The sequence below is a fragment of the Lycium ferocissimum genome, chromosome 5 (assembly GCF_029784015.1).
Source record: "Lycium ferocissimum isolate CSIRO_LF1 chromosome 5, AGI_CSIRO_Lferr_CH_V1, whole genome shotgun sequence".
Lineage (NCBI taxonomy): Eukaryota > Viridiplantae > Streptophyta > Magnoliopsida > Solanales > Solanaceae > Lycium > Lycium ferocissimum.
In genome coordinates this window covers 62,831,146-62,881,933 of record NC_081346.1, presented here as the reverse complement: position 1 = coordinate 62,881,933, position 50,788 = coordinate 62,831,146, and the positions used below count along the sequence as shown (strand labels likewise).

Below are 50,788 nucleotides of genomic sequence, written 5' to 3'. Positions count from 1 at the left end.
ATACAAAAAAACAAAAAACAAAATTAAAGGATGAATTCTTACCTTCTTCTTCAAGTTTCCTTAATTGTCCAAAGTGTCAAATTGATGAAACGAGTGCTCCTCTTTCCGAAATAATTACACCACGTTTGTAGAGAGGTTTGATTAGCATAAATACATGAAGAAAATAATTTTGGGACAAGATTCCCATGGTCAATTTTCCATGGGGTTGGGCAGGCGGCCTCCCACTCGTTCTTATCTTTCTTTTTTTTAGCCTCTTTCTTGTCTTCAATTAGAAGATGAACCAATATATATATACAATTCTCATGCATGTGAGGCACATGCCCCTCTCTGCAAATTCCTTAATTTCTCTAGAAAGATCAGATTTTGTCATCTTTATTTTCTTTCCTTTTCTTTTTCTTTTTCTTTCTTTTTAGTCACAGCCAATATGGCCTCTTTGGAGTTTTCATGAATCTTGGGTGAAATTCCCATTTCGCCCCTCGACTTTTCGCATTATTACCGTTTCGCCCTAGCCTTCCACATTATTTCCATTGACCATTTTGAAAACTTTACCCTTAACCTTCCTCGATAATTCCGCACTAATGTTTCCATAATTCGACATATTCATACTAACAAGATCCAATATGGCTCCTATTTCTTACAAATCACACTTATGTCCAAATTTCCCGAACGTGCAAAAACACGGGATGTAACAATTCCTCCATGTTCTTGAAGTTGTGTGATCATTGTACTACTTGTTAGATGTTGAATTTGTATAAGGAGAACTAACTTGTGCTAAGACTTGTAGTAGGCTTATAGATTGATTTGGATCATGTTGTTGTTGTATTGTTAAGTTAATTCCCTTGTGTATGGGTGGGGTTTGATGTTGTTGTTATGTTATTGAGATTACCCCATTAATATGAAGAAGAGTGTATATCATCATTTTATATTGATATGCTCAAATTACACCTACTAAATGACGTAAAGCAGACGTTGTCAAATATAGTAACCCAATTAGGTTGAGGTCGAATCCTACAGCGAATAGGGTGTGAAAAGGTTACTAATGTAGTGGATTACTTACTTATGGTCTAATTTCGTATTCCGATGAGTTTGTAAAAGAGTGTTTTGTTTACTAACTATTTTGCTTTGATTGTAATTAATTGAAATAAAGAAACCAAGATTGTGTCCCCTTTTAGATGAAGTGTAATGCTACGGGTGTTGATATGATAAAATTCTAGTAAATGTTGTACGGATGCACTTAACCTCTAATTGACTTCCTAATATTCTACAATAGTTAGAAAGTATTTCTCTTTATGATTTTCCTAAATATAAAAGAGTTGATATGAAGAATAGTTAAAATGTGCCAAGTAAATTCCTCTTATTTCTAAGTGAATTTATTAAACGAGGGTTAACGCCCTGAGTTCTTGTTACTTATCCTTAACAAAACCTAATTTACTTTCCCAAATAAAGTGAGGTTTATGGCTTAAGTTAATGTGTGCAAGCATCAACTAACATTGAAGAATAAAGAAGAAGTAAACCCTTACAACCCATTATGCATATATCAATCACAAACACCCTATCACATCACACCCATCATTGGGCTCACAAACTCAATATTAAATTTAGCTACTCATAATATTTAATGCAAAACAAGATATTGAAGAAGTCATTAATGCTTACCCTTGAATACAAAAGATGAAAAGTAGTTGTCTTTTTCACCAGAAGCTTCAACAAAATAGAATATACAATGCTATGAAGTAAAAGAATAAAGTCTCACAACGAATAAAGAAACAAAAACACCTAAAAAGTGTATTTAATGCCTCCAAAAGTCGTGCACAAAATCTGGACAAAAATACCCCGTCGGCACGTCTGCGATATGCATATGCCACTGCATTTGGTGATATGCGACGCGTTTCCTTGTTTTCCCAACGCAGATAACAGTGTGGAATGTGGGTACTAGTGAATGCATATGCGGCACATTTCCTCATATGCGTCGCATTCTCTTCCGCATTTCATCTGCCAAATTCATGATGTTTCTGTTTTAAATCTGCGTTTGCCGATGCATTCGCACATCCCATATGCGACGCATTTCATCTGTTTTTCAGCTGCACTTTGATATTTTTGCATGTTTTTGGCTTTTTGGTCCTACTTAACTAAAACACAACAAACACATCAAAACAACACAAAATTACTTAAAAACAAGTAAAACTTATCGTCAAAAGGCATCAAATGTGCCGAAATTACGCGGCACATCATATATAAGCATATATTGGGCTGGTTGTGTATATCTTAGTGTGGTTGATGATTTGAGTTTAAAAAGGGATTCAAGAGGCTATAGTTGATGTTGTTAGTTTTGATGATTGAGTTGTGGTTGTTAAAGAATAGGGGAAATGCTGTCTGTTTCATTTTAGAACCAAATTACCATTTGATATACGTGATAGGTGTGCTAAGTTTATACTTGGTGTGCTAGTTACGGCGAGTTCGTTGTTGGACTTTATTGACGCTTTGAGGTATGTAATGAATGCCCCTTCCTTCTTTGGCATGATTCTAGTTATAGTAACAGTTTAAAGAGCCTTGTGACTAGAGATTTGTCGAGTAGAGTTTGTCTTAGTGATATACAGCTTCCCGAGTATCGTGTTATACTTTTTCAAGAGATTCTTATCCCCTCTTAGTGTTCCAGAGGTTAGGAGAGATAGAGAGCCATGTCAGAACCTTACATCTTTCAGCATATACATGGTATACAACATGATATACATATTTTTTTTTTAGCCTGGCCACTTGGTCAGTGTGACATTATTGTCTGGCCATTTAGTCAGTGAGACATTACTGCCTGTCCGCTTGGTCAGTGAGACATTATTGCCTGGCCGACGGCTCAATGAAACATAAGTCTGGCCTTATGGTCAGTGAGATATGAATTATTATTTTATTGCATTTGATATGAGAATAATATGAGACAGATCAGGTGAGTTATTCCAGGGCATTCCTTGGCCTCCAGATTATTATGTTTTTCAGTTCAGTTTCAGTTAATTTATTTGCCTTACATATTCGATACATTATTTTGTACTGACGTCTCTTCTGCCGGGAACGTTGCATTCATGACTATAGGTGTTGATACGTATATACGTAACCCTCCCCGTAGGCGAGACCGAATATCGACCGATTGGTGAAATCCACTTATCCGGAGTTGCTGTGTCTAGGTTCCGAGTCTTCCTTTTTGTATATATAGATATGATGGGTCGGTCGGGGCCCTGTCCCGGCCATGATACAGTTGTTTACTCTCTAGAGGCTTGTAGACGAGTCATGTATATAGTAAATTACTGTTGTGGCTTTGCCGGCCCTTGCACTTATCTATTCGATATACTGTTGGTTGATGGCGGGCTTGTCGGCTTGCAAAATATGTATGTGTGTGTATGTTTTGGGTGTGTGTGCCCCCGCGCATGACATTCAGTTTCTGATATTCGTAATGCGGCCTTGTTGGTATTGTTTGTTTGCGAAGTGTAGGCCTTGTCGGCCTAAGTTGAGGGTTACCCCTCCAGAGTTATAGGTTCAGAGTGGTTCGCTCAGGCTGAGTACAGCACCGGGTGCCGGCCACGCCTCTAAAGATTTAGGGCATGACTAACTTGGTATCAGAACTAGTATGTCCCAAGGAGTCTACAAGCCGTATCTAGTAAAGTATTATTTATAGATGTGTTATGCACCACATTATATAAACAGGGAACTACGGGGCATCTAGGATTTGGTTACCCTTCTTTCAGATCTAAATCATGTTGCAGAGCCAAGTCATAGGAAATTTGAGTTAAACTTACCCTTTGTGTTTGCGTACAGCAATACTAGTGACTAGGAAGACCGCAGCTAGCTGGAGAGATAATGTGGCAGCTTGTGAGGGGACTGAGTAGTGGCACACCCCCGGAAGATGGGTCCCGGTTGAGGCCGGGAGACCCTTCGTAGTTATCGTCGACTCCTTCACCACCTGAGGAGTTTCCGAGGGGGGCAGCACCTTCAGTACCCCCTCAGACTCCGACTGATCAAGACATCTGGAGTGCGGTGCAGTTATTGACTTAGCTAGTGGCTACCCAGTTACAGCCAAGGAGTCCGGTAGCTCTAGAATTCTTAGCATTAGAGCCCTCAGAGTATACAGGGACTCGGCGGGATGAGGCGTAGAAATTTATAGATCAGCTCCACCGTGTTTTCAGAGTGATGCATGCCTCGGAGATCGAGCCAGCAGATTTGGCAGCTTTCAGACTTCGTGATATAGTCGTTCTATGGTATGAGGGGTGAGAGCAGTCCAGAGGATCCGACACACCTCCAGCAGTTTGGTCTGAGTTTTCAGAGGCTTTCGGATCACTACCACCAATGGGATACCAAGAGGCACGGGTTGATCGGTCCACGTAGTCAGTAATTCAATGTTCGTGATTATTGTCTTCGATTTAATTCTCTAGCCCGATATGCTCCATTCTTGGTTAACTCGATGAGGGCCAAAATCCACAGATTTATAGCGTGGTTACATCCAGATTATATGGAGGCGTGTACTACTGCAGCACTGAACGGTAATATGGATATAGCTCGGATTTAGGCGTTTGCACAGAATTGTGAGGATTGCGTACGCCGAGGCGGAGTGGCCGAAAGGATTGAGGGAGCGTCATAAGAGGGACAAGGACCCGAGTCGGTGAGGTGACACTTGGGGGAGCTTCAGACCCCAATATCAGGGTAGGCCACCACCGCCTCAGTTCGAAGGATACAGATCTAATCGTTATGTTCCATCTGGACCAGGTGAGAGCTCTCGTGCATCAGGGTCACGGTGCGGGGGTTTCAGCACGGCCACCACCATCGCAAAGGTGGTAAGCTGCGGTAGGGTACATTATGGGTGATGTCAATATGGATCGTGTGCTTGTTATACTTGCGGCAGCCCAGATCATTTTATGAGAGAGTTTCCACAGAGAGGGCAGGGTGGCATGGCAAAGCCTACTGGTTCTGTAGTAGGGTCATCTGCATTAGTGTGTCTTTCTGGGCGCGAGTCTCAGTCATTAGTTGGTAAGGGCAAAGGCAGGGGCGGAGCTTCTGGATCAGTGCTCAGAACCGCATTTATGCCTTAGCAGGTCGTCTGCACTTGGAGTCCTCGCCAGATGTTATGACAGGTACACTGAAAGTCTATTCATATAATGTTTATGCATTGATAGATCCGAGATCCAATTTATCATATGTCACTCCATTTATTGCGGGGAAGTTTGTTATAGTATCAGAGTTGTTGAGCGAGCCATTTTTTCTATATCTACACCTATTGGTGAGCCTGTTATTTCTAGGAAGATTTATCGAGGTTGTTTGTAAACGTCAGACTCTAGCAGGTCTTATAGAGTTGTAGATGGTCGATTTCGACGTTATTATGGATATGGATTGGTTAGCGTCTGCTTATGCTAATGTTGGGTGTTGGAAAAAGGTTGTCAACTTCCACTTTCCAGGGGAACTAGTTTGGGAATGGAAGGGAAACACCACTTCACCGAGAGGTAGGTTTATTTCCTATCTCAAGGCGAGGAAGATGATTTCAAAAGGTTGTATCTATCATATTGTTCGAGTTCAGAATGCAGAGGCAGAACCACCGACTCTTCAGTCTATCCAGTGGTTAATGAATTCCAAGATGTATTCCCATACGAGCTTCCAGGCATTCCACCAGAGCGAGAGATCGATTTCGCTATAGATGTGTTACCAGATACTCATCCGATATCTATCTCTCCTTATAGGATGGCTCCTGCTGAGTTGAAGGAATTGAAGGAGCAGTTAAAGGACTTGCTCGAGAAAGGTTTCATCAGGCTCAGTACTTCACTGTGGGGAACACCGGTATTGTTTGTAAGAAAGAAAGATGGTTCACTGCGAATGTGTATTGACTATAGGCAGTTGAACAAGGTGACGATAAAGAACAAGTACCCACTCCCGAGGATTTATGACTTTTTTGATCAGTTGTAGGGCGCCAAATGTTTCTCGAAGATTGATTTGAGGTCAAGTTATCATCAGGTTAGGGTCAAAGTGAAAGATTATTGAACTACCATCTCATTCATTATCATATAAATATAATATTCCTAATAATAAATCTACATACATATTATATTATATGAATATATAATTATACGTTTTGATACGAAACCCGTAAAAATTAAATAAACTATAAATAAGGAAGTAATTCTAATTACTGTTAAGCTCATACTTCAACAAATCCGTTAATGACTAACTAACTAACTACTTGTATGAATAACTGTGAAATGGCAGTTTTGCCCTTCTTCACTAAATTGAACTATTTTCCTTATTCTCTACAAATATGAATCACAACGACGTCTTGAGATCCATAACTTAGAAAGTCATATCGTTCCTTAAAATGGAGATCAATATATAAGAGACAAGAGGTGAGTTTTCTTCACTGATTAGGGGCTTATTTCACTGACTCGTAGGTTTTTTTTGGATTTACATTATTGTTACTTGGGTTGCCACATTTTGCGGTCATATACTATTCTCATTCTACTGTTTAGTATACGTTGTGGCCACCCTTCATAAAAAGCTTGGTTTAGATGTCGTTTTTGTTTGTTTCTAGAAACCAATATTGTTTCATTCTTTTATCCAGAAGTTATTGATTCCTTTTAGGTAAGTGATTAGAAAATATTGAAAATTCTCATTTCACCTAGGCTTCTCTTAAGCTTTAGTTGGGTTATGTCAATGGAACAATGAGTAAAATGTCTACTTAGTAAAAAAAGAAAACAATTGAGACCTGCAACAATTAAAAAGGGAACCTACCCCGACTTTAATGGATCCCAATTTCAAGTATAAGCTACATAGCTTTAGGATAAAATAGCTAGAGTTTGAATTCTAAAAATAAAACAAAACAAATTCAATAAATTATATAAGATTTAAAGCTGGATATCTGGGAATACTTATAGTAGTAGTATTTTTATAAGAGATCAACTTTGAGCTTCACAACAAATTTCTTTATAATTTTAATTTTTATTAGCAAATGTTATTTCAAATTAAGAAAATATTAGCCATTTGTTTCTACACACTACATTGATTCTTCTTGTCAAAATTTTATTGATAAATTTGAAGATATGAGTTGTTTAATTGAAAGTCCTAAAATATTGAGCAAAGTCTCCTATCAAAAAGTTGAAAAATTAAATAATACTTAGAAATGTGTAAAAGAGTTTTTTCACTAAATTATTATGACCATACACGAAATTACAACTTTTGTATTAAATGAAATGGTCGAAATGTGAATACAAGGAAATAATTAAATATCAAAATATCAATTGCATTTTTTTTACACAAATAGTAATTTTCTAATGGTTATTCCGGAAACTAAAAATTAATTATAACTTAGGATAAAATTTAATTGTAACTTAGGACATCGAAATAAAAAGTTCTAATATTGAAGAGAATATTTAATGCATTCCTGTGCCACTATGCAAAAAAACAATTTTGCCATATTTCATTAACTAAAAATACTTAAAATGGCACTTAATGCATTGTTACTTCACTTATTGTTTCTCTTAATGTGTTAAAACTTGGGAAATAAACTTGAAAATGTGAAAACAGGATTTATTCTATTCCTAATATTACCACACAGAGAAAATGCTATCATTTGTTAACTAAAAAAACAATAATTAATAGAAGGATATAACATTATTTTTAAGATTTATTGTAACTTTTTAGCAAATATGATATTATTGTTTTTGAGACAAATAATTTTAATTTATGAATAATGATCATAATGTTGGATAATATATACCAATTACAAGGGATAAAAACGTCTCTAAAAATTTTATGTTTGAGTTTCGTTTATTTTTATAATAGCATAATGAAAATATAATTCTTATAATTACAAACAACAACAACCTAGTGTAATCCCACAATGTGGGGTATGGGGAGGGTAGGATGTACGCAGACCTTACCTCAACCTTTTTGGGGTAGAGAGGTTATTTTCGATAGACCCTCGGCTAAAAACATAGTCAATGCAGGCAGCAAAATATCAAGGTAGAAAATAAATGGAGCAACACATAGTAATACACACATAAGGATAATACTCTACGCGATACCTAGATACCACTACTAAAAATTTAAAAAAAAAAAAAAAAAAAAAAAAAAAAAAGAGATGGAAATGGCTAGCACACCCTCCACCCCCACCCCCCCCCACCCCCCGCGCACACACACAACGCGACAAATCTCAACTACCTACTAACCTCCTATCCTAATCTTTGATCTCCAAATCTTCCTATCTAAGGTCATGTCCTTAGTCAGCTCAAGTAGTGTCATGTCCTGTCTAATCACCTCTCCCAATTCTTCTTCGGCATACCTCTACCTCTCCTAACTTCTGCGACCGCCAATCTCTCACACCTCCTAACTGGTGCATCCTCACTCCTCCTCTTCACATGCCCAAACCATCTCAGTCTTGCTTCCCTCATCTTGTCCGCCACGGAGGCCACTCCGACCTTTTCCCGTATAACTTCATTTCCGATTATATCTCTCTTAGTATGCCCACACATCCATCTAAGCATCCTCATCTCCGCTACCTTCATCTTTTGAACGTGGGCGTTCTTCGGGCGGCCGACGTGCCGCCCCCATACAACAATGCTGGTCTAACCACAACTCTGTAGAACCTACCTTTCAGTCTAGGCGACGCTTTCTTATCGCAAAGCACCCCGGAGGCAAGCCTCCATTTCATCCACCTTGCTTTAATACGGTGTGAGATGTCATTATCAATCTCCCCGTCCCCTAGTATTACGGAACCAAGATACTTGAAGCTTTCTCTTTTAGGTATAACTTGTGCCTCGATCTTCGCTTTCACATACGCTCTTTACGTCACATCACCGAACTTGCACTCGGCCGTATTCAGTCTTAATCCTGCTTAACCTTAAACCTTTAGACGCTAAGGTCGTTCTCCAAACTTCCAGCCTATCGTTAACTCCACTACGTGTCTCATCAATAAAAACTATGTCGTCTGCAAACAACATACACCACGGCACCTCCTCTTGAATATGTCGCGTTAATTCGTCCATCACTAAGGCAAATAGAAACGGGCTAAAGGCTAATCCCTGGTGCAACCCCATCACGACTAGGAAGTGTTCTGAATCACTTCTCACTATCCTAACCCGGGTCTTGGCACCATTATACATGTCCTTAATTGCCCTGATGTAGGTCACAGGCACACCTCTAGACTCCAGGCATCTTCAAAGGACCTCCCGAGGGGCTTTATCATATGCCTTCTCTAAGTCAATGAACACCATGTGTAAGTCTCTCTTTTTATCCCTATAATGCTCAACCAATATCCTGACAAGATGAATAGCTTCTGTAGTCGATCGGCCCGGCATGAATCCGAACTGGTTCTCGGCTATCGACACATCCCTTCTCAATCTCATCTCGACCACCATCTCCCAGACTTTCATAGTATGGCTTAGAAGCTTGATCCCCCTATAGTTATTGCAATTCTGAATATCGCCCTTATTTTTGTACAACAGAACCATTGTACTCTGCCTCCAATCCTCCGGCATCCTAGTCGTCCTAAATATGACATTAAACAACCTAGTCAGCCACTCCATACTTGCCTCCCCTGCAATTTTCCAAAAGTCTATCGGGATCTCATATGGCCTGGTCGCTCTTCCCCTTCTCATCTTACGGATAGCCCTCCTAACCTCTGCACTCTTTATGCACCTACAATACCCAAAATCTCTACGACTCTCGGAACGCTCTAACTCACCCAGCACGATATCCCTGTCCCCTTCTTCATTTAAGAGCTTATGGAAGTACGTCTGCCATCTCTGTTTAATGTGTGCCTCATCGACCAGCACTGCTCCATTCTCGTCCTTGATGCACTTTACCTGGTCCAGGTCACGAGGCTTCCTCTCTCTCGTCTTGGCGAGCCTATACAACTTCCTATCCTCGCCTTTGCACTCGAGCTCTTTATACAAGTGCTCAAAAGCTGTTGTCTTAGCCGCCGTGACCGCTAGCTTCGCTTCCTTTTTCTCTGCCTTATACCTCTCCTTACTCCTCCTCTTGTCCTCTTTGTCGACGCTTTCCCTAGCGCCGCATACACAACCTTCTTGACTTCTACTTTTCCTTGGACCTCTCCATTCCACCACCACTCCCATTTACGTCCGCTCGAATTGCCTCGAAACCCAACACTTCTCTGAACAGTTTTCCCGTCAAAGATTCTATCCCCCAGCCCGCATCTTTATACGACTTCCCGCTACTTCCCCGAGCCTGCGTAACTCCCAACCTCTCCCTCATCTCCTGAGCTTTGGTGTCAGTCAGACTTCCCCATCTAATCTTTGGCCAGTCATGAGCAACCCTCTTTTTCTTCTTCATCTTGATCTCTAGGTCCATAACCACGAGCTTATGTTGGGTTGCAAGATTCTCGCTCGGGATAACCTTGCAATCCTTGCAAATACCCCTACCACCCTTCCTAAGGAGCAAGTACTCTATCTGAGTTTTAGCCACCGCACTACGGTAGGTCACCAAATGCTCCTTTCTCTTTCGGAAACTCGAGTTAGCTATGACCAACTCAAAAGCATTCGCGAAGTCTAAAAGCGAAACCTCTCCCTAATTTCTATCCCCAAAGCCGAACCCGCCATGCACATCATCATATCCTCCTGAAGTAGTCCCTATGTGGCCATTAAATCCCCTCCTAACAATAGTTTCTTAGTCTGCGAGATACCCCTCACAACCTCGTCCAACTCCTCCCAAAAGCGCCTTTTGTCCTCCTCAGCCAAACCTGCCTAAGGCGCATACACACTGATTATGTTAAAAGTTAACCCTCCCAAAACTAACTTAGTAGTCATCATTCTATCATTTACCCTCCTAACCTCTACTACCTAATCCCTAAGTTCCCTGTCCACTAATGCCTACTCCATTCCTACCCCTCGAACGCCCTGAGTACCACAACTTAAACCCATCTACCTCCATAGCCTTAGTTCCTACCCATTTAGTTTCCTGAACACAAGCTATATTAATCTTCCTTTTCTTAAGAATCTTCACTAATTCTATCGACTTTCCCGTCAAAGTCCCTATGTTCCAAGACCCGACTCTCTCGACCTAGCGAGCTCCCTCGGTCCCCTTACCACCTCTGTCCCCCGCCTCCACCCCCACCTTCACCCCCAAACGAGGACATGACCTTAGACTCCCATCAAACCTAGAAGCCACTAACGCGGGATAAAATAATCAAAGACTCTATAACTAGTAACGACACAAAGCAACAAACAAGCAATTAATAAAACTAAATAATCAGAGTTCACGAATCCAAAGAATAAAACAATAAACAAGTAAGAAAACTATGCAATATACAGCAAATAGAGAGATACTAGTCAATATAGAATAAACAATTAGGAACACTATTCAAACAACAATAAACAAATATAGAGACACTATTCAATGATCAATAGGTAATTATAAACACTACTGAGTCAATAGGTAATGCTAAATAAACAAATAGGGACACACCAGAAAACACTACACAATAGACAGTACACAACAACGGAGTTATTTAGAAAAGGGCCCTTTAGAAAAATATTCAATAATTAGTAGACAGTACAATTTTTTAGATTTGGTTGAGGTTGCTGAAATGAGGGAGCACATTTAAGTTTCTATCTCACATTAATTTGCTCATTTATCTAGCCCATTGGTTCTGATTTTTTTTCTGCTTCGTATATATTTATTTTTCCTATTTATGACGATTTAATTTTTCAATTTCAGCTCCAATTTTTTGCATTCAACTGATGTTATTTGCCCATTGAAAGAAATATTTGAAGAAATTAATTAAAAATAGACTAATATATAGCTTTGCATCTTAGAAAGTTAGAAGAGTGAAACTAGGACAAAAGAATAAGTGTATATATATATAAATTCTGTTAAAAAGCTTAGGGATCTTATTGAAGTTTTGGCTTTAGGCCAACGATTTTATTGAGACCCCGGCAGTCGACCTGTATAATTGCATAGAAGAAGAAAAAACAATATTAGTTAGTAAGTAGTTAGTCTAACATACTTAACTCTCAGAAAAAAATTAGACAATAAGAAAATATGAACAAAATCACCACATGAGAACATAAATTCTACACCTATTATATGAACTATCTAAAAATCAGTTTTCTTTTAAAATTACTATTACTAATTTTGAAGCTCAGGAAATACATCTGATTATCAAGATTATGTCCACGACACTTCCTACAAAATTTTGAAAAGATTACACTGCTAAATCTCTGATGAATGTGACAAAGTTCCTATACAAGTAGGTCATAATGGTTCCTCCCACTATAAAGGAGCCTCACAGCCTTCCTGGCCTTTCTGTTTTTCGAACCTTTGCGGAATTCAGCTCCATATTCTGCAATAGGAATGAAACCAGAGCCCCTTCCTCCATGCTGCAGTTTCATTGCCAAAATGCAGAAAATTCATAAGAATACACTATATCAATCAATATAGAAGAACAAAAGTGAAAGACGTAGTTTTAAGAGCTTAGATATTATTTACTGGCTATTGATAACTTTCAACAATTACTCAGCGACATTTGATTAGTTGTTGGATCAGATTATTTCAAGTCGGTAACACTAACACATTGTTGCAATTGTAGTCTTATGGTTTAGGCTTGATCGACCAACTAGGTAGGACGTCTTCAAGGTGATAATGACCTTTTCAACCTTATTCCAATATTATGTTGGGACTTACTGCAAATGCAGTACCTATATATACGGCTTTACAAGTCGGAAGCAAACACCATAGTAACCAATCTCTACCAACAGAGCCCAGGAGTTCAAAACTAGAGATGAATGCAGATCCTGGACCACTAAATCATGACAGAACAAAGTGGCGGACTCAGCCAATGGACACTCCAGAACGAACTGAAGATATGAGACATCTTCAGTCACTGTATTCATCTATGTTTCTTTTAAGCATTCGTCATTCATTAAATGTTATTCAGGATGACATCTTCAACACGTTATTTGTATCAATACCTTATTCCCACTTCATTTCTCCCTGGTTCATGCTGCTTAAGAATTAATAACTTTTATTCTTTAATAAAAGAAGTGGAAGCTAAGGGCAGATTGGCTTATTTGCCTGGGAAGACAGAATGCCTTCATAATCAATCTTAATTTATGTATGCTTTCATATCTCATTCACTGTTGCCAACAGAAGCTTCCAAAGTTGAATTGGTAAATTGCTCTGTCTTTTGCTACCTTATTAATTTCTTTTGGAGGGAGAATTAGTAGATCAAATGGGAAATTAGAAATGGGAGAAGGGACAGCTGATATTGCAATGAGAGTTTAGTGTGCAACGGAGGATGCTAATGAAGATGGGATGCAGTTAGCTTGCTTTAGAGAAACCTAATGCAATAAGAACTCAGTATACTGGGCAGAATGAGATTTCATAGAGCCTGCTTTAGTTGTTGGCAAGGAAAATAAATATAAACGGACAACAATACCCAAACTACTTCAGTCTATGTTGTTGATGTGTTTGATTTCCAAGCGAGGACTCGTTGTTATGACTACTTCAAAAGTAAATCTTTTGAAGCAAAGGGAAATACCTCCTGTTCTGGTATGTATACCATAATTGGCTGGCAACACAACTTTGATAATACCTGATGTAGAAAAAAAGACAATCTATCAGCATAACTGAGGTTATGTAGCTAAAGGGAACAAAAAGTTAGCATGTAAGTGTCCCACTTGTGATGTGTGACGCGGAGTACTACATATGCACTTCCTATAGGTACACTATTAGAGACCATCTCTTTCCTTCATTAACTAGAAAAGATTTAGTGTGGACTTGCCAAGCAGTACACAATTGAAGTCGTGAAAAGAATGAGTAAACCAAAACAATCAATAGTCCTGAAAGAATGACTCAGTATCACATAAAAACTTCCCCATGAAACAACTAAATGGATTGCTGACGGTTACATGGAATTAGAGAATAAGATAGAAACAATTGGTTATTACAGATTTGAAGAATCAGGGCTGATTATTTGCTTACCAATAGCTCTGACTCTCCTCCCCAAAAATCAGATCGTCCAATGCGTTGGCAATATCTAACAAATCAAATAAAAGTACTGAGAAAGGAATCATATTCAAATCACTATTAGTATTATCATAAAATACCTAATATCGATTGATGTTCATATCGTCAATTATTATAAAGCCTCACCGTCTCAAAGACTCATCAACTGTAATGGCAACCAAGGCCTCTTCATATTTAAGACGTTCTTTCTCATCATCACAAATAGCCTCCTTTACAGCCATCCTTAATTCATCTGTGGGAACAGGGGAAAAGCAGATTTTTCATCAACTTCAGGGAAGTAATCACACAAAATAAGATAGAGGTGAACTGATAACTTGCCCCAGTTTATCAGGAATTCAGTTTTTGGAGATTACTCATATGTGGAAGGCATAGTTTCCTAATGAGAGAAAAATCATATATGAAATGGAACTTCATAAATTTGACTAGTTAGAGAGCTACTATGAGGTTTAACCTTGATGGTATAATTAATGAGCATCTCTTGCGGACAATATTACCTGCATCATCTCTTTCATCTCGAGGGTGAAGTTTCACACCTTTGTTCAAAGCCATCCCTTTTACCTGATTTAGAAATAACACCAATTCCTCAGAGAAACAAACTATTGCTTCAAAGTTCCAAGGCACTAAAACATTGTAGGTGCAAATAGCATTTAGTACAAAATGGGAATAAATCACATTTATCCGATTATTTCTTCATGGCATTCCTATTTTCAGATTTTTACCATATTTTGAAGAGAATTCAGAGCACTTTCCATACAACAACAACAACATACCCACTGAAATCCCACAACGTGGGGTCTGGGGAGGGTAAAGTGTACACAGACCTTACCCCTACCTTGGAAGGTAGGGAGGCTGTTTCCGAAAGACCCTCGGCTCAAGAGAAAACATGGCAAAAAATTTCAGATAAGGACAAGCAATTCAAAGAAGTATGAAAATGAAAATAACGAAAGCGAAAAACCCATGATAAGGCAGTCTGAAAAAAGGAGCAATAGCTACCACAGATAAATAAGATAATTGAAGTACAAGAAACAATAGATAGTAGCACAAATCAGAGGACAAGAAACTAAAGACCAAAACTGCGACTACTAGTACGAAAGGATAAGAGGGACTACCTACTAACCTTCTACCCTAATATGAGTCCTCCATAACCTTAGCCTGATAATAGAGAGATGATTGAATTCTCAGAGTTCCTCACGATCGATGGGATTCTTAACTTTGAATTCATCCTGATAAATGATATTGGGTTCATAGTTTCGGTTTTCATATGTAAATCTTCTATTATTCATGAGTTAGGCCACAACACGAGTCCTTATCTCTATCACTTTCAGGAAAAAAGACCCCATGGAAGGTTAAGATTGCATAGGTTTTTATATTAAAAGTATGAACGTGAATGATATGTTGTACCAAACAAGATTATACCTCCTGATTAATATATGTAACATATAATTTATTTATTTTTTAAAAAGTGAGCGCCATAAATGTATGCTTCAGCATTTTTATTTTTCAGCGGCACTCTGGTGGAAGCTGTTCATGGTCATTGACAACTTCTATTTCCTGCATGCCAGCACCTCTGAAGAAATCAAATCAGCTTTTCTGGGGGTTTTGTTAGCAGAATGGAGCCAAGAATTTGTGGCATTCTGCCCGATTAGTAACGATTTTGTGTATATGGCTCAACAGAAATGCAAGACAAGTAATAAATATCGTCCCAAAACCTTGGAAAGATGGTTATTTTGCTTCTTTATGGTCTACGGAATAAGGTGTCGCACACAAAGACCTTCTGCAGAGCAGGAAGGCACTGACAGTAAATTGTCTTGCTGGTTTGCTGCAGTTAGCTTAATTCCTACTCTTGTTAGCGAAGCATCTTTCCTCAAATTTGCATCTGTCTCTCTTTCAATCAATAAAGTAAAGCGTTCTATCTAAAACCATGACCATTAGGCTAAAAAAGACATTGAAAACTTATAGCAATAAAGTTATGGAGTCAACAAATTATATGAAACTGGTTTTCAGATCAGGGAAGGAAAATGCTTCATACCAGAGCACGAAACATGCAGCGGCCATCACCTGTTATTTTCTGTACTGAATAACGTTCTACTTTCTTTAAGGCTGGCGAACCTCCACCTCTGCAATAAGAAATTAGAAAAAAGAACACACACGCAATTGTGAGATCAAATTAAGCCCTGGATTCTAATAAATTTAGAATTTAATAGGCACTGCATTTAAGTAATCCTCAAGCCCTCCACTGTTTATGTTACATATATTTTTTGTTTGCTTTGATGCACCTGTGTCCAACGGGTATGTCATGACTATGCATACTTCATGGGGATTCTTCGAATTACACTAAAAATTAGCACAAACTGCATGTACTCATACCGGATACTTATAGAAACACCTACATATAACTGTATTAGTATACCTGTCCATGTAACATAGGTTGAAGACATTTATCTCACAAGGAATAGGCCACAACCATTTATATATAGCATCTACATCATTAGATTTGACTTTGAGACCTCAAATTCACAAGCAAACGCAACAATAAAGAAATTTTTGCTAATTGCATATGCAAGAAATCAAATAAAACCGTAGGAAAGCAGCTCTCTTTACAGATTCAAGATTAAGTTTTTTTTTCCTTTTGATAGCCGTGGTGTCCTCCGATCCAACTTGCACACACCTAAACTAGTTCCATAGGATATCTGCTACCTCCCACCACTTATCAGACCAGCTTGGGAACATCTCGATTAATTCCACGAGATACCTGCTACCTCCCGCTAGCACAGGTACCACCTAACAGATGATAAAAAATAACCTAATATTTTCTCCTCCGCTGGAATTTAAATCTAGACTATTTCCACGGGCTACCTGAAATAACCCACACAGACCAATTAACAAATGATAAGAAATAACCTAATGGTTTCGCCTCAGCTGACCTAGACTAATTCCACATAATACCTGCTACCTCCCACCTATGTTGCTTGGACTCTTCACTTTTGCTGCCACACTCATGTCGACATGACATGGGTGTGGGTGTGGCATTTGTACCCGATCTGGTGAACCGATTTTCTGGACTTTGACCAAAATCGACGGAGAATTTCCGGACAGATTCAATGATTTCTTTAATCAAAACAAAAGCTAAGGTGAAATTGAAGAAAATGGAATACCTTGTATACAGAAATTTCTGTGTCACTCTTTTTCCTTTTATCTCCTTCCGGGATTCCCCTCTTAATCAATATTTTCTCCTCAAGTTTTCACATAATATCTCATAATTTAGGTTTTATAACTCTATTTTTAGATATTTGGATTTTTTTTAGCCGAATCCCCGCACCCGTATCCATAACTGGATCTGTATCCCAGAATCTCAAAATTTAGATTCATGAAGGATCCGACCTCGACACCCGCACGCGAGTCCAAGCAACTTAGCCTCCCACCAACACAGGTACCACCTAACAGATGATAAGAAATAACCTAATGGTTTCGCCTCAACTGGAATTTAAACGTCGACTAATTCCACAAGACACCTGCTACCTCCCACCCGCATAGGTACCAGCTAACAAATGATAAGAAACAACCTAGTAATAATTTTGCCTCCACTAGAATTAAAACATGAGACCTCACTATTCTCAACTCACTTCATTGACCACTAGTCTACATCGTTACATGCAATTCAAGATTAACCTTTCTAAACAATTAAAAAAAAAAAAGAAAATTACCAACAGAATTAAAGCTAGCAAATAGCAAAAAGGAGGAGAAATTTACAGTGAGGGTCCAATTCTAGCAAAGCATTGATGACCAGTAGCACCAGACAAAACACCAAACGGGTTTCCACTTTGATGAGGCCTGTAACTGGAAGTAGAAACTGAAGCAACTGGAGAAGTAACCACCTCAAACTGCGCTAATCCACGTGTCAACTCCTCAAGCACCGCTTCTATACTCAAAAAGAAAATCATTATCAATCAATCAAGCTACCCCTCAATTTCAAATTAATGGTTTTATTTAGGCCCAATATCATTTCACTTTAATAAATAATTTTCCGAACAAAATGATAATGTAACTGTAGGAACTTAGTACCATTAGAGGGTTTGGCCGCCATGGAATTCGAAGTCATCACTTACACGAGAGCAGCTCTCCACTGGTCAGTGCGAATGATTTATCCTCTCTTTTTCTTTTTCGGTAAGAACAAAAAAGGAAGAAAGGTGAATTGTTTTTTGAACGAGAAAATGATAAAAATGAACCCTTATGTTTTGGGTAGGTTAAAAATAAGTTTCTTAAATATAATCCTGAACTATTTTGATCCTTTAAATTTATTAAATGTGATTTTAATTACTATCAAATAATTTAATAAATTTTATGTTTGTTGGATTTGAAGAAAACTGTAAAATGTTTAAACAAAATATAAATCATATTAGTATAATTGTTTAATTTCGTTTTTAAGATGACAAAAATGTTCGAATAATGGTGGAGTACAATGATTCTATTGTACAAGAATAGAGATGGCATTCAGAGTTGCAACAATTATGGGGTAACAAGTTGTTAAGTCACACTATAAAAGCGTGGGAGAGGGTAGTGGAGTTGCGTGTGAAGAGGGGCGTGTCTATTTTGAAGAACCAGTTCGGATTCATGTCGGGACGCTCAACTACAGAAGCCATTCAATCTTGTTAGTGAGGATCGATACACGCGGGAAAGGAGGACCTTCGTAGAAAGGAAGGACAAAGTCCGCAGAGATGCTAGGAGATGCGATCAAGGGCTTGTACACTAGAATCAAAGGGGAGCCAAGACTCGAGTAGGGACAGCAGATGGAGACCACTTCCCAATTGTGATGGGGTTAATAATCAACTCTTAGCCCAATTTTATTTGTCTTGGCGATGGATGAATTGATGTGGAAAATCTAAGGTGAGATGCCATGGTGTATGTTATTTGCGGACGACATAGTTCTGATTGAAGAGACCAGCGGCGAAGTTAACAGTAAGCTGGAGGTTTAGAAATAGACCTTAGTGTCCAAAGAGTTCAAGTTGAGCAGGACCAAGACAAAATTCTTGGAGTGCAAGTTAAGTGACAAAGAGCATGAGGCAGTTGTGAAAGTGAGGCTTGAGACACATGTCATCCAAAAGCAAGCAAGTTTTAAGTATCTTGGGTCCATTATCCAAGAAAATGGGGATATTGACGTTGAGTCACACACTGTATTGGGGCAGCGTGGATGAAATAGAGGCTCGCTTCCGGAGTCTTGTGTGATAAGAAGGTGCCAACAAAATTTAAAGGCAAGTTCTATAAAGCGGTAGTTAGACCAACTATGTTGTATGGGGCGGAATGTTGGCTATTCAAGAAATCTCACGTTCAGAATATCAAGGTTGCGGAAATGAGGATGTTGCGATGGATGTGTAAGCATATTAGGAAGGATAGAATTAAAAATGAAGTTATCCCGGATAAGGTAGGAGTGGCCCCGATGGAGGACAAGATACGAAAAACGAGGCTAAGATGGTTCGGGCATGTGCAGAGGAGATACACGGAGGCCCCAGTGCGGAGGTGTAAGAGGTTGGCTATGGATGGTTTCAGGAGAGGTAGAGGTAGATCAACGAATTATTTTCTGGAGAAGTGATTAAACAGGACATGGTGCAGTTGCAGGTTACCGAGGATATCACCTTATATAGGAGGTTGTGGAAGATAACAATTAGGATAAAAGGTTAATAGGTAGTAGAGCATTGTTTTGCGTTAGTAGCTAGTAGAGCATTGTCTCGCGGATCCTTCCATTTATTATCTCGATTATCCTTGTATTGTCTTATCGAATTAGTTTGTTGTAGTTATTGTTTCTTTTCCATTAGTTTGTTGTAATTACTGTTTCTTTTCTACATAATGCTTTGTTCTATTGTATTTAGCGATGACTTCTTTACTTTTGGTAATTCTTGTCTGACCTTTTTTGAAATGCCCTTTCTTGAGATGGGGTCTATCCGATACATCCTTTCTACCTTTCAAGGTGGGGAAAGATATGCATACACTCTACTCTCCTTAGATCCACTTGTAAAATTATACTAGATATGTTGTTGTTGCCTCAAAATAAAAAGAATATCGTACGAATTGGTGAACACAGTGGGGAAGATGATCGAGTTTTTCTTTTTCTTTTTCTGTTTTTCATTTATAGTTTATTTTTATTCAAAAAATTTGTAACCGCGTGCTGTATCATCGTTTTTAACATGCACTATTGCCACATCAGTTAAGCTTTTGCCACATAAGTAAGGTCAACAGTTAGATGTGTTTATTAATACACATTTTTTAAATTTTGGTGTTTAAATGAAAAAGCTGCAACTTATTTATATACCGGGATGATAAATGGGTGCAAGTTTAGCTGATGTTATGTCGTGTTGTCTTTTTCTTAATACGGTTCAATTCTTAAAAAAAAAAAAATCGAATAAATAAGAATAATTTACTAAATTATATTTTGTATTTGTTATTTCTTTTTAGCGTAAAAAGAATTAAACTGACAGTTAAATGGGACGCAGGAACTAATAATTATCACCTCACAAAAATCAATATCAGTGCTTCTTGAATTTAATCATTGTTGTAGAGTCTGTTGCACGTGCAAAAAGCTTAATATTCTAACCATGTGCCTTTTGCCCTTCCTAAATTCTCATTGATTAGAGCTTTTAAGCTCTTTAATATGACGGTAACTTCAAGAGAAAATGCTTTTGGGTTATAGGACCACCGGAAAATAGATTCCATCGAAAGAGAACATTTTCTAAAGCTCTTAATGTACCAACAATTAGGTCTTTGCTTTATTGCTACTCATTAATTCTTCATAATATTGATAGGACTCTTGTATTGCATCTCAAACGTTGAAATTTCTATTCTCACTTCTGTTCATATCATATGTCTTTTAAAAAGTTTATGTATAGTCATTTCAAAGATATTTGATTGCCTTACATAAACCATAAGTGCAGCAGTCTAGTGTAAGTAATAGTTTGTTTGATCAAGTTTTTTAAAATCGATTTTGAATTTAATAAAAATAATACTTTTGGCCAAAAGCGGTTGTTTACTTAATTTTAAAAATATTTTGATTATTTTTAGCGCTTTAACAAAATGTTTCTAAGTATTTTTCTCAAAAAAAAGTTTTTAAAATATTTTTTGAGCTTCGAAAATTTCGAACTAAACACTTATTTTCTCCCAAAAGCTTGGACAAACACCTCACTTTTTTAAAATAAACACTTATTGAAAGAAAAAGAAATACTTTTGGAGAAAAATAAACTTTACCAAACAGGCTATAAGTCTTATATTTTTCTTAAAAAGTCTTATGTCATTGTTGTGACTAGTGCCCGATTGTCAAACCCAATTATCCGAATCACATACAAAACGTAGGCATTTGAAACAAATGTCACGTTGTCGTTTATATCAAACACATCCATGAATATAGCGAAGCCGACAAGGCCGTGTTTCAAATTTATATAATTTCGAAAAAATTTAGACAGGTTTTAAACCTTTGTTTTATATCCAAAATAACCGCCGGAAAATACCACAAAGGCCACGTATATATACATGTGGGCACTCATGGTTTCAAACACAACATATACAAACACAACCGTCCACAACCCACAAACATGTCCACATGACAAACTTCATAGACGTTTGGCCCCGCCGTAATGAACAAATATATACAAATGCAAATCGACGAATATATACCAAAATATGGCTCCGAAATATAAAATTTAACTCACCAACCGTGCGTCCGCAAGTTTATATGTACCGAGTATGCAAAGTAGAAAAGGTAGTGTAAAAAACAATCGAAATAGTTACGTAAAGTAAATGCATTTCCAAAATATCAAAATGTTACTTCAAAATATAAGTCATGCACCGCCCATGACGCCATAACAATAACACCAGAAAGTTTCAAATCTCCGAATCCCCGTCATATATCACAACACAAAGATATCCATACACAAGATCACACCAAACATTTAACCCTACCTATGAGGAGCTCCGCGAACCATAAACACAAGATAACCTATCATAATGCGCACGACAACAAAACCTAGCCCGTGAAGGAACGATATCAAGGTAGTGGGCACGAAATGAGTAGTGAGTAATCATATGCATAAAATCATTGTCATAATCAAAAGATAAGTAAAATAATCATATTTGAAATCGAATAATAATTACAACATTCTCTTTGAAAAGTTGTCAAAATTTCATAAAGGAACGTCGCGGGACCCACACGGTGTAGACCCGAACTGGGCCCGCCTATGAAAATATACTCATTCTATATCATACAAACTCCTACGAAAATTTCAAAGAATGTCTTTTACGAGAAAGTTTGTTTGAACTTTTGGAATACAAAGAATAAGCTACAAAACCAAAATCAATTTTCATGAAATCTTTACAAATTTTGAATTCCAAGGATATAAGGATCAATGTTATGGCATATGATTTTTACCAAGGAAACACATGCGAATCATAGACAAGCTCGGATTGCGGAATTTTCCTAGAGGTGGAATCATAGCCTACTTTAACTAAGGCATGCCAAAAAGAAAGGGTTACTTTACATACCTCAAACGCTCCCCAAATAATCCAACTTCAAGATAAATCCAACCTATGATTAGCTGCCCAATGTCTACAAACAAGCTTAATAATGTGCCAAACATAATATGGATGTTTAGGCATTAAATTCCAAAATTGCCCTTAATTCTATAAATTCTCATTGAAATTAGACACTTTGAGAATTTAACTCGGCCAAATCAATCAACAACAACACCAACAATACCAACAACCAAACCAATAACATCAAAAACCATTTAAAACGCATTCCACATTAGTAGCCTTCCTTTCCAACATAATTCATCAACATTCCATTCAATCCCGAATTTTCAAGGAGATATCGATTCTTACATGTCAACTACCAATTCAAGATCATTCAAGTGCAATTCAAACGCATTTCATACCATTTACAAAGAATACAAAAATCCACCAAGACTCAGAATTCATCCGAAATCTCCAACCTTTGACACAACATTCACAACACATTTTTCATCTTCTTATTTCATCAACAACAACCACAATTTACACCTTAACAATTCCATTTCCATAATTTCATAAATCTACAATAAAATCACAAAATTTTCCTACAACAACTTAGTCAAAAATTTTCATGCCAACTTGAACTAGAATTCTTCCCATTTGATTGCCATTACAACACAATTAACATAATAAATAAAATTTGACCATTCCTTTGCATCCACACCCATTTTTCGGCACACACACATATACCCATGACCCAAAATTTTCATACTCTATATTCATTCCCACATACTACAACATATATATAAGATTCTTTTTTAAAAAGAGTGAATTCTTACCTTTTCCTCAAATTTCCACTTGCCACAAACGTAGTTCTCTCGCTCAAATAATTATACCACGTTGAGTGTTTGGCCAATTAGGAATTCAAATAGAAAAAATTTTGGATCAAAGTTGAAGGACCTCAATTTTTTTCTTTCATTTTCTTGATGGCTAAGCTTTGTGGTGCTCTCAATCTTCTTTCTTGAAAGTTCTTGAACAAGAATGAGAAATAGGCCCCTTTTAATCTATTTATCACATGATTTAATTACATGGGTTTGGGCCCTCTTTATTTTTTGAGCTTCCCCTAAAAAATTGGGCCTTTTGTATTATTTTTTTTTTTTTCACTTCATAAACTAATATGGAGGCCTTATCAGAATTAAAACACAAGTTCCTTTTGCGCTTTTCCATATTTCCACAAAAATTTCATGAGCAACACCCATATTTTAAATACAAAAAAGTTATGGCCTTGTTTTACAAGTCAAAATAAAATTTTTCCAAACGGTAAAAAATTTTATAACATCTTAATTAATTAACAATTCGCTATTGGTGTAGTACAGGTAAATGTGGGGAAAAAGTAATATATAACTTCTTATTTTTTCTAAGAGGATATAGAGGTCAAGGATTAGTCTATCAATTTTGGTATTATTAGTCTCCTACTATCTAGTTCTTCAATTTTATTATTACCTATTTGTTTTTTGTTTTTTTGCTTCAGTTATCATATTATTTGTTGTTGCTATCGCCTTTTCCTTTATTATTTTTGACATGACTTCTTCATTATTGTATTTCATTTTCATACCTGATTTGATATGATTTACTTGAGCCGAGATCTACCTGAAACAAACTCTCTACCTTCACAAGGTAGGAGTAAGGATGTGTACACATCACCCACCCAAAACCCCACATATGAAATTTACCGGATATATTGTTGTTGTTTATTATATTTTTAGTGTCTAATTATTTTAAAATAAATTTAATTTATGAACTGATAAAATATTTATGACCCAAGATGGTATACTTAATTAAAAGATTACTTAATGCTTTTCTGTTCCATCAATTCCCTCGACAGTTTAAATACAAAAGTCAAACTTTACTACGTTAGTATATGTATACCTATCAAACATTATAAAGAAACAATAAATCCTACCTAAAGGACCTAAACTTAACAAACATAGTTGACTACTAGCAAAAATGTCTTAAAAGGTATATTACGGCTTTCCTTTAATTCTTTTGTAATTCTTGCTACTTATTACTTTGACTTTCATATCATCTGGTCATAAGGGTTTTCATAAGAACGTTAAGTAGGGGGTAAATGTTAGAAAAAAGAAAATAATCATAATAATAAATGCCGTCTCTACGTGATAGAGATAACAAAATTTTGCCCTATAACTAACACGTGTATAACCGTTAATACATTACAATAGATGCCTGACAATTATCTCAATTATGATACCATATAGTCACTTATTAATTTATTCAAGTAAAAAATTTAAAATACAAAAGATTAAGTAAAGTTAACCCCCTTTTGGCAATAATTTATTTATATACGGTTTAGATGACAAGTACAAACAAGTGTCTTTTTTTTTTTTTGTGTTGCAATTACCTGTACCAAATTTGTTTAACCTTTTTGTAATAACTTGTCCCAAATTGTACTCTCCACCAACCCAAAAGAGGAACTATCGATGTGTAAGAATTACTTGACAAAATGTTCACATTAATGATTAAAGTACTTCTGAACTTGCTTAAAAGATTTTTGCATAATTATATCAATTTGCAACAATTGTTTAAATTGTTATTCAAGGAACTACACATATCTAAATTGATCAAATTCTCGTTCAAACACATGTGATTCTCAATATCTTAAGCTTTAATTATTATCTCGAGGAAAAAAAGTTATATAGAAATCAACCTTTTCAATTCAAATAAGAGAAAAATCAGCGATAGATGTACTTGTTGTTAGTAGGTGTAGATTAATTTGATACCTTTATCTCGACACAAATATATGATTAGTTGAAACGTTTCTAAAATATGTATAATCTACTAAGTTTGCACTTTATTGTCATAAAAAAAAGTAATAGGTATAGTTATCCTTCACACTTATTGAGTCAACACTCTAAGTTTGTATCGGACAATAACAATGATCGTAATATATAAAATTACATAAAAAAGCAGATTTAGATTGTCACAAGTAAAATGAGCAAGTTTTATTTTATGGATGAGTATTTACAATTAATATCATGAACTAAACGAAAGCCTTTTTTATTTTTATTTTTGATGAATATTTCCAAAATAAATAAAAGCAATGGATATGGTACAGGTGCACAAAAATCCAAAGGTCAAGAAGTGACACAAAGGCAGATAGAACACAGCTTCGGTTCAACATATTTAACGGCCAAACCGAGAAAAGCTGTCAAACAAGCACACTGGTAGGTTTTTTCTTTATTCACACTTTCCCCATTTTGCCCTTTCCTTTTTTTTCTTTTATTTTATTCCTCCTCCACATAAGAAGTATCGAAAACTCGAAATCAAAACACTCACAATAAGCTGAAGCTGCTTCTCCAGCATAGCTTATACGAGAAAAGTTCAAAAATACCCCTCTATTTTTAATTATTACTCTCTCCGTCCCAATTTATACAATATTCTTTCCTTTTTAATTAGTTAAAAAAAATGACATATTTTTATATTTAGTAAAAATTCAGCTTTAAAGATATGTGTTTTTACATCTAATGAAATGATCTCTAGCCACAAAAAGTTTTACGGATTGTTTTCAAGTTTCAAAAGTCGTCCTTTATTTTTCAAATTCTGTGTCAAGTCAAACACTTTCATATAAATGGGACTAGTTAGACTAGTTAAGTTTGTCCCTCATTATACTATCGGGCTAATCATACTCCTACTGTTATTAAACTTAACACAAATATACTCAATTGGACGAATTCCCTCAAATTGATCAAAATTACCGAGAAAAACTATATACAACAAGCACACTGCTCGAAGGAAACATTTCAAATAATTCTTAGTTAGATTCTCTCGTTTATGATCGTAAGACATTAATGAAAGATTTTCAATTAGTATATATTTCTCTAGCTAGAAAAATCAATGAATCAAGCTGGTCACGCTTTAGTTAGGGCAACTATTTCTATATCTGGTTCGATGAAATGGAGGTCTGTCACACACTCACACCATCTTTTATTTCTCATGTACTCGTTTTTTATTTGAGTAGTAATAATTGAGAAGACACCTTCATAAAAAAAAAAAAAAAAAAATAACAAATAGGTTTTTTATTATTCTACACTCTCCCCATTTTGCCCTTCCCCTTTTCCTCCTCAGCATAAGAAGTATCGAAAACTCGAAATCAAAAACACTCATAAGCTTGCTTCTTCTACATAGCTTTTATCTCTATATCTATACACACTGATTTTTTCTTTCTTTTTTCGACGATCTTCTCGATGCTCTTTGTTTCATAAAACTACTAATATCTCTCTACTGAGTCTTCTCCTCATCCAATCCTCAGATCTCTCTCTATTCTGTCGAATCTGGAGCTCTCATTCTCGGTTTGTTTTCTTGCATTTGATCGTTAATTTTTTATTTAATTTTAACTGTATAGCGTTGATTTCATTTAATTAATTCATTAATCTAATGTTAGCGTGGTTGCACGGTGCTCTATTTCGTAATGTTCATGCAATTTTTTTTTTTTTCGTTTGTTTGTATTTGTTCACCTATTTTGAACTTAGCATAGCCGGTTCTAGTGTAAAATTAGTCAAATTTGAACGAATCCTTGTTAATTTGATTGATTTTAGCTGTATAGCTTTGATTTCATTTAATTAATTCACTAATCTAATGTTAGCGTGGTGCTTTATTCCGTAATGGTCATGCGATTAAATTTCTATTTTTTTTTTCGTTTGTTTGGTTTTAGCTTAGCATAACTTTGATTTTAGCTATAGACTTGTGATTTCGTTTAATTAATTCACTAATCTAATGTTAGCGTGATGCTTTATTTCGTAATGTTCATGCAATTAATTTTTTTTTTTCCTCGTTTGTTTGTATTTGTGGACCTATGTGAGCTTAGAATAGTTGGTTCTAGTGTGAAAAGATTCAAATTTTGATGAATCGTTGATTATAGGTTTAATTTGATTGATTATAGATGTATAGCTTTGTTTTTATTTAATAAATTCACTAATCTAATGTTATTGTGGTGCTCTATTTCGTATTCATTCAATTAAATTTCTTCCTTTTTGACGTTTGTTTGTATTTGTGCACCTATGTGAGCTTAGCATAGTCGGTTTCAGTGTAAAAATAGTCAAATTTGAACGAATCATTGCCATCCTTGTATTAAAGAATATCATGCTATTGTTTTAACAGTATTCGATGAAATGTGCCTTGATAGAACTGAATGGATATAGAGAATGCATAAAGTGGATACTCAACTAGCTTTAGATTGAGTTATAGTTGATTAGGTGACTGAGTGATTGATTGATTGATTGGTTCTTGTGTTGATATGGATGCATTTTATGTTATGGAACAGTACAGGTTACCTCGAGAATGCTGATCCTTGATGTTTATGTTATGGAACAGTTCCAGTTACCTCGAAAGTGCTGATCTTTGATGTTTCTGTTATTTTGGTGTTTATGTGTGAATGTTATTTATTAGGTATCTGTTGTTGCAATCTCTAGCTCGTACACGGTAACCGTTGGTTTTTGGTTCAATAACCGTATATAGTTCGATTTTGAGTTTTATTGCCTGAAGGGTGCTTACAAATTAAATCTTCGATTAGCGTCTGTATATGCTTCTATGCATAGATAGGTGACAGGTCTAACTATGCTTAGTGAAATTTATGTTTGTTAGTTTCGTGTACGCTTTGAAGTATCCAATTGAAATGTGGACTTTGATTTGAAGCTAATTGATTTCACAAACGTGTCATTGAAGGGCTATAATCTTTTAGATTCTAAATTTGTGAACTTTCCCCTCTTTACATGAAATTGATTAGGTTAACCTATTCGCAGAAACTGGAGAATGGCCTCAACTTCACATCCTCCTGTGGCCTTCAGTGGAAGTTTGGCCTCTAAAACTTCGGCTTCAGACCTTCTTCGCAGCTCAAGAAATGGTGTTTGTGGTGTGCCACTGAAAGCCTTAGGGAGAGCACGATTGGATTCTAAAAAGAGAGTTTTTACCGTCTCTGCAAAGGTCAGAAAGGTAAAAAAGCATGAATACCCCTGGTCAGAGGATCCTGACCTTAATGTCAAGGGTGGAGTCCTCAGTCATTTATCACCTTTCAAGCCATTGAAAGAAAAGCCAAAGCCGGTGACATTGGATTTTGAGAAACCTCTTATGGATCTGCAGAAAAAAATCATTGATGTAAGGTTTCATGACCTAATGCCATATTTCTTGTCTCAAGATTATCTCTTGCATCAACATAAAACATCGAAAATTTTGTCAATTGTAACTGTTTCTCGAATGCAGGTCCAAAAGATGGCAAATGAAACTGGGTTGGATTTCAGTGATCAAATTATCTCACTCGAGAACAAGTATCAACAGGTTTGAAGGACTAAAATGGCCTTCACTAATTAAAGAATGATCCTATTGGTTTTTGGTTGCTTGGTGTACTTCTTTAATTAAGAAAGTTACTACTGGATGTGTGTTCTAGCCTTCCAGGGGTTTCCACAATCTTCTTTTTAGACTTCCTTTTCGGATTATTTTGAATATCAGCATTAATACCATGAGAAAGTATTGGTAGTTTCATCCTCACATTAAGAAAATTTGGACTGTACTTTGCTATTTTGTAAAAAATGCTATACATGAATAAAAGTATTTTAAGGTAATCATTATCAAAGAAAAAGGAAGAACAAAATGTGGTCAGCCCTCTCCTATTTTAATTAGAAAAATTTGTTGCATTACATAAATTGCTAAGAAAATGTGTCTTCATCCATGTACATATTACCATGTGTGGAGAAACTAATGCCGGTCCTTTAATGAATTCCCTTCCAAGTGCATCATCATCATTTGGTGCTCTGTAAAGGGTGTATATTTTTCATGCTAGGGGTAGCTTAAAAAGACTACAAGAGCAATCTAGGAAGTCACAGGGAAATCATAAGATCCCGTTCTCTAATAAGATCCCGTTCTCTAATAAAGAATTATAATTTTCAATATTTTGTGATAAAAAATGCCCACCGTTTCATTTTGCGTTGGATGCTTGGATAAAGGATAGAAAGTATTCGTGTTTGCAACACTTTCCTTTTATTCTTTTATGATGTTTGTACAATATTATGAAGTTGAGACCATTTTATTAGCTCTAGCCTCGAAGGTCAACATTATTTTAGCTAACAATATAATGTTGCTTGTAATGCTGACATCTTTACTGTCCTTTTCAGGCTCTAAAAGATCTATACACGCATCTGACTCCTATACAAAGAGTGAATATTGCAAGGCATCCTAACAGGCCGACTTTCCTTGATCATATATTTAATATAACTGAGAAGGTCAAGTAAATTCAATGACTCTATTTCTTATCAATAAACTTAAAATTGCACTCTGTTTCTGTTCTCTTTCCCATATGGTAATCACTATTGGAAATTCTAACAATGTAAAATTGTGATTGCCTAACTTGCAGTTTGTGGAGCTTCATGGTGACCGAGCTGGGTATGACGATCCTGCCATTGTCACTGGCCTTGGCACAATAAATGGTAGAAGCTATATGTTCATGGGTCATCAAAAAGGACGAAACACAAAGGAGAACATACAGCGTAACTTTGGGATGCCTACACCCCATGGGTATGTGTGGTTCCGTTATGCTTGAGATTGGAATATTTTTCAGTTTAAATCCACCTCTTTTTAGTATTTGATCCTACAATAGTAAGAAAATAATACTTGTTAAACAGTTATAGGAAGGCTCTGCGGATGATGTACTATGCTGATCATCATGGATTCCCGATTATCACTTTCATTGACACACCAGGGGCATATGCTGACCTCAAATCAGAGGAACTAGGCCAAGTATGTACACAACTTTGATGTAACATGCTTTTTCCTCATTGATTAGTGCTAACTGAGTAGTTTGTATTGCATGCAGGGGGAAGCCATAGCTCATAACTTGAGGACTATGTTTGGTTTGAAAGTACCAATTATTTCAATTGTTATGGGAGAAGGGGGTTCTGGTGGAGCTCTGGCTATTGGTTGTGCTAATAAATTGTTAATGCTTGAAAATGCTGTCTTCTATGTTGCCAGGTGCCTCTAAAACTGTTGACTTTTACTGGAACAAATATTCTTATATTATATAATTTTGAGATGGATGTAGATACATGTATATACTGCTTGTAGACTAAATATGTGGTGAATGGCCATCATCCTGTCCTTTATAATCATAAGCTTTCAAGAAACTATCCTAGAAATTCTATAGTTTCAGCTTCTCTATCTGCCAGACAGAGTTACCAAGTATCTGTGCTGGTGTGAGGTTGGTGGGGAGGTAGCAGGTACCCGGTGGAATAGTCGAGGTGTGCGCAAGTTGGCTCAGGCACCATCGTTATCCAAAAAAAAAAAAAAAAAAAAAAGGGAATAAATAAATAAAATATAAAATTATAGTTTTCGCTTTTCTTCAATTTTGAAGGTGGTAGGCCATGTCTACTTCCAAAACAAATTTAATACTTCAACTAGTATCTATAAAGCACCCGATAACCAATACTTGAAAAACGTAATCTCTGTTTGGTTTGTTGTAATGCTGAACTATTGATTCTGTATTCCTTATGTTCATAATCTTCGTGGACTACACTACCTTATTTCAAATCAATAAGCTCTGTGGAAAAAAAACCTGGGAGGGCAATCTTCTTTCCAGCAATATAACTATTAAAAAGGGCAATACAGTTAGTGAATATCTTGATGTAATGCGTCCTTAATCCTTAAATCAGATCCTTTTGGGACCTTTCTTTTGTATATTTTGATTTACCTGCGCAGACCCACCTGTCTGTATGCTATTCTTGAATGTCATAGTAAATAGTGATGTATGCTTACCATTCTCAATTCTCACTTGTAATTCACAGCCCAGAAGCATGTGCAGCAATTTTATGGAAGACCGCAAAAGCTTCTCCCAAGGTTGCTATAGTTAAAATTTGAAGTGTTAATCAAGAAAAGCTGCAAAAATTATTCTGAGTATGCTTCATTTCATTTCATTTCAGGCAGCTGAGAAACTCAAGATAACTGCCACCGAGCTGTGCAAGCTTCAAATTGCCGATGGTTACATCCCTGTAATACTACTTTACTGCCCATATTACATCATTGCCGTATCTGCCTAATTGATCAAAATCTTGTTCTTCTTTATTACTTGCATATTTTCCAATTAGCTATCAGATTTAAAAGGCAAAAAAAAAAATGAAAGAAAGAAAGAAAGAAGAAAATGTGAATTTCTCATCTGTGAGTTGTCTTCCGTTTTTGACCCTTGCAGTCTCTCCTAGAGAAGTCGTAATTGATGTTTCATAATCTTTGAATTACCATATTGCTTATTATCTGCCTTGCTACTATTCATTGAGAGTTGGTAATTTTGGGTGAATGTATGTCATTTGAAACAGAAGAGTGATTCACTTTTATCTGTGGTAAATAAATGATTTATCGTGTTGCAGGAGCCTCTTGGTGGTGCACATGCTGATCCATATTGGACTTCACAGCAGATAAAAATTGCAATTGAAGAATCAATGGATGTAAGTACATCAAGATCTCTGTGTCCAGAAATTGTACTTTCAGCAAAGTTGCTAAAACACAATCCATCTTTGTAGGAACTTACAAAAATGGACACCCAAGAGTTGTTAAGGCACAGGATGCTTAAGTTCCGAAAACTCGGTGGCTTCCAGGAGGGAATTCCCATTGATCCAAAAAGGAAGGTCAACATGAAAAAGAAAGAAGAACCTCTTCTTCCAGCTGGGATTCCCGATGTGGAGTTAATGGATGAGGTTGAAAAATTAAAGAAAGAGATCCTGAAAGCAAAGGAATCGTCTGGGAAGATCCCAGAGTCAGGCTTGAATGATATGATAGAAAAATTAAGAAGAGAAATTGATTTTGAATTTTCTGAGGCTGCTAAAGCTTTAGGTTTGGAGGAAAAATTTGTCATGGCGCGAGAAGAATTTGCAAAAACAAGGAACTCTAACGACCAGTCAATGCATCCTGTTCTGAAGGAAAAGCTTGACCAGCTTAAGGACGAATTCAACAGAAACATTTCTGCTGCTCCAAATTATCCTAGCCTAAAGAATAAGCTTGAGATGTTACAAGAAATGTCTAAAGCCCAGAAGCTCTCAGAGAAAAATAGCAAGGTAAACAAATTGAAGGAGGAGATCAATAAGAGGTTAAAGGAAACCATGAATCGCCCTGATTTGAAGGAGAAGATTGATAAATTGAAGGCTGAAATCGAGAGTACTGGCGTATCAACAGCTATGGATCTAGACCAGGGGCTAAAGGAGAAAATTGTGCAACTGAAAGATGAAGTGGAGACAGAATTTGCTGGCGTTTTCGAATCTCTAGGTTTGAATGTCAACCCAGCATCACTTCCTGATGCCAAGAGAAAAATTGATGAATTTAACAATGAAATTACAACGGTTATGGAAGACGTAGTGAGCTCCACAGATTTGAAAATCAAGATTGAGTTGTTAAAGATGGAGGTAGCGAAGGCTGGAAAGACAGCAGATGCAGAATCAAAAGCAAAAATTCAGGCTTTAGAACAGCAAATAAAGCAGAGTCTCGCAGAGGCTATGAGTTTCCCCGAATTGAAGGAGAAACACGAGAAGCTGAAGGCAGAGATCGTGGAAACCGTTGAATCTCCTGAAGGTTCTAACGGAAGTTTGCTTCCTAAATCAGTAGTAGAAGCTAATGTAGATGCAAACCGCAGCTTTGCCTGATGTGAGTTTGTATAATTTCTCCTCATTTCTTGATTTCTTTTGCTGTTTCACCATATGATCGAATAACTCTGGAACTCTTTGCAGTTCAACCATGATGCAGGTTAGCTACTAGCTTTTGCAAAGGACAAATCTGTGAAAGATGGAGCCTTTTTCTTCGTGGTGCACTCAATTTGCAATTCTTTTCTCGGACTAGGCTCTGCTACAATTTTTTCTGGATTTTTGTTTTGTGTTTCTTTAGAATAATTAACATTTGTTTTAAGAGTTTAAGTTAGATTGAACTGTTCTTTTAATGGACATTTTTAGCAACGATATACTGTATAAATTATGTGTCTGGAGAGAAGGTTAGAACATGCTGCAAAATACCTACTGGTTGAGTTTTCATAATTTGATGAAGTGATAAATGTTATCTTTGATCCTATATTTCTTTTTTTGATGTCGGAATAGATTTTGCTCAAATATTTAAACAATCACGAGAGCAACACTAACTTTGGGCAAAATTCCCGAATGCTTAAGTCAAAATACTGTCCTATAGATGTCGGAATAGATTTTGCTCAAATATTTAAACAATCACGAGAGCAACACTAACTTTGGGCAAACCCGAATGCTTAAGTAACAATGTCTGTTAAACTCCATTTTTTATTTTATTTTATTTCTTCTTTTGCTTTTGAATTTTTTTAATTGCATCTCCAATTCTAACTCTCCTAAAGCTGTCGAAGCTTGTTCTCCTTTTCTATCCTCTCTCTATCCTCGTCAATGGTTACAAATTAAAACTCACAAAGATTAAGTGTGTAGTTAAAAGAAGAATTGAATTCAATAGTCGTCACACTTTCGTGGCATATCATACAACTAACTGACTCATGTAGACTACTGATGAAGCCCTTTGTTTGTCTACTTCAGTGTACTTTTCGTAGTACACCAATTCAACTCTAAGAAGCACAAGATCATGATGTATAATTTCTCTTTCTCCATGTACTAATTTTAGCATGGAAAAGTTGGTAGTACACAAAATGCAGTCCTAACAAGCACAACAGTTTGCATGAACTTTATAAGGATAACTAAGGCTTTGTGATTAACATCGAGTAAATGTGAAGAGATTAAGCTTATTCCAAAACATTGGCTATGTTAAGTGCTGGAAACTAAAGTCCAGATGAGTAATTGTCCCATTATTACTGTTAAATGTTTTTTCAGTGAAAACAAATTAGCAGTTGTTCAATACATCACATCCATGCTTTGGAGCTCTGATGGTAATTGGGGAATAAGCATCGGCTAACTCTGTGTCAGTAGCCGCGATAATACAAAGGATGCCAGCATTTTCCAAAATAATTGGGTGCAAAGCGTCTGTAGGTGACATTTTAAGTCTGCCATATCGAATTTGGACGTATAATAAAATGAGTTTATCCAACAATTGAACTTGCAATGCCCAACACTAATGCAACTGTCCAAACATCACTATTGCACACTCTCTACCATTGAACTTTCGTTTTATTTTAGTTTAGAGTTCGACAAGGAAGAGTTATTTTATGGTCAATTACAAATACGATTTTTGTTATACGACTCTTTCCACAGCAGATTGACGAAAATAACACAGAACAGTGAACACATGAAAATCTTTGTAAAGTTATTTTCTTATGCTCAAATTGAATCAAATATTAGAGAAGGCTCAAATGTCAAATATCGAAGTAAACCACAGACATATAGTCCAAAAACAATAACATTCACAGAAGCCATTACATTGCATAATCACATCCACTCCTAAAAAACTTAATACAAGAATGGAATAACAGCTTTTCTTTTCCTAGGATAATCTTCTCCAAATTTCTGCAAATACCATTCATGATTAAAACGAGCTCTAGGTACCAAATTAGCAAAAGTATACAGAAAAAACCCAAACCCAGCCCAAGACCAAGTCATCAAAGCCCAACCTAACCATTCAACTATCTCACCCAAATAATTAGGACAACTCACATATTCAAAAAGCCCACCTTTTGGTATCTTATATCCACCACCTTCACTCTTCAAGCCCACCAACACCTTATCAGCCCAAACATTCATCACCATACCGCTAGCAAAAACCGCCAATCCGCCGGAAAACCGGATCCAAAACCACTCATTAGAATCACAATCAGCATAATGAGACACCCATCTAGCCTGAAACATAAGCATGCAATAAATTAAAGGGATTTTTACAAGAAAACATACAACCCAACATAATATATTACACCTACATAGGCCATATTTTCAGCTTACATTTGCATAACTAATAATTACACCTACATAGGCCATATTTTCATCTCACATTGGCAAAATTACTGATTCTATTTCAGTTTATGTAGCACACTTTTTTTTTAGTCTGTCCCAAAAGAATGTTATCATCCTATATTTACAAATAATTTAAGTTTATGTGACGATTTACAACCACACAAATATCTAAGATCTATTTTGGACCACAAATAATTCTTTCTTTCTTAAACTCCGTGTTAATTCAAATGGTGTCACATAAATTGGGACCGAAGGTAGTAACTTTTTTTGTTTGTTTTTTGGCAACAATGTTCATACACACGATATACAAACATTATACACATACGGTAAACAATGTGTCCACCTTGTATAAAAGTACTCCCTCCATCCCATTTTATACGAAAGTGTTTGACTTGATACGAAGTTTAAAAAATAAAAAAAAATTAATTTTTTTGGACAAACTATAGAAATTTATGTCCCTAAAATCATTTCATTAGAGGTAATAAAGTAAATTTAAAGTTGAATTGTTAATAAATATAAAAAGGACGTTCTATTTTGGACAAAAATAAAAAAGAAAAGAGCGTCATATAATTTGAGAGGGATGAAGTGAGTATTATATAATATCAACCTCGCATGAAAGTGTATAAAATGTGTTTATACACGAATATGGATAAATCAGGTAACAAACTTAAAATATGGCTCAAAGCGTGTAAATATTTTCTCCCAATATACATAGAGCGTAATTTTCCCTAGATTAAACCCAAAGGCAATCAACACAATACTCGCCGGAAAATAATTCTTGATTTTCCGGCGACAGGCAGTGAAGTAGATTTTTAGTGGGAAAAGTAAGGGAGAAATGAGAGGATACCTGCACATAAGCATTCAAGAGATTAAACCCAAAAGCCATCAACGCAACACTCACCGGAAAACCACTCGCCGGTAAACCATTCTTGATTTTCTGGCGAGTGAAGTAGAGTTTAATTGGGTAAATAATGGTACGATTAGTGTAATGAAAAAGGTAAGGTGAAATGAGGATAAAGGATAATGGGTTGGTGTAATTTTTACCAAAAGGGAATAAGAGAAGTGTAAGCCAAAGTGTTGGACTTTCCATTAAAAACCAAGCTAATGGTGGTGACATGGTGGGTCCCCAACCAGGGCGGTTGTGTTTACCATAAGGGGCAGCGAGGAAGTGACAAGCAAGGAAAGTTGGTGGTCCGATTAGGAAGAGAGAAAGGAGACTATAGTGGTAAAGATTTTGATCTGAGAACATGGTGGATTTGACCTGATTTTTTAGGATTTTGAGAATTTGGAATTGTTGTCAACTTCGATTACTCAGTCCAAATGCTGCTTTATAGAGATGATGAGATCGTTGACTTTCATATGGTTGCACACTCATATCTATCCTCATACCACATCACCTCTTAATATCAGGCAAATTTTTCTAGAACCGACTTTACATTTATTAGGCTTTTTACTTATAGCAACAATAACAGTCTTTATAACAATATGTCTTTTTTGTAAAGTTATCCTTTTATAACAGTTATATTTTTTTGGTAATATAATAATTAATCATCCTTATAGAAGAATCTCAAATATTAGCAATAATAGGTCTAGAAATTTTGATCAAATATTTAATATTTTAATACATTATTTATGACAAAAATATTATATGAATATATATTTCCATCACTAAAGATTTTCCATACAAATTGTTAAGCTTAAGATTTGACAAAAGAGCGAAATATTATTTAAATGTCAATACTGTTATAAGTGTATTATAACCATTCACTATAACAGCTAAATAGTTTTAGACCCAACGATGCTGTTATAGGGAGATTTGCAATTGAAAAAGGTTTAATATTACCCTCTGTTATACTATCAGTCCATACATAATTCTAACCTATACAATATTAAAAGCACGAAGGCCTTAAAAATATTGATTGAACTTTTTAACCTTCATTAAAAGACTCAACAATAGACAAATTGTCATTTACTATTTTTCTCGAATTATTATAAAATTATATTTATAATATTTCACCTAATAATGCCACAGGAGTTCTTCCAAAATAAAAACTACATTTATGTAAACTCTTTCCATATTTGAATTGCACAAAATTACTACTAGCATGTAATTATGAGTATTTTACTCCATGTAGAATTAGTATCTTGAAACTCTTTCCATATTTGAATTGCAGAAACTTATTACTAGTGTGTAATTATGAGTATTTACTCCATTAAGCATCACTTATGATAATGATTTATGTTAATTCTGCAGCTCGTCGAATATTTTAGAGCGGTGACATTAGAGACGAAAAAGATGAGTAGCATTTAATACGTTGAGATCAACTGGGATTTAGGTGTGACTAAGATTACAAGGAATGGATCTTGGTATGCCTACAATTTTTGTTGAATCAATATTTTTACTATTTGAAAATAGAATTATTATTGGAAAATTATAATTAAAGTTAAATATTTAAAATTAGAATAAGCTCATATTAAGAATTTAATAAACGAAGAACAATTTATTTCCTTTAATTTTGGTACTTGGATAGTTCTAAGAAACTGTATAAAAGTTTGTGTGAGTGTTTTTTTTTTGGGGTGGCGGGGGGTCGGGGGGTGGGGGTGGAATTTTGTGTTAGTTTTTATGAGAACCTGACCTTTTTGCTGTTTCACATTTTAAGAAAACATCTTCTGTATTTTTCAGGAAACAATTACCAAAAAAAATAGTCAAATCCCAACAACACTTCACTTGACTAAATGTTTGATATATTGGAAAAGAAGTCCGTAATAGTCAAATCCCAACAACACTTCACTTGACTAAATTTTGATATATTGGAAAAGAAGTCCGTAATAGTCAAATCCCAGCAACACTTCACTTGACTAAATGTTTGATATATTGGAAAAGAAGTCCGTAAAGTGTTTATCTCACCATATCTAGAGCCCGTTTGGATTGACTTATAAGTTGCTTATAAAAATTTGTTTTTCAAATTTTTTTTTTAGTTGACCGATCAAACTTAAAGTCATTTTGTCTTAAAATAAGCTCAAAAAAAATTTTTCCATTTGACTTAGCTTATCTAAAAGAAATTATAAGTTCTGAAAACGAACTATAAGCCAAAAAAAATAAGTTAGACTACCCCAACTTATTTTTTTTTTTTTACTTATAAAAAACGAACATATAGGCATAAGCCCATCCAAACAGGCTCCTAATCCACACGTGATGACAATCTTAATGATACGGGACTACCAACGGTAATGTGAAGGAGAGTCCGGAACCGAAACGACTCCAAAAAAGGCTTTCGAACCAAAATACCCCAATAAAAAAAAATGACAAAATTGCCTTAGCGCAGTAATTTACTGCGCTAAAGCACTTAACTGTGACGGCACCGTTAAGTGCTTTAGCGCAGTAATTTCCGTTAAGTGCTTTAGCGCAAAGAAATTACTGTGCTAAAGGGTATTCCGTCTCCCCTTTAGTGCAGTAAAATACTACACTATATCAGTCCCTATTTTCCCAAAACTGCCTCTTATTACATTTTCACACTTTTTTACGTGCTTTAGCCGCATATTAATCATGATTTTAGACTCCGGAACTTCAATATTTCATATAGAACCCTACTTATTTTTGTGCGATTAATAAGGGGGCTCATATATCAAGGATACGCAAAAGTTCGGATTGTCGTTTTAGTGGTTGAAAAGTACTCGAAATCCATTTTTGTTTGAAGACTTGTGGTCATTAGCTTTAAGTTCTTTATGATTTAGGGTTTAGATTTAAGTGTACTATTTTTTAGTCAAAATTGTAGCATTCATACCAATCTCAAAATAATTAAATTGCATCATTCATAACAATATGAAAATACTTAAACTTGTTCATTAATAACAAACCCAAACTTTTTAAATTACAATCATCAAAGAAAGAAAAAAACTTAAAAAACATTCATCAATTAATGCCCTTGAGTTGATCTTCCGCCACCACCACGAGATGTGCCACCACCACTAGATCTGTCACCACCACGAAAGTTTCCTCGACCACGAGAGGTACTTCCACCACGAGAGGTACTTCCACCGCGAGATGAAATTTGACCACCATGCCGTAAGGGACACTTGCGCTTATCATGACCAACATAATTGCAAAATGAGCATTGTTGACACCAATTTTGTCCCTCCTTTATTCTAATTTATTTCCTGGAGCTGCTAAATTTATTAACGAGCTAAATATTTTATCTTCACCACTACTTTTATTTTCTACCACTACTTACTTTCATTACTTTATCACAAATTTTTTAATGATTCGTCATCGTTTCATTTTAGGATTTGTACTCGTTAAATTAAGTTTACTTTATTAAATCCTTTACTTTTTACATACTAATTATTATTTGTCTTCACATAATATATATTGTACTAGTTATTAAATTAAAAGCCCAAGAAAAAATTAAAATTGAAAAGAAAGGCCAACAATTTTCGGCCACCACAATATGCCAAATTAACGGCCCAATCAGTCAAGCCCACACTTAAAATTCAACCCAGGCCCATGTTAATTTCGAACCAGCCCACTAGTTCATTACTCGGCCCGATCCGGCCCACTTTTCCTTTCTAAACCTAATCCCAACAGCCGCACAGCTGAGCTCCTCCCTTTTCCTCTTTCCTCCATTTTAACCAAAAAGCTCAGCTCCCTTTAGCCTCGTACAAGACCTTGTCCACCCATTGTAGGAAAAGCCTTAAATACTTTTGTATTTTCCCCAGCTAATAGCAACGATTCAACAGAGCCGTACATGACCATCTCTCTCACCTTTTCTATTTTCGAATAAAGGGTTCCTTTGCCTTTAACAATGGCTGATTTTTGCCTTACCATTTTCATACAAATACCTCCTCTCTCATCTTCAAACGAATTCGGTCAACATAAAGGGCCAAAAACCCTTCTGAAATTTCTGAAAATAAAGCAACTTCAGAGATTCAATTTTGAGGATTTCAAACGGCTATGTGATTTCAAGTTCCCGCTCATGAAAACGAAAACCCTAGTCACTTCACCCATAAATATCATGTTAAGAGCTCAGCCAAAGGGGAAACGAAATACTTTACCATATTCAACGAAATACTTTACCATATTCAGTAATTCGCTTAAAGTTTAGTTCAGATTGCGTTCTTAATTCAGTTTCTATGTGTTTAGTTAAGTGTTGTCTAGTTTAGATTCACTGTTTTCGTAAGATATAGAATGTAGCCATATGCTCTGTTTGGTTGGTTCAGTTGTACGTTGTTAGTATGTTTATATGCGAATGGATAAGCCGAAAGCAGTCTCCTAGTTTATACTGTATCCAGTGTTAGTTTAGTTTCTTTTCCTTTTTTGGATCCTTATTTGTGTGAGCATGTCATTCACTTGTTTCGGCAATAGGCAATGCCGCTGTTAGTTAAGTGCGGGGATTATTTAATTGTACGATCTGATAACAGGACTTGTTTTAACCTGCCAACCTGGAGCGAGCATTAGGTACTCCAAATACAATCATGTATTCAGATCTATGCATTGCTTGAAAATGGTTCAGTCCATCGCACCTAATCTGTAACATGCCTATTGGGAAGGATTGAGACGTTTAATGTTATCATTAGTTAAAACTTATCATCATCTTGCTTTAGGAATCTGACTATTATTTGCTTCTAGGCCAAAATGCTTATATGATTCATTATAGTTTGCCTCATTAGCATAGTTCAAGGAATCAATGTTCCACCGTATGGTTAGGATGTTCATCAGTACTTCCAGCAACTATATATGCTCTGTATGTGCCTCAGAGTATGTGAATAACATGCTTGTGTGTCCGAATCGCAAACTAGCCGGTATAAATCTCCTAATCTTGGATGTTGGTTATAGACAGAGCACCTTCAAGATTTCTTTTAGAATAGCTTCAGTACGAAATTCGGTTACTATGATGTGAGTGAATTTCCATGTTGGACCTTGTTTCAAAACAGTTTAGAGGAAAATAAAATCTCCCTACTCTTATGGAGTTGGCTATTTAATTTTGAAGCTTACTTTGATCGAAACCCATAAGTTTGCATTTTCACATGTTTAATCCTTTGTCGATTTGATATACCGATCTTTTGTTTTAGTACTTATTTAAAGAAAGATTGGATTTGTCGTGGTTACTCTCTAACTTTTATTGTTACGCTATGCTTCTCTAATCCTATTTTTCTTTTCTTTTGCATGAACACCGGAGCCGGAGAGTTTCCATTTGAAACTCAATGCCACCGCCATTGCGCGAGTCCGCATATGCCCACTTTTCCTCGCCTTTGCACTTTGTTCGAACAGGACTACATGAGGAGATTTTATCTTTCTGTTGAAGCCGGACATGGCTATGGGTCATCTTATTTATTTTTACTTGCTTTCACTTTACTTGTGTTGGAATGATCTTTATCTTTAATTATGTTTTCCATTAGGAAGAGACTAACAACGTAAATAAGAACTAGGGCTGCTTTATTATCATTTCTTAGTACTAAAGATATAAAATGTAGAATCAACAAACAAACAAAAAAAAATTGTGTGTTTATTGAACTAATAGGCTTACCGAAGATATAGCAATACAAAATATGTTTACGAACAAAGAATCAACACCAAATTCACATACATTACCACCTTTAAAATTTCATTCTGCCCTTTTGAAACTCCACAATACATTTTAGTCACGGCCTTTAACTGTTAAGCACTAATTACCATTCTTAGTTTAAATCAACTACCTTATAGGTTAGTATTTATATTTTACATTTTACTAGTCTAATTAATCATAAGTCTGGTCGGATTAACCATTATTAATGGAACTTAGAGGATGCCTAATACCTTCCTTCTAGGTTAGTTGAACCCTTACCTAGATCTTTTCGGTTTCGTAGACTTAAATAAAATCAACTTTAGATAATAACTTTAACGAACTTTAGGTGCCCTAATTCACCATAATTAATTAGGTGGCGACTCCTGTACTTTAAATAACCCCGGAATTACCGGGATGTTATAAACTATTTTGACTTCGGTTAAAATAGGGTATAACAGCTTGGCGACTCTGTTGGGGATTACTTAGGTTCTAACCATAACGGATCTAGTTTAATTAGGCTTTGTGTGCTTGTTTTAATTACTCTATTTGCTACTGACTGTTTTTACATGCTATTAATTGTTTGTTTGATATAAACTGCTTAACTGTTATTGCTTTGATATAAATTGTCATTCCGTTTCACTTTTCTCCACTTCTGGAAACTCACACTATCACACGTACACGCGAGGTGTGTTCTGCGCACCCGCAAATTTCTTTCAAAAATTCCAAATTTTAGGAGAGTTGGCATATGCGCGGGGTGTCCGAATACCGGTGACCGCGTAGCCTTCTCACTCGAGTAGTCCGCTCGGGAACCTTGCGTCTAGTAAACCAACTCTTAGTCAACCTAGGATAGAGCTAAACCAACACCCGTTACTAGGGGCATACATTTCATGACCTAGGAGGTTTAATACCCTTGGTGTATTAAATCCATTAGATGACTTTACCCAAACGTCCAAGTGGGTCCACGACCCCCAAGTGACACTAAATCATACTTTATGTGCATGTTTGAAGGGTAACTGTGCCTAAATATTGACTATTTGCTTTGACTAATTAAACTTTAGGACAACTAACATTCTTATGGCAGGTATGGATTTGCGTTGGAGTACAACAAGTGACGGAGATCAAGGACGCCACAAAATGGAGCTTTACGTTTAGACGTAGGAAATTGCATTTACTTTACTTAGATTAGGAAAACTTTATGTTGTATTCATTTAATATGTAATAAGTATTACATTTTGTACTTTATTTTGGGAAATAGAATTTGTTTAATTAATCAAAAGCAATGGAATGACGTATTATGGCACACTTTACCCTTCAAACAAACGTTAGGCCTACCTCAAGCACAAAGAGGTCACATGCATATTAGGACGCGTTATTGTTTGATATATCCATGTACATTTGTTTGACAACTTGTTTGACTTTATTTGGAGACTTATTTGCTACATAACTTGACTTGATTTTAATCATGATCACAAAACTAATATCATTTGCATTGTTTATGTTTCCTTATTTTTATTCCCAAAAGTTGATTCGTGTTGACACTCGAGATGGCCGACCATCCTTACCTCACAAGGTCAAAGACGTCTTCGTTACCTCAACGCAACGGATGGTTCAAGGAAAGGAAATTACTATGTCTGATCCGGCGTCTATTTCAATTGATTCAGAAAACATCGTGGTCTCTAGTGATCCCCTTGGGACTTCCGAACATAGCACTACCATTCAACAGGATGAACATATCACCCGCCTGACTCAAGAGATCGAGGATCTACGCGGAGAACTAAATCGGGTTAAAAACCTGACCAACTTATCCATCACACTCCAAAGGCCACCTCCTGAACCTAGAAATGTCGCACCAAACCCACCTCGTTTTCCATCACTTGAATCTCCAGTTCCTGAACATTTTCCTCCACAAAATAATGTACCTACCAACAACAACTTTCCTCCAACCACCCCCGCAAATCCACCAAATCCATCATCCGTCTATACTCCTCCACAAAATCAACCACCTACCTACAATACCTACGCTACTCCTAATCCACCATCCGTCAACCCACCAAATCAATCACTAGGTCATACGCCTTACATTCCTCTACCCACCAACACTAATCCACCATCTACAACTACTCCTCTGAACCCACCAAACCGAGTCATTACATACCATAACTATCCACAGCAACCCTTCTACCCTTACCACTACACTGAACTCTACCAAGCTCCACTAACTCCTTACCCTGCCTACAATACCCAAGCCAATTACTACCAATCCCGAGCACCTCACTATCAAAACCCACGTCCATACCAACCGTTCAAGCTCCCACCTACCAAAATCGACCACATACCACCCATAAAGCCCGTCCAAACCCGAACATCAAAAATACCCGAAATTACACTGGTCTTCGAACCTTTGGCTCAATTATTTGAAAGACCGAAAGCGGTGCGTGGTACAACCTATTGCCGGAAGATTCCCGATCCTATTCCAAAATGGTTTGATGGTTCCAAGCGCTGTGCATACCATTCTGGAGTTGTGGGGCACGACACTGAGGATTGCTATGGCCTCAAAAACAAAGTTGAAGCCTTGATTAAAGAAGGAGCGATCCAACTTACTAGAGCTCGGCCCAATGTGGAAAACAATCCTCTACCTACTCATGAGAACGCCAACGTGAACATGGTAACTGTTGAAGAAGATAAGGATTCGAAAAGAGTCATCATGCCAATTGAAAAGGGCAAGTCATCAACTTTTGCTGCTTCCGCGGGAACAATCCAAAAACAAGCACCAGTGAAGATTGTTGCCACAACTATTCACAACACCGAGACACCGACCATTCAGGGTGCCGAACTAGGAGAGACTTTAAAGAATTGGACTTGTACTCCGTCCCTGGTTCGCCGGGAGTCTTGGTAGATTTGAACATGTAGTGAACTTTTGGAATAGCACGATTTTAAAATTGAGGCCTGAATCGTGCCTAAAACTTTTGTTGTTTTGCCTCATCTTTTGGAAGCTTAAATTGCAAAAACTATGAATGCATTTCTGATTTTCCTTAATCATCTATTATTATTTTCTACTTTATTTGTCAAATCTACCGACTCTATGATTGTGACATAAACAAATAGACAATATACACCCCGAGAGAGTAACAAAGAAATTAGAGGACAAGACAAGATTCCATTTGAAAAAAAAAAAAAAAGCAAATAGCCAATAGGTGATGACATAAGCCTGAAAGCTAGCTATCAGTCAAGAAAAATCAAAAGACGACATTAGATTAGACAACCTAGTTTGCAACCTTTCCTTTAATACGTCGTACGAACTACGGCCGACTCGATTCCCGTGCGGGATACGTAGGCAGCCCACATAGGGTTCGGTTGCATTATAACAGAAAATCCAGAAATCCTTATACAAGGAGAATAACGCTTAGCCTGACTCCCTCGGCGGGATTCGTAGACTATCAACATACAGGTCAAACATATTTAGGTAGAAAGCCAACAAACCTTTAGCCATTTACGTAACAGAACTACGCCGACCTGATTCCCTTGGTGGGATACGTAGGCAATCCATATCGGGTACGGTCCTTTTATTAGAAAATTTCAAACCGTTTCCACGTGTCCTACGAACTACGTTCGACTCCGATTCCTTGATACGATAGGGCAACCTATATAAGGTTCGGTCACACCACAACATAAGTTTAGTACACCCTTCTGAGCGAAAACTGGGGCATATTTTGAAAGATTAGACAAAAATAAGTTAGACAGCGACAAGACTAAGGCTACCAGACAGGAAATAGTATAGACAAATGACTTTTCAATCGTGTCACAATCCGAGGTTGGCAGAAATATTTTACAACTTACATACATATATTTACATATATATCTTTCCTTACATACATCCATTTGCATATATGTATTTTACAACTTATATACATATAGTTACATTTCCTTATACATATACTTATATACCTACCTTTCAAATGAAATACTTTCTTTCAATTGTTTCACTACTGTTCATCTACCGAGGCTTGAACGGAGATCACAAGATCCAAACAAACAAGACGAATGGAGTGCCAACAACGTCAAGCTTCGAGTCAACACGAATCAACTTTCCCCTCCCAAACTAAGAATTTTTCTTTGAGTGCAGGAACCTAAAATCACGAGATCAACAGTCAAGTCCATCAAATATGGCCGAGAGGCCTCGCCTTTAAAGCCAAACGGCTTATTTCCAACTTTATCTCTACTTTCATTCTTTATTACAATGACTTCGTGACTTTATTAACAATTATACCTGTTTTGTAGGTTACCGAGATTGAAGATGAATTAAATCAGGATTACGTGTCGCTGTTTGGCTTATCACGATACCGAATCAACATCATCACCAAACGGCTATATTATCACTTTCCTCTCTTTTACGAATCTACATTCTTATCATTCACTTTACTTACTTTAACCACTTTACCCTGAACTTTGCAGGAATCAACATGAAGTCTCCGAAGACAACCGGAGGAATCAACATGAAGTCTCCGAAGACAACCGGAGGGATCATCATTACGTCTCCGAAGACAACCGGGGCCATCATTCGGCTACACAGCCTCACATGCGGCTACACTATAACTTTACTCTATACTTTATCATTCACTTTACCTACTTTAACCACTTTACCTTGAATTTCTCCACAACGGGAATCAACATTAAGTCTCCGAAGACAACCGAGGGATCATCATTAAGAATTATCATCAAGGCTCCATTAAGTCAACAACGAGACATCATCCACTTTATAATTTTATCATTAGTTTACGAGATCTTCATCAAATCCCCGAAGACAATCAGACATCACAGACATCGCATGGCTACACGACCTCATCAAGCATAAGCCGAACGGCTACACTTTTACTTTACTCTCTACTTTACTACTTTACTTTACCATCCACTTTATCTACTTTAACGATTTTACTTTAAATTCATCAAGCAGATATCATTATCATCGAGTCCCGAAGACAAATGAGGCCGTATTATCATTAAAGTCTTCAAATGCAATCGGAGATATTCAAATAAACATCGCGCATTCATTCAAGTCCCGAAGACAACCGAGATGACATTTGGGCCACACTACCTCATTATAAGCCACACGCTTCATCCTCATTCTCACACTCATATTTACTATCATGTTACACTCTTTATAATTTTATACTTTTCACTTTATTACTAATTTTGACATGAATTTCGCCCTTTGACGAAAAGTGCAATCTACAGAGACATAGCACAACGTGGAACTTTATCTTACGCAGTGAACTGGGGCAAACTTGCTGAAGAGGAATATCAAACTCACAAGCAAGGGTCACGGATCTACTCTCGAACTCAACTCCGCCTACGTCCACAAACACGTGCTACGTAGGTTAATTTCTCTTTCATATCCATCGCTAAAACTCTACTCAAGCAACTCCTTTCACAATTTTGTGTCCTTTCCTATATCCCAGTCTCACCATAATTCAACACTGGGGCAAAAGCGTAGCGTCAGTATCAACCCGCTTCTTTCGAACTTCATACCGCTTAATTTTCAGCAAAACCCGAAACATGTAGGCGACTCGAGATGGGGTTCGGCCATAATTCTTTTCATCCCGTAATATTTTCCACCATTTCTCCTAAACCTTATTTCTCAAGTTCTTCCAAGTCATATTTGTTGGTCGGAACAAAATCGGCTTCTACGTCAACTTCTTCGCCCGAAGACTCTTACATCGTCTCCGGTCGAAGAGGGGCATCTGTTGACACCCAATTTTGTCCCTCCTTTATTCTAATTTATTTCCTGGAGCTGCTAAATTTATTAACGAGCTAAATATTTTATTTTCACCACTACTTTTATTTTCTACCGCTACTTACTTTCATTACTTTATCACAAATTTTTTAATGATTCGTCATCGTTTCATTTTAGGATTTGTACTCGTTAAATTAAGTTTACTTTATTAAATCCTTTACTTTTTACATACTAATTATTATTTGTCTTCACATAATATATATTGTACTAGTTATTAAATTAAAAGCCCAAGAAAAAATTAAAATTGAAAAGAAAGGCCAACAATTTTCGGCCACCACAATATGCCAAATTAACGGCCCAATCAGTCAAGCCCACACTTAAAATTCAACCCAGCCCCATGTTAATTTCGAACCTAAGCCCTCATCTCTTCATTACTCCCGATCCGCCCACTTTTCCTTTCTAAACCTCTCCCAATTTCTCTCCGAACTCTCTCCCTTTCTCTTTCCTCCATTTTAACCAAAAAGCTCAGCTCCCTTTAGCCTCGCACAAGACCTTGTCCACCCATTGTAGGAAAAGCCTTAAATACTTTTGTATTTTCCCCAACGTAGCAACGATTCTCTCTCCATGACCTCTCTCTCACCTTTTCTATTTTCGAATAAAGGGTTCCTTTGCCTTTAACAATGGCTGATTTTTGCCTTACAATTTTCATACAAATACCTCCTCTCTCATCTTCAAACGAATTCGGTCAACATAAAGGGCCAAAAACCCTTCTGAAATTTCTGAAAATAAAGCAACTTCAGAGATTCAATTTTGAGGATTTCAAACGGCTATGTGATTTCAAGTTCCCGCTCATGAAAACGAAAACCCTAGTCACTTCACCCATAAATATCATGTTAAGAGCTCAGCCAAAGGGGAAACGAAATACTTTACCATATTCAACGTTTCTATTTTTTCCACTACTACTTTAAGTTTCAGCTTTGTTCTAATTCGATTCTGTTTCGGGGGGCGGATGGGGGGAGGTGCTAGTACTTCTTTTCCACAAAAATCTTGAGTTTCTTTTCTCAAAATCTGGTCTTGAACCCTTCAAATCAAAATACTTTGTTGAAATTTGGGATTTTGGTAAAACGTTAAGTTCCCGACGATTCGACTAACTTTCGTCGCTACTCGACAAAATTTTAGCTACGAAAGGCTATGTTTTCGAGTCGATTTCTCAATCCGTCAACAGGGTAGATTCGAGACCCTCGCATCCCCGTTCATTACTCGGATAAGGTTCCGTCTTAGCTTAAAGTTTAGTTCGATTGCGTTATATCTTAATTAAATTTCTATGTGTTTAGTTAAGTGTTGTCTAGTTTAGATTCACTTGTTTTCGTAAGATATAGAATCTAGCCATATGTTGGACAAAAGTTTGAATCAAAAGCTTGTACGTTGTTAGTATGTTTATATGCGAATGGATAAGCCGAAAGCAGTCTCCTAGTTTATACTGTATCCAGTGTTAGTTTAGTTTCTTTTCCTTTTTTGGATCCTTATTTGTGTGAGCATGTCATTCACTTGTTTCGGCAATAGGCAATGCCGCTGTTAGTTAAGTGCGGGGATTATTTAATTGTACGATCTGATAACAGGACTTGTTTTAACCTGCCAACCTGGAGCGAGCATTAGGTACTCCAAATACAATCATGTATTCGATCTATGCATTGCTTTTTAAAATGGTTCAATCGCACCTAACATGTAACATGCCTATCGAAGGATTTAGATTTAATGTTATCATTAGTTAAAACTTATCATCATCTTGCTTTAGGAATTCGACTATTATTTGCTTCTAGGCCAAAATGCTTATATGATTCATTATAGTTTGCCTCATTAGCATAGTTCAAGGAATCAATGTTCCACCGTATGGTTGGATGTTCATCAAGACTTGTTTGCAAGAACTATATATGTTTTTCGTATTGCCTCTCAGTACAGTGAATAACATGCTTGTGTGTCCGAATCGCAAACTAGCCGGTATAAATCTCCTAATCTTGGATGTTGGTTATAGACAGAGCACCTTCAAGATTTCTTTTAGAATAGCATTTAGTGCATGAATATTCGGTTACTTATGATGTGAGTGAATTTCCATGTTGGACCTTGTTTCAAAATTTTTTAAAATCTCCCTACTCTTATGGAGTTGGCTATTTAATTTTGAAGCTTACTTCGGGGCTAAACCGTCGTATTTTCAAAGAAATGTTTAATCCTTTGTTTCTTCCGATCTTTTGTTTTAGTACTTATTTAAAGAAAGATTGTTTGCTCGTGGTTACTTTAACTCTTCGTTTTTATTGTTACGCTATGCTGTCTCTAATCCTATTTTTCTTTTCTTTTGCATGAACACCGAGCGAGAGTTTCCCTTCGAAACTCAATGCCACCGCTATTGCAAAGGTCCGCATACCCTCACTTTCCTCGCCTTTGCATCGTTCGAACAGCGGACTACATAGGAGATTTTATCTTTCTGTTGAAGCCGGACATGGCTATGGGTCATCTTATTTATTTCCGCTTGCTTTCACTTTACTTGTGTTGGAATGATCTTTATCTTTAATTACGTGTTTTCCATTAGAAGAGACTAACAACGTAAATAAGAACTAGGGCTGCTTTATTATCATTTCTTAGTACTAAAGATATAAAATGTAGAATCAACAAACAAACAAAAAAAAAATTGTGTGTTTATTGAACTAATAGGCTTACCGAAGATATAGCAATACAAAATATGTTTACGAACAAAGAATCAACACCAAATTCACATACATTACCACCTTTGAAATTTCATTCTGCCCTTTTGAAACTCCACAATACATTTTAGTCACAATTTCTTTAACTCGTTAAGCACTAATTACCATTCTTAGTTTAAATCAACTACCTTATAGGTTAGTATTTATATTTTACATTTTACTAGTCTAATTAATCATAAGTCTGGTCCTGATTAACCATTATTAATGGAACTTAGAGGATGCCTAATACCTTCCTTCTAGGTTAGTTGAACCCTTACCTAGATCTTTTGGTTTCGTAGACTTAAATAAAATCAACTTTAGATAATAACTTTAACGAACTTT

The 50,788-nt window shown here is 36.4% G+C and overlaps 3 protein-coding genes across 3 annotated transcripts; 1 reads left to right on the top strand and 2 right to left on the bottom strand.

Moving 5' to 3' along the window:
* Nucleotides 1–12,036: 12,036 nt before the first annotated feature.
* Nucleotides 12,037–17,945, bottom strand: LOC132057903 (OVARIAN TUMOR DOMAIN-containing deubiquitinating enzyme 3). Its single transcript, XM_059450489.1, has 7 exons — nucleotides 17,755–17,945; nucleotides 16,034–16,121; nucleotides 14,499–14,562; nucleotides 14,131–14,236; nucleotides 13,960–14,014; nucleotides 13,517–13,570; nucleotides 12,037–12,356 (listed from the first exon to the last, which is right to left on the bottom strand). The coding sequence occupies exons 1-7, from the start codon at nucleotides 17,943–17,945 to the stop codon at nucleotides 12,219–12,221; spliced, it is 696 nt and encodes a 231-aa protein (XP_059306472.1). The 3' UTR covers nucleotides 12,037–12,218.
* Nucleotides 17,946–26,657: 8,712 nt separating this feature from the next.
* Nucleotides 26,658–33,595, top strand: LOC132057024 (acetyl-coenzyme A carboxylase carboxyl transferase subunit alpha, chloroplastic). Its single transcript, XM_059449455.1, has 12 exons — nucleotides 26,658–26,861; nucleotides 28,311–28,662; nucleotides 28,768–28,842; nucleotides 29,676–29,783; nucleotides 29,915–30,075; nucleotides 30,183–30,297; nucleotides 30,374–30,528; nucleotides 31,338–31,389; nucleotides 31,473–31,541; nucleotides 31,914–31,991; nucleotides 32,067–33,180; nucleotides 33,264–33,595. The coding sequence occupies exons 2-11, from the start codon at nucleotides 28,321–28,323 to the stop codon at nucleotides 33,177–33,179; spliced, it is 2,268 nt and encodes a 755-aa protein (XP_059305438.1). The 5' UTR covers nucleotides 26,658–26,861; nucleotides 28,311–28,320; the 3' UTR covers nucleotide 33,180; nucleotides 33,264–33,595.
* Nucleotides 33,596–34,816: 1,221 nt separating this feature from the next.
* On the bottom strand, nucleotides 34,817–36,822 carry LOC132058458 (steroid 5-alpha-reductase DET2). Its single transcript, XM_059450952.1, has 2 exons — nucleotides 36,286–36,822; nucleotides 34,817–35,327 (listed from the first exon to the last, which is right to left on the bottom strand). The coding sequence occupies exons 1-2, from the start codon at nucleotides 36,685–36,687 to the stop codon at nucleotides 34,941–34,943; spliced, it is 789 nt and encodes a 262-aa protein (XP_059306935.1). The 5' UTR covers nucleotides 36,688–36,822; the 3' UTR covers nucleotides 34,817–34,940.
* Between the last annotated feature and the right edge of the window lie 13,966 nt (nucleotides 36,823–50,788).

Coding starts and splice junctions, on each gene's coding strand:
- LOC132057024 (XM_059449455.1), top strand. CDS start 28,321: ATGGCCTCAACTTCACATCCTCCTGTGGCCTTCAGTGGAAGTTTGGCC. Junction 29,784..29,914: donor TATTTAATATAACTGAGAAG/GTCAAGTAAATT, acceptor CCTAACTTGCAG/TTTGTGGAGCTTCATGGTGA. Junction 30,298..30,373: donor AATCAGAGGAACTAGGCCAA/GTATGTACACAA, acceptor TATTGCATGCAG/GGGGAAGCCATAGCTCATAA.
- LOC132057903 (XM_059450489.1), bottom strand. CDS start 17,945: ATGATTTTCTTTTTGAGTATAGAAGCGGTGCTTGAGGAGTTGACACGT. Junction 13,571..13,959: donor GAGGAGAGTCAGAGCTATTG/GTAAGCAAATAA, acceptor TTTCTACATCAG/GTATTATCAAAGTTGTGTTG. Junction 12,357..13,516: donor TATACATACCAGAACAGGAG/GTATTTCCCTTT, acceptor ATGAAACTGCAG/CATGGAGGAAGGGGCTCTGG.
- LOC132058458 (XM_059450952.1), bottom strand. CDS start 36,687: ATGTTCTCAGATCAAAATCTTTACCACTATAGTCTCCTTTCTCTCTTC. Junction 35,328..36,285: donor TCTTGAATGCTTATGTGCAG/GTATCCTCTCAT, acceptor CTTATGTTTCAG/GCTAGATGGGTGTCTCATTA.